Source organism: Triticum dicoccoides, chromosome 4A (assembly GCF_002162155.2).
Source record: "Triticum dicoccoides isolate Atlit2015 ecotype Zavitan chromosome 4A, WEW_v2.0, whole genome shotgun sequence".
NCBI classification, from domain to species: domain Eukaryota; kingdom Viridiplantae; phylum Streptophyta; class Magnoliopsida; order Poales; family Poaceae; genus Triticum; species Triticum dicoccoides.
Genome location: NC_041386.1, coordinates 88804088 through 88876176, shown reverse-complemented (window position 1 = coordinate 88876176; position 72089 = coordinate 88804088).

Genomic DNA, 72089 nt, shown 5'->3' with positions numbered 1-72089 from the left:
AGCGATGCAGTCCAGGGTGAGACCTTCCTCCCCGGACAGATCTTCGTCTTCGGCGGCTTCGCACTGTGGGCCAATTCACTTGGCCATCTGGAGCAGATCGAAAGCTATGCCCCTGGCAGTCAGGTCAGATTTGGAAGTTTAAACTACATGGCTGACATCCGCGGGGACTTGATCTTCGATGGATTCGAGCCACTGCCGAGCGCGCCGCACTGTCATGACAAGCATGATCTAGCTCTGCTGCCTAACAGTGCCCTGGAGGCCGCACCCACATCGGCTTCGACCCTTAATTCGGAGCCAACTACGCCGATCGAGGACGGGTGGTTGGATGCCGCCTCGGGGGCTGCGATCCCAACGGCGATCGAGCCGAACACCAGCCCCGCACTCCGCGAGACTCGTGACTCCAAGGAGCCGGACTCCTCTCCGGACTCTGAACCCTCCGCGCCCCTGCCGATCGAATCCGATTGGGCGCCGATCATGGAGTTTACTACCGCGGACATCTTTCAGCACTCGCCTTTCGGTGATATTCCGAAGACACTAAAGTCTCTCTATTTATCAAGAGAGCCCTGGCCGGACTATGGTCAACAAGGTTGGGATACGGATGATGAAGAAATTCAAAGCCCACACACCACCCACTTTGTAGCCACTGTTGACGATTTAACCGACATGCTTGACTTCGACTCCGAAGACATCGACGGTATGGACGCCGATGAAGGAGACAATGAAGAACCAGCGCCTATTGGGCCCTGGAAAGCCACCTCGTCATATGACGTATACATGGTGGACACACCAAAAGATGACGACGAGGAGCGGAAGGACGCACCGAAGGCTTGTTCCCTCGAGAAGCAGTCAAAGCGGCAACGCAAGCCCCGCCCCAAATCCTGCCTCGACAGAAATAACGATCACACAGACCCAACGCTGGAGCAGGGCGAACCGCCATCGGACAACGGCAATCCGGATAATCAAACCGAACAAACAGAATCGATCAAGGATAATGGTCCGGACGACATAACGCCGGACAGGCACCCGGAGCAGCACACTGCCCGTAAAAGGCTTGTTGCCACCGCAAGGAGTCTTAAAAAGTAGAAGCAAAGGCTCAAGGCTGCGCAAGACACACTCCAAATCAGATGGAGTAAAGTACTCAACAGAACAGCGAGGTACGGCGACAATCGCCCCTCCAAGAGCTACCCAAAGCGGAAACTGCTACCTAAATTCATTGAGGAGGTCTCAGACCCCCCACAACCAAATATCAAAGCAGCCACCTGGCCGGATAGACGACCCCTCTACCAACACAGAGCGGCATACAACGCCACTCACAATACAACACGCGACCCATGCGAGGGCTCGCACCCAAAGGACGGCGCAACAAGATCCATCTATGGACCACGCAAGCGCGCCCCAGCATACAATGAAACGCAACAAACATCTGAACAATGCGGTACACCCAGCTACAGGGGTGCCGCACACCCTCTATGTTTCACCGATGAGGTGCTGGACCATGAATTTCCAGAGGGATTTAAACCCGTAAACATAGAGACATACGACGGAACCACAGACCCTGGGTTCTGGATTGAGGACTACATCCTTCATATCCATATGGCTCAAGGAGATGATCTCCACGCCATCAAGTACTTACCCCTCAAGCTTAAAGGGCCAGCTCATCACTGGCTTAGGGCCTCCCCGAATGCTCCATTGGAAGTTGGGAAGAGCTCGAAGATGCCTTTCGGGCAAATTTTCAAGGGACTTATGTCCGACCTCCGGATGCGGACGATTTGAGTCATATAACTCAACAGCCCGGAGAGTCATCCCGAAAGCTTTGGAACAGGTTTCTTACTAAAAAGAACCAGATTGTCGACTGTCCGAACGCCGAAGCCTTGGCAGCTTTTAAGCATAGCATCCGTGACGAATGGCTCGCTAGACACCTCGGCCAAAATAAGCCGAGAACGATGGCCGCGTTAACAAACCTCATGACCCACTTTTGCGCGGGTGAGGACAGCTGGCTAGCCAGATGCAACACCAGCGACCCCAGTACATCTGAAGTTATAGATGGAAACGGGAAATCACGACGCAACAGCAATAACAAACGCCGGAATAAAGAAGACAGCACGAAGGGCACGACAGTAAACGCCGGATTCAAAAGCTCTCGGCCAGGTCAAATGCCACCCTCTAAAGGCACCAGGGATGAACTGTCCAGCCTCAACAAAATTCTGGACCAAGTATGTCAGATCCATAGTACCCCTGGTAAACCTGCTAATCATACCCACAGAGAATGTTGGGTCTTCAAGCAGTCCGGCAAGCTCAACGCCGTACACAAGGGGGAGGATACACCAAGTGAAGACGAGGACGAGCCTCCCAAGCAAGACACTGGGGAACAAAAGAAATTTCCACCAGAAGTCAAAACAGTAAAGGTGTTACACGTGATCAAGGGAAAAAACAATGCGGCACTCCCAGGAAAATACACCCAAGTGCCTGTCACCACGAAGTCCTGCCACTGGTCATCTCAACCGATCACTTTCAACCATCGCGATTACTCAGCAAGTATCCGACGCGCAGGATGGGCTGCCCTGGTATTAGACCCAGTAATTGGCGGATATCACTTCACACGAGTCTTGATGGACGGTGGCAGCAATCTAAACCTAATATATCAGGATACAATCCGCGGGATGGGTTTAGACCCAACAAAAATTCGCCATAGCAATACTACCTTTAAAGGAGTAACACCAGGCCCAGGGGCTCGTTGTACCGGCTCCCTTCTACTACAAGTTATATTCGGCTCCCCCGATAACTTCCGTCGCGAGCATTTAACCTTCCACATCGCTCCGTTCCAAAGTGGCTATCAAGCACTGTTCGGACGCGAAGCATTCGCTCGCTTTAATGCAATACCACACTACGCCTCCCTCACACTCAAGATGCCCGGTCCACGCGGCATCATTTCAGTGAACAGAAATATCTCGCGATTTCTGCGCGCCGACGAGAGTGCGGCTGCCTTGGCAGCCGCACACTAAAGGCGCCCAGACCAGTGAAAGCATCCAATAGGTCGTCAAGACCTCAAACACAACTAATCAAGTCCGGCGCCGCTATTTATACCAAATAAATGGTCACACCCCTATTTTTCCATACAAGGGGCTCAACGCACGCAGACAAATGGCCATTTCTTTTCATCTTGAATTATAGATGGTTTCTTTAAAAACTATCTTTTTGCACGAGAACTTTTTCACCTAAATTCCTGTCTTTTACAGACGATCATCGTGCTACACCCGTCCAGGATACGGCACAATGGAGACACAGGCACAGACGTGCAGCAGGGTCCCGCTCCAAGGATTCTTTTTAGATTAAGACCCTGCGTAAACCTTTTTTACTGTCTCTTGTTGATACATATCCACCGTTGAGAAGGATGCTGGCGTCTTGGCATGTGGCCACGCCAGAACAATGCACGTACCTGGACATTATTTAGGCCCGGTTTATACCACAAAGACCGAATACCTTAGGGAGTGTTCGGCGTCGCGAGTTTTGCCCTATATGCATTAGCTCCGAATCATTGTCTTTGGTCAAATGTTGGGTTTGCCCGGCTCCTATATTTTGGTGCCTTACGTTCTGCTTTACCGGCTAAGGTAGCACCAGGAGAACTACTGCGATTGTGCCCTGGTTCATCCGGACGAGCACCTCAGTAGAGAAAGCCGAAAACTGACTGTCATGATATAGCATGAGACTGGTCAACCACTCGATGAACTATTGGAATGTTAGAATTCCTCCGCCTTAACGAAGGGCCGTTTCCCGACCAGGCATGTACGCACCCCGGGATCGGGAGAGTGCGGAGCCACCAGGGGCTATCTAGTAGCCCCACTGTCAAACTCCTATGGCTAAGTGAAAGTGCTAAAGCATTATAGTCCGGTTGCCTCGCTCGCTTCGCTATCACCTCCTTAATAGGACCAAGACGTTGGGTTAAGTGTGAACGCATGTGTTTTGCGAGCACCTCCGCATTATATGCATGGGGGTTGAAGCCGACGGCTGCAATCTTTCAGGTTATACACATGTATACATAAACGGCCGCCCAGGAGGCATCATATTACTTTCAGGCAAAAGTATAAAAATAGCCTTATAAAAATTTATAAACGCATTTCGCTTACAATGAGATTACATATCACTCAAACATAATAATTTTTGAGCACTGGGTCTCTATCAAACGAGCACCCTCAAGAACTTCTTCAAAGTAGTTCTCAGCAGCCATTCGATGTAACACCCCGGATGTAATTTACCTAATATGTACTCCAACTCTTGCCGTTTCCGGCGCTAAGTTATTTTATTTCCTCGGGTTCGGGTTTTTGTCTCCATGTGTTGTTGTCGTTGTCATGCATCTCATATCATGTCATCATGTGCATTGCATTTGCATATGTGTTTGTCTCATGCATCCGAGCATTTTCCCCGTTGTCCGTTTTGCATTCCGGCGCTCCTATCTCCTCCGGTGGTCCTTTCTACCTTTCTTTCGTGTGTGCGGATTAAACATTTCCGGATTGGACCGAGACTTGCCAAGCGGCCTTGGTTTACTACCGGTAGACCGCCTGTCAAGTTTCATACCATTTGGACTTCGTTTGATATTCCAACGGTTTACCGATGGACCGAGAAGGCCTCGTGTGTGTTGCAGCCCAACACCCTTCCAATTTGGCCCAAATCCCACCAAAACTCTCTCCATCATCTAGAGCGTTCGATCACGATCGCGTGGCCAAAAACCGCACCTCATTTGGACTCTCCTAGCTCCTCCTATGTATAAATAGGCATCTCCCCCAAAATTCCCGGATCAAACCACCCTAACCCTAGCGTTCGTCCTCCTCCCGCCGCCGGACGCGTCCGGATCGGACCGGACACAGCTGCACCACCACACCCAGCCTGTCACCGTGCGCCACGTGGCAGGTCGTCCCCGCCACCGCCGCGAAGGCCCGCCGGCCCGAAGCCGGCCCTCCCCGCGATTCGCTCGGGCCAGAGGCGCCTTCCCCGCGAGCCGTCGTCTTCCTCCTCCACGGCGCCCGGCCGCCGCCTTCCTCCGCCCGGCGCCCCGCCTCTCGCCGGCAAGCCGCACTCCGGCGAGCCTCTGCGCCGCCCGACGACCTCGTTCGCCGCCCCTCCGCCTCGCCGTTCCACCGCACCACGCCGCCCCGGCGAGCTCCCTCACCGGCCGGCCTCTCCTCCCGTCAAGTCCCTCTCTGGCCTCCTCCACGGCGACGTCTCCGGTGAAGCTCCGGCGACCTTGACATCCGCGCGTGAATAGTACCCCAGCCAGATCTAGATTTGAGAAATCCGGACGGTTGACTTTCTCCCGAAACCCTAGATAAATTGCATTTTTGATCATGCTATATCTCCGCATCCGTAGCTCCGTTTTGGGCGTGTAGGATATCAAAATGTTCGGCTCAGAGAGCACATCATTTCATCTCATTGCATCTTTGTCATTTGAGCTTGTCTTGATGCCCGAAATGCTGTTGGAAGAGTGCTATTTGAGTTAATTGTCAGATCTGCTGCTTCAAATAGCTATTTGTCATTTTTGCCATGATTAATGTGTGCATGATATGCTCATGAGCTCTACATCTGTTTTGTTATATGCCATGCCATCTTTCCAGAGGTGCCTAACATGTATTTTTGTGATATGTGTGGTGACTAGCACAAGCTTGCAAAGTAGTGCATTCGTTAATGCTGATTTCAGGGACTTAGGATTTCTCCAAGTCCTTGATCTGTTTTTATCAATATGCCATATGTTCATGTTGTTTCCTAGTGATCCGTGCCTCTTTTGAGGATGATCAGTAAGGATGATTTGTTAATATTGTGGTTCTATATCCATCCATGTCTTTGTTTGCATTTATGGAGCACCCTAGCTTAAGTCAATCGAGCTCTACTTTTTCTATTTCGTGAATCTGGGCAGATTGTCTACTTGTTAGCAATTTTGCCGAGGATGTTGTTGTTGATCCGTGCATGCTATGTTGTTGTTCTTGCCATGTCTAGCTTATACAATGTGTATTCTTGATGGGTGTATGCTTAGATTGTCATGCCTTGCTCTGTAGTGAGTGCATCGAGCTCGTGAACATGCCTACTCGTTAACATATTTGCATGCTCCAGTTTTTCACTAAGTCTGAGATCTGATTATGTTTTTGCCATGTTCACATGCTTGCAATTGTATTTTCTGATCCCTTTTGTCTCAAGGTCACTAAGGGACTTTTGTTACGCTCTTTGAGTAGCTCCATGCCATGCCTTGCTTTGCCATGTTAAGTTCCTGTAACATCTAGTTTTCATGCTTCAAAGTGTGCTACCTGATCTGAAATTCCAGGCTTGTGTTAATTTCACTAAGTCTGAAGTCTGTTTACCAATTGCTCTTTTGCCATGCTTGCTTGAACCTGTTAATGGATGAATTGGCCGTAGCTCAGTGTTCATCTTTTGTCAAGCATTATGAGTGCACACTTGGATTTCCAAGTTGAGGCCAGGTTCAATCATTCCTCGTCAAATCTTGCATATGCATCACATACCGCATCCCGCATAACATACCATGTTTGCAACTTGTTGTTTGAGCATTGCACGTGGTTGATTGTGTTCCTTTTGCTTGTTTGTCTTGTTTGGGTAGATCCGGGATACGAGTTCGCTAACGAGGAGCCCGTTGAGTTTGCTTTCGAGGATCCAGTCAACTCTGACAACTTTGTAGGCAAGATGATCATACCCTCGAAATCACTTCTATCTTTGCTTTGCTAGATGCTCGCTCTTTTGCTATGCCTATGCTACGATGCCTACCACTTGCTTATCATGCCTCCCAAATTACCATGTCAAACCTCTAACCCACCATGTCCTAGCAAACCGTTGATTGGCTATGTTACTGCTTTGCTCAGCCCCTCTTATAGCGTTGCTAGTTGCAGGTGAAGATTGGAGATCATTCCTTATTGAAACATTATTTTCTTGTTGGGATATCACTATATTATCTTGTTATCTTAATGCATCTATATACTTGGTAAAGGGTGGAAGGCTCGGCCTTTTGCCTAGTGTTTTGTTCCACTCTTGCCGCCCTAGTTTCCGTCATATCGGTGTTATGTTTCTGGATTTTGCGTTCCTTACGCGGTTGGGTAATAATGGGAACCCCTTGACAGTCCGCCTTGAATAAAACTCCTCCAGCAATGCCCAACCTTGGTTTTACCATTTGCCACCTAGCCTCTTTTTCCCTTGGGTTTCCGGAGCCCGAGGGTCATCTTATTTAAACCCCCCCGGGCCAGTGCTCCTCTGAGTGTTGGTCCGACCGAGCAAACTGCGGGGCCACCTCGGGGCAACTTGAGGTTTGGTTTTACTCGTAGGATGTCTCATCTGAGTGTGCCCTGAGAACGAGATATGTGCATCTCCTATCGGGATTTGTCGGCACATTCGGGCGGTGTTGCTGGATTTGTTTTGACTTGTCGGAGTTGTCTTGTAGAACCGGGATACCGAGTCTGATCAGAATGTCTCGGGAGAAGGTATATCCTTCGTTGACTGGGAGAGCTTGTCATGGGCTAAGTTGGGACTCCCCTGCAGGGATTTGAACTTTCAAAAGCCGTGCCCGCGGTTATGGGCAGATGGGAATTTGTTAATGTCCGGTTGTAGATAACTTGAACCTTAACTTAATTAAAATGAATCAACTGAGTGTGTTACCGTGATGGTCTCTTCTCGGCGGAGTCCGGGAAGTGAATACGGTGTTGGAGTAATGTTTGCCGTAGGTTGTTCTCTAGTTTTTCGTTCGTGCATTGCCTTCTCTTCTCGCTCTCTTTTGCGAACAGGTTAGCCACCATATATGCTAGTCGCTTGCTGTAGCTCCACTTATTACCTTACCTTACCTATAAGCTTAAATAGTCTTGATCGCGAGGGTGCGAGATTGCTGAGTCCCCGTGGCTCACAGATTACTTCCAAACCAGATGCAGGGCCTGATGATTCCATTCCAGAAGATGTGCTTGAGCTCAAGTGGGAGTTTGACCAAGACTCACGCCGTTACTATGTGTCTTTCCCCGATGATCAGTAGTGGTGCCCAGTTGGGGCGATCGGGACCATGTCGCTTGTTGGGGTTGATCTTTTATTTTGGTACCATAGTCGGACCATGAGTGTATTGGATGATGTAATGCTATTTATGTACTTTGTGTGATGTGGCGACTGTAAGCCAACTATGTACCTTTCCCCTTAATATGTATTACATGGGATGTTGTGAAGATTACCTTACTTGCGACATTGCTTTCAATGCGGTTATGCCTCTAAGTCGTGCTTCGACACGTAGGAGATATAACTGCATCGAGGGCGTTACAAGTTGGTAATCAGAGCCTTCCCCGACCTTAGGAGCCCCATTGCTTGATCGAATTAGGGGACGAGTTGAGTCTAGAAAAATGTTTTGAGTCATTAGGAATTATATATCGGAGAGTTTAGGAATTCTTTTTACTCCCCAGTCCCTTCATCGCTCTGGTGAGGCATCCTGACGTAGAGTTTTGACTCTTCTCTTCTCAAATTTCACTAATTTTTTTTTAGGATCACGCGGGTATCTTGGAATCGTTCCGATGGATTTGTGACGAGAACATTGTTCTTGGTGCCTCCTGTCATTTAGGGGTTGTGGCAGTGTCCCGGGGAGTTGAGCTCCAAGGTGTTGTCGTCACAATTTTATCGTTGCAGTTCTGGAATACCTAAGTTTAGTTCGTCGACATCAAAAATCTCTTTTATGCAGTTGTTGGTGAGATAACCTCGACGCCACCCAGTACTGGGGCGGGAGTTCGGGAGTATTGCCATAACTCGTATAACGGATGCTTTTCGAAGGTTGAGGTAGACGATTTCCGAAGTTTTTCTCGGTTATGTGTTGAAGGATGGATACAGCTGGATGTAGGATTTGCTAGATTTGGGTGAGATATTATGCTTCCCCTGTATCCCCAACACCTGATTGCATAACTGGAAAGGTTCGGGAGTTTCATAGGTGGGAATTCTTGTAGGTCTAGTTCTTCTTCCACGGATATTTGGTTTGAGATTGGGTGATCTTTACCGAGTATTCGTTCCTCTTCCGTACCTTGTTGATTTATTCCTCTACCTAAATTCTAAGTGGCTTCTCAATATATGGATATGTGACCATTTCAAGTGGAATGCATTCATTCATTTTGTTCGGATGTGAAGACTATATGTTGCAATTTCAACCCGCTTGTTTCAGCTTCAATTTTGTCAATCAATGTGCTAATGGATGTCGACCTCTTCAGGATGGCTCCTCCAACGCGCACGACTCCGAATCCTGATCCGCCACCACCTCCCCCTCCTCCGGAGGCATGGCAAGCTATGATGGCCGCTACCAATGCAAATACGCAGTTGATCATGCAAATTCTTCAAGAGCGCAACCAAGAGAACCAAGGCAACCAAGGCAACCAGGGCAACAATCAGAATCGCTTTGCTACACTCAACCAGTTCCTTGCTAACCAACCAAAGACTTTCAGCAATTGTGTTGAGGCAACTGATGCTGACGATTGGCTCGTGGACTTGTGCTAGCATTTCGAGTGCAGTAACATCAGGCCTGAGGACTTTGTCAAGTTCGCTTCCTTCCAACTCAAAGACCAAGCTGCAGAATGGTTTCAGCAGTACAAAGATTCCAGAGGAGGCCGTGTGATTACCTGGGATGAATTCCGTCAAGACTTCAAAGCTCATGATATTCCTCAGAGCGTGGTTGAAAGCAAGCATGAGGAATTCCGCAACCTGAAGCAGGGCTCTATGTCTGTCTATGACTACAATAAGTTGTTTCAGAAGCTCGCCCGCTTTGCTAAGCAGGACGTCCCTGACGAGAAGATCATGATATACCAGTTCAGGGGTGGTCTCAGAGAAGAAATCCAGCTAGCTCTTGTTCTCTTTGAGCCCAGGAGGTACGATGAGTTCTACAACATGGCATTGAAGCAAGAGGCTGCTCAACTGAAGTGCGATGCTTCCAAGAAGCGAGTCAGAGACACTACTCCTTCTTCCTCTACTCAAGTGGCTAAGCAGCAGAAGTATTGGCTTCCTCCTCCTCCGTTCCGTCAGCCTTTTCAGCAGAAGAGCAAAGGTGGCAGTGGATCTTCCCACCCACCCAACCCTGCCTTTCAGAACAAGACTTCATCTCAAGCTCCAAGATTGAGTGCTCCGTATCACCGTCCGCTTTCAGAGGTCACATGCAACAAGTGCCAACAGAAGGGTCACTATGCCAACAAATGCTTCAATCAGAGGCGTCTCCCTCCTCCTCCTGTGAGATCGGCAAGTACAACTGTGGTCAAGCATAACCCCAAGCACGCCAAGGTCAACTTGATGAATGCAGCTCAGGCAGAGGACTCGTCAGATGTCATCATGGGTAACCTTCCTGTTAACGATGTTCCTGTAAAAGTACTTTTTGATACTGGTGCATCGCATTTTTTCTTGTCATGCCCATTTGCATCGAAGCACAATGTTGATACTGAGGTCATGCCCAAAGTCATGCAAGTTGTTTCTCCCGGCAAGCTTTTGACTTCTAGTTTGGTTGCTCCCGATATCTCTATCACGTTGGGCGACTACAAGTTTCTTTCTTCTCCGGTGGTTCTTGGCAACTCGGATATTGATCTTATTCTCGGAATGGATTGGCTTTCTAAGCACAAGGCTCAGCTTGATTGTGCAGCCAGGCAGATTCAATTGACTCATTCGTCTGAGGATGTAATTGTCTTTGCCGCTCGTGATGATACCATCCGTCGGTTTTCTCTCAATGAGAAGGGTGAACTCGATGCCATCTCTCAAATTCCAGTCGTTTGCGAATATCAAGACGTCTTTCCAGAAGAGCTTCCAGGAATTCCTCCGCACCGGCCAGTTGAATTCGTCATCGATCTTGAGCCCAGCACGGAACCGGTTTGCAAGCGTCCTTACAAGCTCGGACCTGAAGAGTTGAAGGAGTTGAATAAGCAACTCGATATTCAAGAGAGAATGGGTCTCATCCGACCTAGTTCTTCTCCGTGGGGTTGTGGAGTTCTTTTTGTGAAGAAGAAGGATGGAACGGACCGACTTTGTGTTGACTACTGTCCATTGAACAAGAAGACTATCAAGAACAAGTACCCACTTCCCAACATCAACGAGCTGTTCGAACAACTCAAAGGTGCCCAAGTATTCTCCAAGCTTGATCTCCGTATGGGTTATCATCAAATTCGAATCCGTGAGCAAGATATTCCCAAGACGGCTTTCAGAACAAGCTATGGTTCATATGAATACACTGTCATGTCTTTTCGCCTCGTCAACGCTCCTCCGACTTTCTCTCGCATGATGAACTTCATCTTCAACACCTACACAATGACTTTGTTTTGGTCTATCTCGACGACATTCTGGTCTTTTCGAAGAACAAGGAAGATCATGCCAAGCACTTGCGTTTGGTGCTCGATAAGCTCAGGGAACATCAGTTCTACGCCAAGTTCTCAAAGTGCGAGTTTTGGCTCGATGAGGTTCTTTATCTTGGGCATATCATCTCTGCCAAGGGCATTGCAGTGAATCCTGAGAAGGTGTCTGCAATTGTGAATTGGGAACCACCTCAGAACGTGAATCAACTCCGTAGCTTCCTCGGTCTCGCAAGCTACTGTCGAAGGTTTGTGGAGAACTTTTCAAAGATCGCGAAGCCTCTTTCTAACCTTCTCCAGAAGCACGTCAAGTACGTTTGGTCTCCGGAATGTGACATCGCTTTCAACACTTTGAAAGAGAAATTGGTTACTGCTCCAGTTCTGACTCCTCCTGATGAATCCAAACCGTTCGAGGTCTTCTGCGATGCCTCTCTTCAAGGTCTTGGTGCAGTGTTGATGCAAGAGAAGAAAGTTGTGGCTTATACCTCTTGCCAGTTGAAGCCCAACGAGAAGAACTACCCCACTCATGACCTCGAGTTGGCGGAAGTTGTGCATGCTCTTTTGACTTGGAGACATCTCTTATTGGGAAGAAAAGTGGACATTTTCACTGACCACAAGAGTCTCAAGTACATCTTCACTCAGATTAATCTCAACCTCAGACAGACTCGTTGGGTCAAAATGATTCAAGAGTATAATCCGAGTATCGGGTATACTCCAGGCAAGGCCAATGTGATTGCTGACGCATTGAGCAGGAAGGCTTACTACAATAGTCTGATTCTCAGGCCTTACCAACCCGAGCTTTGTGAAGCTTTCCGCAAACTCAATCTTCAAGTTGTTCCTCAAGGTTTCCTCACCAACCTTCAAGTCTCTCCTACCTTGGAAGACCAGATTCGGCAGGCTCAGCTTCTTGATGCTATGGTGAAGAAGGTGAAGATTGGGATTGCCAAGAGTCAACCCAAGTACAAGTGCTACCGCCTTGATGACAAGGATACTCTCTTCTTCGAGGATCGTATTGTTGTGCCCAAAGGTGACCTTCGTAAAGTGATCATGAATGAGGCTCACAATTCACTCCTCTCCATCCACCCTGGGAGTACAAAGATGTATCAGGACCTCAAGCAGGCTTATTGGTGGACTCGAATGAAGCACGAGATTGCTTAGTTCGTGAATGAATGTGATGTCTGCAGAAGAGTGAAGGCAGAACACCAAAGGCCAGCTGGTCTCCTCCAACCTCTTGCCATTCCAGAATGGAAGTTTGACCACATTGAGATGGACTTCGTGACTGGGTTTCCAAAGTCCAAGCGTGGCAATGATGCTACATTCGTTGTCATCGACAAACTCACTAAAGTGGCTCACTTTCTACCTATCAAAGAGTCTATCACTGTAGCTCAATTGGCGGGGCTGTATACCTCTCGGATTGTCTCGCTGCACGGTATTCCACAGGTGATCTCTTTAGACCGTGGCAGCATCTTTACCTCCAAGTTTTGGGAGTCTTTTCAGAAGGCCATGGGCACCAACATCCGCTTCAGCACATCTTTCCATCCTCAAACTAGCGGTCAAGTCGAGCGTGTCAATCAGATTCTTGAAGATATGCTCAGGGCTTGTGTGACCTCCTTTGGTATGAAGTGGGAGGATTGTCTTCCATATGCTGAATTCTCCTACAACAATAGTTTTCAAGCAAGTTCGGGCAAGGCCCCTTTTGAAATTCCGTATGGTAGGAAGTGCCGTACTCCTCTTAACTGGTCAGAAACCGGTGAACGTCAACTTCTCGGAAATGACTTAATCACAGAGGCAGAAGAGATGTGCAAAGTCATTCGTGATAACCTCAAAGCAGTGCAATCACGACAGAAGAGCTACTATGATAGTAAGCACCGTGATTTGGCGTTCGAGATCGGAGATCATATTTACCTCCGCGTCTCTCCAATGAAAGGTAACAGTCACTTCGGTATCAAAGGGAAGCTTGCCCCTAGATACGTGGGTCCTTTCAAAATCGTCAGCAAGAGAGGCGATCTTGCCTATCAACTCGAGCTTCCTTCAAACTTTGCAAATGTGCATGACGTGTTCCATGTCTCTCAGCTCCGCAAGTGCTTCAAGACTCCTGACCGCACCGTCAACTTCAAAGACATTGATCTCCAAGAAGATCTCTCTTATCGTGAGCACCCCGTGGCTATTCTTGAAGAGGCTGAACGCAAGACTTGCAATAAGTCAATCAAATTCCTCAAAGTCAAGTGGTCACACCATTCCGACCATGAAGCCATCTGGGAATGCGAGGATCACCTCCGTTCGGAATACCCGGCGTTTTTCCAGTCCTAGATCTCGGTACGAGATCCTTTCGTAGTGGTGGAGTGTTGTAACACCCCGGATGTAATTTACCTAATATGTACTCCAACTCTTGCCGTTTCTGGCGCTAAGTTATTTTATTTCCTCGGGTTCGGGTTTTTGTCTCCGTGTGTTGTTGTGATTGTCATGCATCTCATATCATGTCATCATGTGCATTGCATTTTCATACGTGTTCGTCTCATGCATCCGAGCATTTTCCCCGTTGTCCGTTTTGCATTCCGGCGCTCCTATCTCCTCCGATGGTCCTTTCTACCTTTCTTTCGTGTGTGGGGATTAAACATTCCCGGATTGGACCAAGACTTGCCAAGCGGCCTTGGTTTACTTCCGGTAGACCGCCTGTCAAGTTTCGTACCATTTGGACTTCGTTTGATACTCCAACGGTTAACCGAGGGACCGAGAAGGCCTCGTGTGTGTTGCAGCCCAACACCCTTCCAATTTGGCCCAAATCCCACCAAAACTCTCTCCATCATCTAGAGCGTTCGATCACGATCGCGTGGCCAAAAACCGCACCTCATTTGGACTCTCCTAGCTCCTCCTATGTATAAATAGGCATCTCCCCCAAAATTCCCGGATCAAACCACCCTAACCCTAGCGTTCGTCCTCCTCCCGCCGCTGGACGTGTCCGGATCGGACCGGACACATCCGCACCGCCACACCCAGCCTGTCCCCGTGCACCACGTGGCAAGCCGTCCCCGCCGCCGCCGCGAAGGCCCGCCGGCCCGAAGCCGGCCCACCCCGTGATTCGCTCGGGCCAGAGGCGCCCTCCCCGCGAGCCGTCATCTTCCTCCTCCACGGCGCCCGACCACCGCCTTCCTCCGCCCGGCGCCCCACCTCTCGCTGGCAAGCCGCACTCCGGCGAGCCTCCGCGCCGCCTGACGACCTCGTCCGCCGCCCCTCCGCCTCGCCGTTCCACCGCACCACGCCGCCCCGGCGAGCTCCCTCACCGGCCGGCCTCTCCTCCCCTCAAGTCCCTCTCCGGCCTCCTCCACGGCGACGTCTCCGGTGAAGCTCCGGCGACCTCGACATCCGCGCATGAATAGTACCCCAGCCAGATCTAGATCTGAGAAATCCGTACGGTTGACTTTCTCCCGAAACCCTAGATAAATTGCATTTTTGATCATGCTATATCTCCACATTCGTAGCTCCGTTTTGGGCGTGTAGGATATCAAAATGTTCGGCTCAGAGAGCACATCATTTCATCTCATTGCATCTTTGTCATTTGAGCTCGTCTTGATGCCCGAAATGCTGTTGGAAGAGTGCTATTTGAGTTAATTGTCAGATCTGCCGCACCAAATAGCTATTTGTCATTTTTGCCATGATTAATGTGTGCATGATATGCTCATGAGCTCTACATCTGTTTTGTTATATGCCATGCCATCTTTCCAGAGGTGCCTACCATGTATTTTTGTGATATGTGTGGTGACTAGCACAAGCTTGCAAAGTAGTGCATTCGTTAATGTTGATTTCAGGGACTTAGGATTTCTCCAAGTCCTTGATCTGTTTTTATCAATATGCCATATGTTCATGTTGTTTCCTAGTGATCCGTGCCTCTTTTGAGGATGATCAGTAAGGATGATTTGTTAATATTGTGGTTCTATATCCATCCATGTCTTTGTTTGCATTTATGGAGCACCCTAGCTTAAGTTAATCGAGCTCTACTTTTTCTATTTCGTGAATCTGGGCAGATTGTCTACTTGTTAGCAATTTTGCCGAGGATGTTGTTGTTGATTCGTGCATGCTATGTTGTTGTTCTTGCCATGTCTAGCTTATACAATGTGTATTCTTGATGGGTGTATGCTTAGATTGTCATGCCTTGCTCTGTAGTGAGTGCATCGAGCTCGTGAACATGCCTACTCATTAACATATTTGTATGCTCCAGTTTTTCACTAAGTCTGAGATCTGATTATGTTTTTGCCATGTTCACATGCTTGCAATTGTATTTTTTGATCCCTTTTGGCTCAAGGTCACTAAGGGACTTTTGTTACGCTCTTTGAGTAGCTCCATTCCATGCCTTGCTTTGCCATGTTAAGTTCCTATAACATCTAGTTTTCATGCTTCAAAGTGTGCTACCTGATCTGAAATTCCAGGCTTGTGTTAATTTCACTAAGTTTGAAATCTGTTTACTAATTACTCTTTTGCCATGCTTGCTTGAACCTATTAATGGATGAATTGGCCGTAGCTCAGTGTTCATCTTTTGTCAAGCATTATGAGTGCACACTTGGATTTCCAAGTTGAGGCCAGGTTCAATCATTCCTCGTCAAATCTTGCATATGCATCACATCCCGCATCTCGCATAGCATACCATGTTTGCATCTTGTTGTTTGAGCATTGCACGTGGTTGATTGTGTTCCTTTTGCTTGTTTGTCTTGTTTGGGTAGAGCCGGGATACAAGTTCGCTAACGAGGAGCCCATTGAGTTTGCTTTCGAGGATCCAGTCAACTCTGACAACTTTGCAGGCAAGATGATCATACCCTCAAAATCACTTCTATATTTGCTTTGCTAGATGCTCGCTCTTTTGCTATGCCTATGCTACGATGCCTACCACTTGCTTATCATGCCTCCCAAATTGCCATGTCAAATCTCTAACCCACCATGTCCTAGCAAACCGTTGATTGGCTATGTTACTGCTTTGCTCAGCCCCTCTTATAGCGTTGCTAGTTGCAGGTGAAGATTGGAGATCGTTCCTTATTGGAACATTATTTTCTTGTTGGGATATCACTATATTATCTTGTTATCTCAATGCATCTATATACTTGGTAAAGGGTGGAAGGCTCGGCCTTTTGCCTAGTGTTTTGTTCCACTCTTGCCGCCCTAGTTTCCGTCATATCGGTGTTATGTTCCCGGATATTGCGTTCCTTACACGGTTGGGTAATAATGGGAACCGCTTGACAGTCTGCCTTGAATAAAACTCCTCCAGAAATGCCCAACCTTGGTTTTACCTTGGGTTTCCGGAGCCCGAGGGTCATCTTATTTAACCCCCTCCCCGGGCCAGTGCTCCTCTGAGTGTTGGTCCGACCAAGCAGACTGCGGGGCCACCTCGGGGCAACTTGAGGTTTGGTTTTACTCATAGGATGTCTCATCTGAATGTGCCCTGAGAACGAGATATGTGCATCTCCTATCGGGATTTCTCAGCACATTCGGGCGGTGTTGCTGGATTTGTTTTGACTTGTCGAAGTTGTCTTGTAGAACCGGGATACCGAGTCTGATCGGAATGTCTCGGGAGAAGGTATATCCTTCATTGACCGTGAGAGCTTGTCATGGGCTAAGTTGGGACTCCCCTGCAGGGATTTGAACTTTTGAAAGTCGTGCCCGCGGTTATGGGCAGATGGGAATTTGTTAATGTCTGGTTGTAGATAACTTGAACCTTAACTTAATTAAAATGAATCAACTGAGTGTGTTACCGTGATGGTCTCTTCTCGGCGGAGTCCAGGAAGTGAACACGGTGTTGGAGTAATGTTTGCCGTAGGTTATTCTCTAGTTTTTCGTTCATGCATTGCTTTCTCTTCTCGCTCTCTTTTGCGAACAGGTTAGCCACCATATATGCTAGTCGCTTGTTGCAGCTCCACTTATTACCTTACCTTACCTATAAGCTTAAATAGTCTTGATCGCGAGGGTGCGAGATTGTTGAGTCCCCGTGGCTCACAGATTACTTCCAAACCAGATGCAGGGCCTGATGATTCCATTCTAGAAGATGCGTTTGAGCTCAAGTGGGAGTTCGACGAAGACTCACGCCGTTACTATGTGTCTTTCCCTGATGATCAGTAGTGGTGCCCAGTTGGGGCGATCGGGACCATGTTGGGGTTGATCTTTTATTTTGGTACCGTAGTCGGACCATGAGTGTATTGGATGATGTAATGCTATTTATGTACTTTGTGTGACGTGGCGAGTGTAAGCTAACTATGTACCTTTCCCCTTAATATGTATTACATGGGATGTTATGAAGATTACCTTACTTGCAACATTGCTTTCAATGCGGTTATGCCTCTAAGTCGTGCTTCGACACGTAGGAGATATAGCCGCATCGAGGGCGTTACATTCGACCTATGGCCGAATCCCGCGTGCAACAGTGGTAGCATCCATCTCCGCCCAGTATGCTTTAACATGGGCAAAGGCCATCCGTGCGCCCTCGATGCACACCGACCTCTTCATCGCATTAATGCGCGGCACCACGTCAAGGAACTGTTGCACCAAGCTGAAATAGCTGTTCGGCTTTGGACTTTCCGGCCATAGCTGATCCACAACAGACCTCATGGCGAGTCCGGACAACCTATTCAGTTCGGCCCATTCGGCTAATTGGTCAGTCAATGAAAGTGGACGCTCGGGAGAATAAAATTGTCTCCAAAACAGCTGGTCTACTTCATGGTCCGTCTGACCCTGGAAGTACTTGGCCGCATCGGCAGCGCTCGCCGCCAAATCCATATACACATCCTCCGAACTCCACAGCTGATCAAGAGGGGCATACCGTGGATCTCCGAACTTCCTCTGCAACATAAAGGATTTCCCAGCTACAATATCCCCGGCTTCCCGCAGCTCCTCCTTCTTTGCCCTCATAGCAGAGCAGAGGTCTTTTCTCGTCGCAGCAGCCTTCTCAATGTCCGATGCCTTCGCTTGGTTTTCCTTTTCAAGAACCCGGCAACGGTCGGCGACGGCTTTTAATTCTATGGCCATCTTGGCCATCTTATCTCGGCTCTCGCCATGCATGGCCTTCTCGGCTTGCAACTCTTCGGCTGCCTTCAAAGCAGCCGCATTGTCAAACCTCGCTTGTTCCTTGGCTCGGGCAAGTTCTGCCCGCAAGGCCTCAACAGTGGCAGCTCCATCTACAGTCACAACATATTAAAGATACTGACATCATGCTGCTCTTACTATATGGCGTTTACCAGATAATGATACTTACCCTGTGCCTCGTCAAGCCTTTTGTTAACAAGCTCGATGTCGGCGTCTGCCTCATCCAACTGCCGTTTTAAATGGGCAAACTCGCTAGTCCGGCTAGCCACCGGAGATTCCATCACCTGCACATAGAGGCAGTATGGTTATTACCTGGGAATATGATCCTCTGTTTGTCATCGTTTCCGATGACAACCAGAGTCTCAGGCGCTACTATCTACACAGGGCACACCTAGCATGTGCAGGACTATTATACATTCTTTTACATACCTCAAAACCTATCAGTAGACTCATAAAAGCTTCATGCAATCCGCTTTCGGTGGATGAGATTCTTTCCATCACCGTATTCATCAGCACACGGTGTTCATCTGAGATGGCCGCTCGCCCCACCAACTCCCTCAGAACATCCGATCGCACACCAGACGGTGCCGGACTCTTTTGTCTGCTCTCTTCGGGAGCCGGACACTGGGAGCTTCGGGGGTCGATGGGATTATCTTCTGGCCTCACCGGACTCGGAGAGGCCCTCCGCGACGACACTTCGGGGTCGCCCACTTCCGGAGCGGAGGAGTCCGGAGGAGGCATTTCGCTCTCCATCATCTCTGGAAGAAGATCCCCCGAAGACGAGCTCATTTGAGAGGGGCTAAGGCCTGAACTGCAAAGATATATGCAGAGGTTATTTTCTCAGAAGGAAAAGATGGCATATCTGTACTATTAAAGTATTTCGGGTCACTTACAACTCGCAGGAGAATTGATCCCCCCGCGGACTTTGTGCGGCGAAAGCACCCCCCAAGGTAGGACCCTTTGTGGGAGACTTCTTCTCTCATTTGGAAGCTTCGGCTTCCGAATCCCCGGGCACAGTCCTTTTCCTCTTCCGGTTGTCTTCCTTCATGGAGACGCTCGCTCCCTCGGTTAGGATGGGCAGCGTTGGGGGTCCACGTCCGCCTGTATTATCCGCCACAATATCTTCCTTCAAAGGCTCTGGGCAAGGTGTGATCTGGAGCATCTTTTCCAATACCGGATTTTCCAAACCCTCAGGGAGGGGGGCCAAACACCGAATCAGCTTCGCCTTTGTTAGCCAGTCCTGGTCAAAAAGTGAACTCTCAGAAATAACTTCATAACAAATGAGAGATCATATGTTCAGCCGGAAGATTCCTTACCTGTTTGGCGGCGCGGTTACTACTCAGGCCCACGTCCTCGGTGATTTCCGGACACTCTACCTGAGGTCCAAAGAATGACTTGTACATCTCCTCGTGCGTCAGGCCAAGGAAATTTTGGATGACACGCGGTCCCTCGGGATTGAACTCCCACAAGCGAAGGGGCCGGCGTTTGCAAGGCTGGACTTGACAAACCAGCATAACTTGTATTACCGCAACCAAACTATAATCTCCATTGAAGAGATCTCGAATGCGGCTTTGCAGTATAGGCACGTCCTTGGCTGGACCCCAGCTCAGGCCTCTGCTGATCCATGATATCAGTTGTGATGGAGGGCCCGAGCGGAAAACAGGGGCGGCCGCCCACTTGGCACTTCTAGGAGCCGTGATGTAAAACCACTCCTGTTGCCACAATCCAGACACCTCTGGAATGGAACCTTTGGGCCATGGAGCTCCCGTCATCTTACATATTGAGGCACCTCCACAGGCTGCATGTTGCCCCTCGATCATCTTCGGCTTTACTTCAAAGGTCTTGAGCCACAGGCCAAAGTGAGGGGTAACCTGGAGGAAGGCCTCACACACGACAATAAATGTCGTGATATGAAGAAAGGAGTCCGGAGCTAGATCATGGAAATCTAGCCCGTAATAAAACATCAAGCCCCTGACGAAAGGATCCAGAGCAAGGCCTAGACCTTGGAGGAAGTGGGAGACGAACACGACGCTCTCGTTGGGTTCGGGGGAGGGGACAGCCTGCCCTCGGGGAGGCAGCCGATGCAAAATCTCGGCGGTCAGATATCTGGCCTCCCTCAACTTTTTGATGTCTTCTTCCGTGACGGAGGAAGCCACCCATCGGCCTTGAAGGCTAGATCTGGACATGACTGAAGGTTCGGAGCACCTGACCTGAACTTTGGGCATTTGAGCTTGAGGTGGGGGAAGGATTCGATTGAGCACGGGAGGGAAAAATAAAAGCCTTGTCCCTTTATAAAGAGGGTGAATATCAAGCGTCCTCTCCGTGTCCGTTTGGACTTGCCTATAATCTAGGAGTCCTAGAAGCGGTTGGGTTACCCACGCCCATATTGATGAGAATCCCGGAATAAGGGGACACGATCTCTGCTTTACCAAGACGTGCCAAGGAAACCGCCTCACATGACACGCTGAGGTGGGATAATAAAACGACTCGGATAAAGGCTTGGCCGTGGTGTGTCACGCTACGGAATACGTCAGCAGATTAGATTTGTGCAAATATTATTCTCTCTATGGCAATGTGTGGAAACTTATTTTGCAGAGCCGGACACTGTCTTTGTGTTCAAAATCTTCTATGAAGTACTTGGAGGAGGAACCCGTCTTGCAATGCCGAAGACAATCTGCGCGCCGAACTTGTTGTCATTGAAGCCTGGTTCAGGGGCTACTGAGGGAGTCCTAGATTAGGGGGTGTCCAGATGGCCGGACTATACCTTCAGCCGGACTCGTGGACTATGAAGATACAAGATTGAAGACTTCGTCCCGTGTCCGGAAGGGACTTTCCTTGGCGTGAAAGGCAAGCTTGGCGATACGGATATGTAGATCTCCTACCATTATAACCGACTTTGTGTAACCCTAACCCTCTCCGGTGTCTATATAAACCGGAGGGTTTTAGTCCGTAGGACAACATACAGAACAACAATCATACCATAGGCTAGCTTCTAGGGTTTAGCCTCTCCGATCTCGTGGTAGATCTACTCTTGTGCTACCCATATGATCAATATTAATCAAGCAGGACGTAGGGTTTTACCTCCATCAAGAGGGCCCGAACCTGGGTAAAACTTCGTGTCCCTTGCCTCCTGTTACCATCCGGCCTAGACTTACAGTTCGGGACCCCCTACCCGAGATCCGCCTGTTTTGACACCGACAGCTGGCAACCGACACAATGTTGTACCAGATGCTATGCATCTGCCCGGGCCGTCAGCCAATAAAAACCTGTACGGAAGGCCTTCTTACAAGGGCCCGGGCTGCGGCGTGGTGGCCAACGAGTCTGGCATGGATTTCTGCCAAAAGCTTCCGCCCTTCCTCTTCGGAGATGCACCTTTGAAGGACTCTGGTTGTGCTTGCTACGTCTTGAGCTTGCGTTGGTTTTCCCCGAAGAGGAAGGGATGATGCAGCAGAGTAGCGTAAGTATTTCCCTCAGTTTTTGAGAACCAAGGTATCAATCCAGTAGGAGCCCACGCTCAAGTCCCTCGTACCTGCACAAAGCGATAGCTACTCGCAACCAACGCAATTAGGGGTTGTCAATCCCTTCACGGTCACTTACAAGAGTGAGATCTGATAGATATAATATTTTTGGTATTTTTGGTTTAAAGATGCAAAAAGTAAAAGCAAAGTAAAAAAGCAAGGCAAGATTAAAGTGATGGAGATTGATATGATGAGAATAGACCCGGGGGCCATAGGTTTCACTAGTGGCTTCTCTCAAGAACATAAGTATTCTACGGTGGGTGAACAAATTACTGTTGAGTAATTGACAGAATTGAGCATAGTTATGAGAATATCTAGGCATGATCATGTATATAGGCATCACGTCTGTGACAAGTAGATCGAAACGATTCTGCATCTACTACTATTACTCCACTCATTGACCGCTATCCAGCATGCATCTAGAGTATTAAGTTAAAAACAGAGTAACGCCTTAAGCCAGATGACATGATGTAGAGAGATAAATTCATGCAATATGAAATAAACCCCATCTTGTTATCCTCGATGGCAACGATACAATACGTGCCTTGCTGCCCCTTCTGTCACTGGGTAAGGACACCGGAAGATCGAACCCAAAGCTAAGCACTTCTCCCATGGCAAGAACTACCAATCTAGTTGGCCAAACCAAACGGATAATTCGAAGAGACTTGCAAAGATAACCAATCATACATAAAAGAATTCAGAGAAGATTCAAATATTATTCATAGATAGACTTGATCATAAACCCACAATTCATTGTTCTCAACAAACACACCGCAAAAAGAAGATTACATCGAATAGATCTCCACAAGAGAGGGGGAGAACTTTGTATTGAGATTCAAAGAGAGAGAAGAAGCCATCTAGCTACTAACTATGGACCCGAGGGTCTGAGGTAAACTACTCACACTTCATCGGAGGGGCTATGATGATGTAGAAGCCCTCCGTGATGATGGCCCTCTTCCGGCGAAGCTCCAAAACAGGCCCCAAGATGGGATCTCGTGGATACAGAAAGTTGTGGCGGTGGAATTAGGTTTTTGGCTCCTGTTCTGATCGTTTGGGGGTACGTGTGTATATATAGGAGGAAGAAGTACGCCGGAGGAGCAATGAGGGGCCCACGAGGCAGGGGGCGCGCCCTAGGGGGGCGCCCCCCACCCTCGTGACCGCCTCTTTTGTTCCTTGGAGCAGGGTCCAAGTCTCCTGGATCACGTTCGGTGAGAAAATCATGTTCCTGAAGATTTTATTCCGTTTGGACTCCGTTTGATATTCCGTTTGATATTCCGTTTATCTGAAACACTGAAATAGGCAAAAAACAACAATTTTGGGCTGGGCCTCCGGTTAATAGGTTAGTCCCAAAAATAATATAAAAGTGGAAAATAAAGCCCAATATAGTCCAAAACAGTAGATAATATAGCATGGAGCAATCATAAAATTATAGATACATTGGAGACGTATCAGTGCTTTTCTTATAAAGCTCTCCCTCGTGGACCTTGTAGCACTACAAAAAAAATACACTTCCGTGATGATACGTGTTTGTCACAGTAGGTCGCGTTTTTTGTCATGCATGTACCTCCATGACAAATTTATGACAGAATCAAGATAGTCATACCTGTGATGTCGTAGAAGTGTTCCATGACATTACCAAAATTATCATCACGGAAGTGTCCACTTCCATGACGATAAATCGTGCGTCACAGAAGTTCTTTGGTCAAGGGTGACCGACACGTGGCATCCACCGTAACGGAACGCCGTTAAGCTATTGGGTCGGGTTTTGGATCTGATAACCCGTTAACAACCCCGACCAATGGGAAATTTCCACGTGTAAAATTCTTATTGGCCGGACGAAACACGTGTCAGCTCGTCAGTGGGTCAGATAGGCGCCTATGATATGTCGACACGTGGCACGGCCCAACAGTGGCCCATTTAGCTTACAAAGACAGCCCTTTTGACTTGGTCAAAAGTTAACGGGCTGGCCCATGAAAAGCCTGTTAACGTTCTCTTCGCAAATAGCCCATTTTACGACCCGTTAACTCACGGCCCGTTAGGCCCTAAAGGAAATCGGCCCAACAACGTCATGTGGGCCGTCGAATATAATACCAGCCCATTTCACTTTCGGCCCATGTATGGCCCACGACGTCTTTCAGCCCATATGAGGCCTTCGTTTCTTTCGGCCCATTACAGGCCCACAGTGACTCTAGCCCATAATGAACAGTAATTTTCTTTATACTCGTTAACGGCCCGTGATTTACATGGGCCATTTCCAGCCCGTGTTAGCTTTTGTCCTATTGACGGCCCATACGTTCTTGGGCTCCTTTTCGGCCCTCGATTACTTCCGGCCCGTTACTGGCCTGTTCCCCTAATGGGCCAAATTCAGCCCATGGCAAGAGTCGGCCCGTTACTAGCCTGTTCCACTAATGGGCCAAATTCGGCCCATGGCAAGAGTCGGCCCGTTACTGGCCTGTTACTCTAATGGGCCAAATTCGGCCCATGGCAAGAGTCGGCCCGTTTCTGGCCTGTTAACCCGTTGCGCCGTTTCTAGCCCGTCCTATATTCTGGCCCATTAACGACCCGTTATGCCTGTGACATAATTAAGCCTTTGCTGTCCTACGGCTTGTTAACAGCCTGTTACCGTGTTGGGCTGATACCAATTACGCCCGATTATGGCCCATGTAGACCCATTGATCCGACGGCCTAAGGCCCACCGATTACAGGCCCATTTATCGATGGCCCGTAGGAGACCCATGGATCCTACGGCCCGTATATGGCCCATGGTAGTTGCAGCCACTAGCAAACCAGGGAAAAGAAGACTAGGAAATAAATAAGGCCGAAACTAACGCTAGGCTATTAAGGCGATTGCACAGATTACATCCACTCGGCATCAAAGATCACCACCAGTGCAAATATAGGGAACACCCTACACTATATAAAAATGGCTTGCTGTTTTCTTCAGGCGGTGGCTGCATGTTAAGAATAAATTTTGTATCGCACCAAAACAAATTACAACTATATAACAAAAGGAAGGTTGGCATAAAACTTAACAGTCTAGCAGATAAATGCACCACCAGAAGTTTAGAAGCTTAGTTCATTTGACCTGACTGTTACGTTTTCATGCTGTATTGTCCGATGGAGCACCATAACCCTCGCCTTCATTTCCCCTAGGCTCCTGAACAACATAGCAAATGTCTGATAGTCCGGTTTCAAAACCATGCATATCTTGACGACATTGAGCAATGTTTCTCCTTGTTTCACAAAGGGTCTCTGTTAGGGAATGGACTTGTGTCTGGAGCGTAGATACAACATTGCTTTGAGCTTGCATATCTTGATCATGAGGTAGTTTGGACGACATTGCCTTAACAACCAACCAAGTATTACGCAGGAACGTGCTTTTGGCACTGTTAGTGGACAAGTACTGACCCACTGTAGCAAGAGCTGACATTGCGGTTATAGTTGCCTCGCCACCTTCAGAAGGTGGCAGTTCCACCATTTTTTCCATAGCTCACTGAAAAGTTGAGGTTTTAAATTAGTAGTACCAGAACAAAAGATATTAAGGAGGCAGAAAAACCAAACAAAATAGCTTTGGTCTATATACAGAACTTATTCTGGTGAACCCATGTAAAATATTAGTTGTATTTTATTGCAAAGTACATAATAAAACCAGGTTCCAAACATATGACCATGTACCATCGCTAATGTATTGTCTATTTATTCACATTGTATTGAGGGCTAAGGATAAAGAGACGAAGTTTATAATACGGTAAGCATAGTATGACCTCATTCATATCACAAAACAACTGAGAACAGACAAACAAGCAATTGTAACGTTGTGTGGGCAAGTCCAGCACGGAACTAGATTACGGGTCAAGATCAAAGGAACATCACTCCTCTCTTTTAAACCTTGTAAGGTGCAATGATATGCTAAGACAATTGTGTATAAAATTGAAAATAGTAATAGACATTGGCTGCAAACCATCCAGTTCAAGGTACAAGTCAGAGTAAGTAGTAGTTAAAAGGCATGAGGATTAAGGACTTACAACAGCGGCTTTGACTGGTGTAGTCATGCCCTTCTTCTTGCTGGTGTGACAGTCCTTGAAGATTTCCACAGCATTTGGTTCAGGTACTTTTTGGTCCTTGCGGGCTTTCCTCTGCATTTGGAACAAGTCAATATAGATCTGATAATATGGTACAACAAAAAGAGTGAAACAACAGCTAATTACAAGAGCCTCGCAGTGTGCAATATAGCTACGAGATCCTGTCGTCTGTTGGAATTTCACTTTCGTACGGTTGGCCTTGTTCTTTGAACAGTTCACCTACAAGAAGAGAGATTTGTGTGGCACATGCGTAAATAGGACTTCAACATGTGATCTGATGACATATATATAATGTACCTGATACTTCGGATCGGACAACTCTTCATCAGATATATTTTCAGTGTTTAACGAGGCCTCTCCAGTCTTCATCAGATATATTTTCCACTGGAGATGTTTGGGCAAGTTCACTGTTAGCCTTGCCTTCAAAGTGAGTTTTCCTCAAGTTATACCGATACTGTCGCAGAGCAGGCTTGAAAACATGGGTGCAAGATTGTCTGGTTGCATCATCTTGGCTATCCAACTTGAACCTCATCTGTTGAAAATTATGGGAGTCTCATTATCAGCAATCTAGAAAGTATTGGACAGAGCAAGACGATATTACTAGTTTCCATACATAACCATACTTACAGATAAATGGTCGAGGAAGATGTTGAACTGGGTTTCGTCTTTGTCATTCCTGTACTGAATCCATGTTGGGAGGATACGTACATGACACCTAACAGCAACCGATGCCTCTGATACTAACTTGGCTGACTCTATAGCTTCACGTGACCTTTTTAAACCTGCCTCAAAACGGATCTCCATTCTTCCTCCTCTAGATTTAGTTAACCTATCGAGCATTATCCCTGATGTTTGTTTCCTCTTGCGCCTAGGTGCTAGTCCAACAACAAACATAGGAAGTGTTAGTGTGCATCAAACTGTGAGACTACATATAAAGAAGCATGCAACTGTAACTTGACTCCAGCAACTACCTTCTTGCTGTTGAAGCTCACAAGGTTCATCTGATATTGCCAACTCGTCTTGTGTCAAGAGTGCTTGGGAAGTAGTGTCAGGTGGCAAGGGAGCTTGGGAACGTGCTGCTAGCTCAGTTGACACACGAGTACGTCGTGCAGATGGTAGTACTATGGTAGGTGTTGCAAGAACTAGGGCTGTCTCTGCTTGTTTGGTGGCAGCTATTTGTTTCTGTTTGTCTTTTTTTGCAACTCATATAGCATGGGATGCCGTGTTTGTAGAATTTTTTGCTGGACTTTGACCTTCTATTGCACCATCAGTACTAGCAGAATCTGCAAGATTCATCCGCTTCTCATTACCTGCCATTATGTGTTTCTTCCTCTTTCTCTGTGCCATGTTAAGTCAAGCCGACAAGAAAAACGAATAACAATTTAGTTCTTCAGAACAAATTGATGCGTGATGCAGACGAACTGAACTTTGATGTTAGACAACCACATGATAGGAGGATGTAATATGTATGAAAAACAGGACGGAAGAGATAACCAGAACTATGATGTGTAAACTAAGAAGAAGACATTTCACCAAATTAGAAGCAATGCAATGGAAGGTAGACACCATATGAAAGATGCTACAAATATCGCTCTACCAAGTTAACAGTGTCTCATCATAAATGGTGTTTAAACAAATTTGAAGCAGTACAAGAAATAAATCATATGCAAGATGCAAATAACATCACACTACCATGTTAGAGGTCTCTCGTCATTAGTGCCATTGCATATTCACAGCATTGCATATTCACAGCTTATGATGTGTAAACTAAGGAGAAGGCATTTCAACAAATTAGAAGCAATCAAAGCTAGACACCATATGAAAGATGCAACAAATATCACTCTACCAAGTTAAAACTGTCTCGTCGTAAGTGCCATTTCAACAAATTAGTAATACAAGCTAGAAAAGAATGTGAGATGTAACCTATATCACACTCCGAAGTCAAACGTGTGTTACGATAAGTGATTGTTGCATGTTACAGAACAGTAGTAATTTGATGTAAGAACATGGTGTGAGAGACAGATATTGTATGTTCTAGAAATAGGAACACGTGTCTTATTCAAGTATAATGTGTAAAGTAAGCAGATGGAATTCAACAAAATTAGAAGCAATACAAGCTAGACATCACACATAACATGCAACCACATATAACAGTGCCAAGTTAGAGGGAGCACCGGTGATGCTGCACTAGGGGAGACATGCTCATCATAAACATAGCTTTGTTGAGTGTCTATGCATGTGTTGTCTTGGAAATCATCTTGGGGGTGTGGAGGAGTAGAAACTGTAGAGGCCCTCCGTTCGGAAGGAGCACCTTTATCCGCTGCCTTGCTAACTTCCTTCCGCTTTATTGATTTTGAATTGTCAAGTAAAACTGACAAGAAAAAGCAATAAAATTCTCTCTTCAGAACTCATTCATGCATGATACTGACAATCACTACTCTTATGTAAGGCAAACACATGATACCAGGATGGAATATGTACGAAAAACAGGACGGCATGGCATGTTCACAACTGTTTGTGTAAACTAAGCAAATAAGAAGCAATGCAAGGTAGACACCACATGAAAGATGCAACCAATATGACTCTGCCAAGTTAAAAGCGTCCCATCATAAATGGAACTTCAAAAAATTAGAAGCAGTGCATGCTATAAATCATATGAAAGATGCAACTAATATCGCACTGCATATACTAAAGGTGTCTCGTCATGTCAATTGATGCGGGATAAAAAAAATAGTTTTATGTAAGGACATGCTTAATAGATAGATGTACTATGTACTAAATACAGGAAGGCATGTCACATTAACAGGTATAATGTATAAGCTAAGCAGACTAGCACATGCAGTTTAACCAGATTGGAAGAATTACAATCTAGACACCATATGCAACATGCAACCACATATCACGCTGCCAAGTTAGAGCAAGCACCTGCGATGCTAGTGTAGGGGAAATGCTGTAATCAACTACAGAGCTACGTTCACTATCTTCATCTAGCATTTCTATTTCTTGAGAATCATGTCGGGAGGCTGACGCTGCATTCTTTAAATGAGGAGTAGTCCCCTTAACTGCCTGCCTCATCATAAGTGATTGATGAGGGATACACAAGAACATCAGTTTGATGTAAGAACATGGTTAATACATAGATGTACTAGTATGTACCAAAAACAAAAAGGCGTGTCATATTCAAAGGTATAATGTGTAAGCTAAGAAGATGCAATTTAACCAAATTGGAAGCAATACAAGCTAGACATCCGGCTGGAGTGGTGAGCATGATCATCTAGGACCTGAGAGCCTGGTGGGAGGCGGGCTGCTTCGCCACCATCGCAGCTTTTTAGTTGGCTTCCAGGTGATGCCTATCTTTGCTGGGCTTGTCACTGGCTCGGCCGGTGCCCTGACTAGCTATTTGTCTTCTGGTGCTCATGGGATGGTGGTTCATGTAAAAATAATATCTTTCCTTATCTTACCGACTTCGGCCTTTCGAATACAAGCTAGACACCATATGGAACATGCAACCACATATGACACCGCGAAGTTGAAGCAAGCACCTGGGATGGTGGTTCATTGCGAGCGAGGTCATCAACTCCAGAGCTACGTTCCCCATCTCCATCTGCTGACACTACACCCTTTAAAGCGTTGAAACGTGTCTTGCCTAGCCGCACACCAAACTGGAGCGACTTCTCTCTTTTCTTTTTGGCTTCTCTCATGGCAGCAGAGTCTGAAATACCCTTGCATAAAAACACAATAGTGAGAGTAAGGGTGAAGTGTGTGTAGAACTAGTGCACTATAAAAGTAGCAGATAGCAGGTGGCTGAAAAATATATGACAGGAGACATATGATAGATCTACAACATTGCATGGCAAACAAAATTAGATTCTACTCTGTATGATTTTGTAATATATGAGCACATTAAATGCAGGTACTCCTCCAGCACACCACCACATGTGGTCATATCTAAGATAATAATCGACTGAAAATAAATAGGTCAGTCGATTTTTTTAATGAACCATCCGATCTATAAGGAACGGGAAGATGGCCTTCGTCTACCTCCCGCCAGTCACTGTTGACGATCTTTCTCGAACCGCCAGCGACCACCAGCCCAGACCCCTGCCTCCACCGCCCCGCCCTCCCATCGACCTCACACCACCGCCGTGCTTGGCAGCGCCCCCAGGCCATCCCTTTAATCCCGGCCGAACTCCAGATCGGGCGCCAGTAGCTCTAGGCCGCACACGCCCCTAAGATAAACACCAAGGCGGTTCTTCCCCGGTGTAATAGGCGTACTAGCGCCTGTTACGCTGGGGAATGCTTCCGTTAATTGGGAATCAAGTGGCCAGAAATTGAAATTCAGGGGGGCGACGGACCTCTAGCTAAGGTGAAATAGTATATGAGGAGAAACCTTGTGCATCGCGAGTTACTAGGAACATCTAGTATAAAGAAGAAGCAGTCAACTAGTGTCTTCTGTGGGATGAATACCGTGCAAGCAGAGACATAAGATTTGCACGAATAAGGGAAGAGGAGTACCTTTTTCGATTGCCGGTGTGGTCACCTCCACAAGTCGCGCCGATTTTCTTCTTTTTACCGGGGAAACCGATGTTCTGGAGGGTGCAGGCTTGGATGAACCCATGGCCAAATTGTTGATTGTGTTGCCGTGGCCGTATGTCGGCGGAGGGGAAGCAGATCCAAGGCGGCGAAGGACGGTGTAGTAGGAACATCTCCGGTGCGGTTGAGGGTGGAGAAGTTGGAGCGGCAGCGGTGAGGTGCATGATGACGTGGTTGAACTGGCTCGGGTACGGACGGCTCAGCCTCGGCTTCAACTACTAGCCGTGGAGGGCGTTGCGGTTGAGGTTGCGGTGGACGACGACGTCAGGGTATCGGCTCCGGCGTGATGGAGGAGGGCGGCGGTTGATGGGTGGGATGGGGTGGCAGACGGAGGACGCCAAGGTTTCGCAGCTAGTGGAGAGGTAGGTTTGGCGCCCACGGAGTACGAATGGGGAATCGGACGGGTGGGGGGGAACCATGTTTCGGTCTGGGACACGCTTGTTTTTGGCTTTTTTGAACAGAAGGTGGGACGCGTTTGTTTGAAATTTGGGGAAAGTACAAACTTTGCCCCCCTCTTAAATTTCGGACCTACTGCGGGTCGGGGGTAGGATGGTAATCCCTGGTGTCCCAAATAGTGGGCGGGAGCGATTTCGGCCGCGCGCATGTGTGCTTAGGTGGCCATTGTGTATGAATGTTTTTCGGATGCGGTTGCGTGGTGTCTAGATGAAGCTACAAACCTACCCCGGTTTAGACCTTTGGACGTCGGGCTGATAGGTTTCATGGGTCGGAGTTATTAGAAAAGTAATTTCCTTGTACTACCAAACATTGGTCTCACACGGTTTCGAGCGAGTAGAGGCTCTTTTGGCGATTCGTTCGAAATTTTGAAACATAATCATTCACGTTTAGAGTACTCTTGAGCTATGAGGATTGACCTAAATATACAACGTTATATTTGACCTTGTATGTTTGAAAACCTCATTAAATTATCCGCTTCTTTTTGAAATTTTGACACTTGAAAATCCTATAACTGCGATTATTTTGGAATGGAGGAGCTAAATTTGAATCTATTTTGTACAAGACTACATATGCTATTATGTACAAAACCAGAGCAAAGATTGGTGCCCCCATAATTTAGGTATGGTTTACAAATGCCATGATATCAAATTCAAATAATTGAATGGACTTCATGTTGAATTCGATTTTTTTAAAACCACCTTAAGTTGAATTCAAATGTATGCTAGTTCATAGGTAGTAGCTATTTATCCATTGTGTAGATGCACTGTCTGGAGTTCAAAATACTAACTATGTGGATCAATTGTGTTGAATAATAACATAGACATGCTCAAATTCGATAGAATCTAGATGTCTGATGGATCAATGACTGCTCCTTACGCGAATTGCAAATATCATGATCCCATCCTAATATTTGGATACAATTTATATCTTTAATCAATGTGTAGAGCAGTCTTTTACGTGTAGTTTCACTCTCCATCAGTGGTCTCTCACACATGCTCACACACTCTCTCCCGAGGTGTCTTTCTCGCACACATGCTCTAGATATAACCCTCCATCCCTCTCGTAACCATTTACAACTGTTTTCACTAACCTTTATCACAAGCACTCTTCCTCTCGCAAACATACACACACACAATCCTCATCGACCCTTTCTATATACATGGACCTGCCTACGTGTCTCATGTACGCACATTATATTTACGCCTGTCTCTCACGCATTGTCTCACACCTCTCTTCCTAATCGACGAGTATGATTCTAGCAGAGCATTCTGTAGGATGCCCCTTAAAGTTAGGTTGGATGAATAGTAATATCAGAGATAAAGGGGTTACCTTAGTCCGAGAACCTAGGGTTACAAATCCTAGCCGGCTTTGTCAGTGGACACAGAGCCCTTCACAATTCTTCTATCTTTGTCTTGTACGACTAGTCATCCATGGGTCTTCCTAAATGCGTCACGGGCCGACCAATGTGGCGTAGGACGGAACAGAACGAAGGGCCTCACCTCGACACACCGGACCTCACGCGGTGACACACCCTCTGCCCCCACGTCTCATTATCTTCTCACACCCACACATACCAACACAAACACCACACACACAGAAAATTTCTCCTGGTGCCTCTATTCCCTCCCCCTTGCATATACACACTCAAGGGAATGGAATCTCTTGTCGTGACGTCATATTCGTCTCTCTCTCTCTAGACCACTCTCATTTCTTGTGCTATCTCTCCCACGCCCCCCGGTCGGCCCCTCTATCCATGCCTCTCTCGAATACGTAATACACACAGATACCTCTCTAGGCCCCGCCAAATGCATCAACTACACATTCACACATGTTACATCACGTACCCCATTGATCTAAAAAGCCCTCTCTTCACGTTTATTTCGCATACAACATTCCTTTTGAATAAAGTCTGGCCAAAAAATTATTTTAGAGTGTCTACATATATAACACATTACAAAGTTATATGGTGGAGTACGAATGCTAATTTGCATTGCATGGTGCCCACAATGATATTTATTCCGCACTGTGAATTTGTATATTTTTATACTATATACAAAGTTAGTCATAATAAAGAGAAACGAAGGGCATCTCTATCTCCACCGCATACCCCCCTGTACACCCCTTTCACGTATGCACACAAAACTATCTCCAGGTCCTCTAAAAGTAAGCCCCCAGAAAATTCACGCATGTTTCATCTTTCTCTCGCGATATATGCAATGACTATCATTGTATTCGAAGAGAAAGCACGATACGTACATTGGACTTCAGAATCCACTCATTACGGTCACCATTTACGTTTAGTGGTTATTATGCAGTCACGGGCTCACCGTACAACTCTATATTTGCTCATGACATGACTAGTTGACCAGTTAAACGCTCCACGTGGCACGTCTAGTGTTGCATCACATTATCTCACTACCATCGTGCCCACCTGTCGACTTGTATCTACTCTACATATACACTCTTATAAAATACATAAAATACACTCCTATAAAAAACAGAGTTGGTGATGATGGTGTGCCTGCCATCCTGCAATATAGGCCATCCAATTTATATCTGACGGATAGGAAAGAAACTATGGCAATTTTGCAAAAAGGTACCCACACACCTCTCCACATTTGCAAATAAGGCCTTCCCTCGTTCATCCTTTTCTCTCACAAGATAAACAAGTCGTACAAATGCATCTTGATGTTACATGCAATGCACGGGCATCTTGCTAGTAAGAATGAAAACAAACGACAAAAATATATTTGGATGGTGGTTCAAAGTCATGATCACGGGCACAACGGACAAGGTGGCCTTGTATTGGTATGTTGAGCCGTCTGTTTTAACACACATGAGCTGGTGTGGTGATTATACACACACGCACGCATGCACACGAACTGCATCCACGCAACACTTACACAAACACATGCACCCACGCATGCATGCAACACTCACACATACACACGCAGCCACGCACGCACGCACACAACACTCACACGCACACACGCACGCATGCATGCACACACCAGTACACCACATGACCAACACACACTCTCACGCTCAAGTGCTCAACCTACACGTGCATGCACACACATCAGGCCCTAACAGACACATACACAACCAGGTGATTCCTGCGCACGGGTTGGAGCCTTGTCGCGCCTGCGTAAATTTGTGTTTATCTGACCTTTTGCCTATGCGAACTGACAGGTGGGACCCACAACGAACATGGTCAATTTAACTAGTCAACATGGCGCCACGCAGACTATTTGGCCGGTCAACAGAGTGCAATCCGATGCTGAGCTGTGAGCAAGTGACCGTATAATCACAGCAAAACGTATATAGTGACCGTAATCAGCTTATTCTGAAGTTCGGTGACCGTATTACGCTTTTCTCTCTGTAGGCCCTCCAAAACTACATCTCTACACGTTCTCGCATGTTACATCTAACAACTATGCAATACAGCACTACTACTACACTCTAACACAATAAATCATATGTGTTTTTAGTTTTGATAGATATCATATTGTTACTTATAATTATTCAGTTTGCATACATTAAAATTGCCTTTGAAATGTATGGCCAGTATCATCTACCGCACGGGAAAAATCCCGCCCTTTCCTGTTTAATCGGGTTTGTATCGATGGATCATGTGAAACAGCAACACTATAGTACTATACAGTACAAGTGATAGTTCACTTGGCCGTCGTGTCGTCTACTCCTCCGTCGTAAGAGTGGAGCGCTCGCTTTCATAAATCTTCTAGTCCCTTTTGCCGACATGTGGGACATCAAGCTACCAGGTCCACATGCCATACCGGAATACAGTGCAGAGCAGTCGGGGTGAAGCACCCCAGCCATGGCGCCGGCATAGTAATGAGCAATGAGGCGCCAAATCACAAAGCTTCACCTTTCCCGCAGTTAAGTTGGAGGGACGAAGCAACCATCATTTCACTCATTGCTAAATCCGCTTCTCCCTTATCTTCTTCAACTTAACCGCGTGTTGCTTCTACCGTTGTTCTGCCTCATGTGGGACGAAGCAACCATCATTTCACTCTTCGCTGACTCTGCTTCTCCATCGTCTTCTTCGAGAAGCCATCTCACCGCATTAGTTACTCCTAGTAGTACTAGTAAAGGACTTCCTCAATGAAAATAAGGCGGTTGTCTCGGCTTGCAGGCAGCAATTGCGAACGACTTACCGTGGTCTCCCTCAATGGTGTTCTCCGTCGAACGTACTTCGCCAAACCACCAAAAAAATCGTCGACGTTCCCGCAATGGGGAAGGAAGTCAAATATAGTTACTACCTCCATTTTTTTGTACACAAGGCCAGTATATCAAAATTACAATTTGCAAAGGGCCACTAACACTAATCGAGGCAAAATTGATGGGTTTAGCAACCAAGGACATTAATATCCCCTGCATGCATGCGGAAGTGAGAAGGTTGGTTTGCATGGCGCTGCATTAATCAAGCGATGAGGAGTGAGATGGTTAGCTCTTTGGTCTTTGGAGAAAAAAATACGCATTAATTGACACGGGAAACGAGGATCTATATCGATTAAATCCCGCGAAGGAAATCCCAGCCTTTCTTTTTTAACACTAGTACTCCTAGTACGTACGTACTTATCCTGTTTGGGTCTAGGCCTTGCATTGCCAAACTTCGCCACACATTTTTGCCAAGATTGCCTAAAGTTTTCAAAATGAGAAGGAGGTACACTTGCGCACGGCTATCGCGGCCGCACCGCACCCTCACACGGTCGCTCCTGCACGCCGCGGTCGCACCGCACCCTCACACAGTCGCTCCTGCACGCCGCAAACCCAACCAAGGGAACGCACCCTCACTGACACGTGCTATCGCATGTGAACATGCCAAACTCAGCCATCCTATCGCTGACACATAATTTTCATTCATAGAGTATGTTTATCCAACTGCATGTTGGGGAGTATTCGTACGGCCCGTGCGGTGGTCTGTTGGGGAAGAAGAAGAGGTGAGGAAGAAGGAAAGAAGGGTTAGGAGACGTAGGATATTCATCCAACCGCCTGAAATGGTAGACTGACCCAAGTCAGGTGACTTGCATAACAAATATATGTTTTTACACAGCAAAAGATCCATAAAAACAACAACATAAAGAAAAACTATCACTGCTCGCAGAAAGAGACGACCTCGTCGTCTTTGGCTGCCGGTGTGAACTAGCCGTCGCTGCCGATGTGTATCTCTGCACCGTGGTTGTCCTGGGCCTCCAGCTACTCGTTCAAGCGGAGCATGCGGGCGCTCTGCACGGACGAGAGCACAACCCGGTTCAAGTCGAGGACGTCTGGTTCCGCCTGCAGGAGGGCCTCGATGGCAGCGGCATCCGCGTGCTCCGCGTCGAGTCGAGCCTCTGCCGCCCGGTTCAAGTCTAGGACATCCGGTTTCGCCTGCAGGAGGGCGTCGATGAGAGCGGCATCTGTGTGCTCTGCGTCGAGTCGAGCCTCTGGCGCCCGGTTCAAGTCCAGGACGTCCGGTTCCGCCTGCAGCAGGGCCTCGATGGCAGAGGCATCCGCGCGCTCCGCCTCAAGTTGAGCCTCCGCCGCCCGGTTCACATCCACGACATCCGGTTCCGCCTACAGGAGAGCCTCAATGGCAGCGGCATGCGCGCGCTCCGCGTCGAGTTGAGCCTCTTCCTCCTGGTCCTCCTTTAGTATCGCCATGTTGAACCGCTGGTATGCCTGCACCATGGGGTCCTTCTGCGCCGTGACCTCCGCCATGAACATTGGATCGACTTCCTCCTCCTCGTAGCTTGGCTCCAGAGAACTCGGGGATTGGCCTGCCGCAAAGCGAGCTTGGGAACGGAGGTCTGTGGCGCCGACCGCCGCCGCGATTTCTGCGCGGCGCTCTGGCGTTAGCATCTTGTAGTAAGTGATCTTGCGGTGCACCATGGCTTTCCGGTGAACTAGGGGACGCTTGATGCAGGCTAGGGGATCAAAAGGTGGGGGAATGGGCTGGAGATTTGGTGTGGTTTTAGGGCAGTGGCTGGCGTAGGCCGAGCAGTGAAGGTTCTGGTGTGAATAGTGGTTCCGGTGATGACCGGTCAATCGGTTTTGACTGTACATCGCTCTTGTCGCGTTCGCATTGCAGCTCGGCACGCTGGACCCTCCATGTCGCTCACTGAATGGAACACGCTTCGTCTTGCGTTTTCGCTCGCTTGTGGGACCGCACTTGAGAGCAAACCGATGTCCCTCCCCTCCCCCGCCCGCGTCATTTATTATACCACCACTCCCTCCGTTTTATGCGGAGTAAATAAAAATAGAGGGAGTATACTACGGATGAGGATCCCCTGACGTGGCCGAACCCATTGAGTAACTGACATGCGGGGCCTAGCAAGCATGGGGTCCGCCAGTAAGTGACCGAAAGGGAGGGTAAGGCAGGGATACCTACGTCAGAGGATCCACTTCCACTATACTACTTTGACCAAATGTTAGAGTAATAATATATGGCATGCAACTTACACAAATGTTAGAGTAATATATATGACATGCAACTTACACAAAGCATACAGGGTCTAATGCGTTTTTCGTGGCTAACTTTGACCAAATGTTAGAGTAATAATATATGACATGCAACTTACACAAAGCATACGGTCAAATTCGTATGTGAAAGGAGTTTCCAATGATATAATTTTCACATTATACATCTCATGTACTATTAATCTTGTCAACAGTCAAATTGGAAACCATCTCGAGTACAAATCTAGGAGTACGTACGAATCTAACAATATTGATTGGGCGTTGTTGAATGTTGATACCTTTTTGATCAAAGTAGATATACTTTGACTACACATAAAACTTATATGTAAACTAGAAAGGATAGGAGGGAGTATATTGTACGTTCAAAAACGAAACGAACATTGAGTACCCTTTATATATGATTTGCGGATGCTATGATCACCGGTTCAAAATTTTGAATCTGCCTTAGGTATCACGTGCCCCCACTCGTTCCCTCTCGATTTCATCTCGGGGTCCGGAGATCTATTGAAAGAGGACTAGGGTGGGTACATGCGAATGATACTCGGCGGAATGTTCAAATGAGGCATGCGGGAGGATGGACTCGACTGGAGGGCGACATGATCGATGGAGAAGAGGGTTGGAGAGGAATGAGAAATAAGCAAACGCCACATGATTATACTTGAACAGCTCAAATAAATAATAAGTTGTTTCGCTTGGCCTACATAGTGAAGGGCCTAATGCGCAACGTGGAGCACTGACGCTCGAATATGGCCGGGAAAACAGGGAAACAGACATGTGGGGCACACCCGTCGGGACGACGTAGCGCAGACTAGTCCAATGGAGGAGCTGGCCCACGACCTCCTCGCCACCGACAACCGTTCATGTGGGTCATTGGGGCCAACAATGGGGCGCAGCTCCAGCACCGCCTCTAGACACGACGACCGCGGTGAGCGACACGCTCATATCGTCGCTAGACACGATCGGTTTCAGTTTGCCGAGGGTGGTATTAGTGTTGTGGCACGACCAATGGTATGTTTGGTTTGTGCCCAAGGTTGCCCCATCAAAGCATTGGGTAGCCAAAATTTTGGTTGAGGTATTGGTTGCCCATGATTTGGCCGACGTTGGCAAGAAAAATGAACTTGAGTTGGCTAGAGTTCATTGGCATGTCAAAGAAATGGCAACCATCCAAACAAAGACCAATATTTGGGTCATGACCAAAATTTTGGTTGAGGTATTGGTTGCCCATGATTTGGCCGACATTGGCAAGAAAAATGAACTAGGGTTGGCTAGAGTTCATTGGCATGCCAAAAAAATGGCAACCATCCAAACAAAGACCAATCTTTTGGTCATGACCAAAATTTTGGCAAGGTGCACTTTGGCCACAATCCAAACACACCCCAACACCCGGCTCGTCAAGGATGCATGGGGCGCCGCGATGCATCCGCTGAGTGGTGTCGGGCGGCCAACTGCATCCTCTGGACCTGAGACCATGCGGGGTCGTCTTGCTTTTTCAATGACATGCAGGGATCGCATGTGAGCAAAGGGCATCTCCAACGTTGCCACGACCGCAGCTGACTACCCTGGCACACCAAAACCCTCGTCCCTCGCGCCGTCGCGCGGTGTGTTCCCAGCCGCCGACAGGTGCCCGCATTCATGTCGTCCATTCGTATGTCGTCATTAAGAGGCTCGGTGCCCGTGGAACCAACTCCGGCGACTTAATGACGCACCCGGACGCTTGGCCTCACCGGAATGCGCTACTTAAAGCGGCAACGCCCAGCTAACCTCCACACCATAGCGCATCATCCTCCTACCTGGAACCACATCCTCCATGACTGCAAGCGCAAACGCTCTGCGGGAGAGCTTGTCTTCGGGGATGGAGCTCGAGGTTGCCGCCCTCGCTCAAGTCGCCGCACAAGCGGTGGCCACGCTGGCGGCCAATGATGGGAGCACCGTCAGCCACGTGTCCTACTTGGCACCGTCCAATGTCCGGCACAGCCGAGGTCAGGGACTCCTCCGAGGATGAGTAGGACATGGGAGGCGGCAGGGCATGGTGTGCCAACTGGCCGGTCCGTCTCCCGTGTTCTACTTTTCCTCGCTGGAGACCACAGCTTCACTTCATGGGTCTTGAAACCCGCCCCCGTACATGGAGATCACAGATGGAGGACGTCGGTCGCCGCCGTAGAATAGGTTTAGGGTCGGGTTTCTTTTTTTTTTGTCCTATAGAAGTTCGAAATGTAATGAAAATTTGCCGTGTTTGTATTAATCTCGGCCGGTGTATATGAACTTTCACAATAATATACATATTGTAGGAGTACTAGCAAGATGCCCGTGCGTTGCACGGAAGATCAAGATCTTGTGGGAGAAAAGGATGAACGAGGGAAAGCCTTATCTACAAATGTGGAGAGGAGTGCGGGTAAATTGTCCTAGTTTCCTTCCTATCCGTTAGATATAGATCTGACGACCTATATTGCAGGATCGGACACATCTTTCTACATCTACGGGAACCTACGAAAGGGTTAACATAAATTGCCTCTCTCTCTCCTCCCCTGATTTTCATGGTGGTGGGCCCCTCCCTCCCCCCAATCTACAATCAACAGCTCACACGTTTCACATTATGTTAATTACGTAAATGGGATTACATAGGTGTAGCATTACTCGTCCTAAAAAACCCAACTAATCCAACCTCCCAACATATCGCGCGGGAAAAGACCCGGCCGCGCCGTTTTAGTCGGGATTACCGGATTACTAGTAGTAGTATCGATGGATCGCGCAAAGCAACAGCTTTTTTTTGAGGGGGCGAAGCACCTAGTTTAAAAGGAAAAAATGCGGTACACTCACAACACTCCTGTCGCGGTCGCATTGCACCCCACACATGTTCGGTCCTGCACACGGCTCACGCAAACGGAACACGCTTCGGCTTGCCTCTTCACTGACATGTGGGACTGCACTTGGAGAAACCGACCATGCGCCAAACTCACCCCGCCCACCGCGCGAAAATCCTCCCCCCCCCACACACCCAAAAATTCCCCCCAAATCTGATTCAACCGCCCTTCGGCCAACTACCCAATAATATTCCCCAAACCCCTCCCCCTATCCCCCTCCACTCCATTCGCTCCGCCAAAGCCGCCCTCCCCGCCGCGCCGATACGTCGGCGCCGCGGTTCGGCGATCCTCTCGCTCCCATAGTACGCTTCTCGTAGACTGTCGTCCTCTAGCCGCGCCTCCACCTCTGGCTACATTCTTGTGGAGGCGCATGGTGGTCAGCGGCCCACCGCTGGCGACGTTCATGTGGAGACGCACGGCGGTCAGCTTCTCCCACGGTACGCGCATTCTAGACTGAGGCCCCGTTCATGTCGGTGTAGCGCTGAATGTTAGCTTATAGACGCTGTTAATCTCACTGTTTGCCGAAGTAGTTTACTATCAATATGCTCTGCTTAAGAAGCTTCCTTGCCCTGTTCTGCACTCAATCTGCTTAGCTGAGATGGCATGCCAAGGCCGATTAGTTGCTAAAATATCCTGCCATATATTTATTGTGACGTAGATTGCCATGGTCTAGTAGCCAATCTGTTAGCTGAAATAGCTCTACACCATTTTATACTCGATCTTTGTTGTTGTGATGGCCTTCGATAGTTCGATGGCTGTGTGCTTGGCCTCATTGACTGCTGAAACAGCCTGCCATAATTTGGCACTCAAATCTGTTTGCTGAATTAGCTTTACATATATTTCGTTACTTAGATCTGCTCGTCCAAATATCTTGCCATAGCTTTAGACATCAACCTAGGTATTTTTTCATGGACTTCATAAAAAAGCATATATTTTTTCCTGTAATATCTAGTAGAAGAACTAATTTGTATGTCTAACAGATGGACATGACTTGGATAACTTCTGCTCGAAGACTTCTCTGCTGCATATGTCGAGGGGGTTGAAAACTTCATGAACTTTATCAGAGCTGAGTACGGTGGTCCGAAATCAGATGTGCTCTGCCCGTGTAGCAGTTGTATGAATTCAGTTACAAGACCCCAGTCAACTGTGCAAAATCATCTACACTTGTATGGGATGTCGGTCACATATACTAGGTGGGTTCATCATGGTGAAGGTGTGAACGTCAATGTTATTGACTACGTGGAAGCAGCAGATCACCATCTTGATCTGCCTGATGCTCAGGTGGAAGAGGAGGAGGAGGTGGTGGTGGCGGAGCCAGTGAGTTTGACCAACATTGAAACAATGCTACGAAATGCTCGTGCATTCCGTGAACTTTCACCCGCAGAAGAAAAACGGTGGGCCCGCATGTTGGAACAATGCAACGTTGCTGTCACCCCAGGAAATAAGCTATCAGTATTCTCAGCTATGGTCACTAAGGGAGTTCGGGATTAGGGGTCTCCAGATAGCCGGACTATATCCTTTGGCCGGACTGTTGGACTATGAAGATACAAGATTAAAGACTTCGTCCCGTGTCCGGATGGGACTCTACTTGGCGTGGAAGGCAAGCTATGGATATCTCCTCCTTTGTAACCGACCTTGTGTAACCCTAACCCTCTCCAGTGTCTATATAAACAGGAGGGTTTTAGTCTGTAGGACACAATAACACACAATCATACCATATGCTAGCTTCTAGGGTTTAGCCTCTTTGATCTCATGGTAGATCAACTCTTGTAATACTCATATCATCAAGAATAAATCGAGCAGGACGTAGGGTTTTACCTCCATCAAGAGGGCCCGAACCTGGGTAAAATATCGTGTCCCCTGCCTCCTGCTACCATCCGCCTAGACGCATAGTTCGGGACCCCCTACCCGAGATCTGCCGGTTTTGACACCGACATTGGTGCTTTCATTGAGAGTTCCTCTGTGTCGTCGCCATTAGGCTTGATGGCTCCTTCTATCATCGATAGCGATGCAGTCCAAGGTGAGACTTTTCTCCCCGGACAGATCTTTGTGTTCGGCGGCTTCGCACTGCGGGCCAACTCGCTCGGACATCTGGAGCAGATCGAAAGCTACGCCCCTGGCCATCAGGCCAGGTTTGGAAGCTTAAATTAAACGGCCGATATCCGCGGAGACTTGATCTTCGACGGATTCGAGCCCCTTCCTTGTGCGCCACACGGTCACGATGAGTACGATTTAGCTCTACCATCGGACCGTATTCAGGAGATCGCACCGGCAGCCGCTCCAAGCCTCAATTCGGAGCCAGTTGCGCCATCCATGGACGGGTGGATAGACCCCATCACGGAGGCCGTATCCTCAACGGTGATCGAGCCGAATATTGACCTTACCCTTCACGAGAGCCGTGTTGCCAAACTGCCGGATCCTTCCCTGGGCACGGACTCCGAACCGCCTGCGCCCGTGCCAACCAAATCCGACTGGGTGCCAATCATGGAGTTCACCTCTGCAGATATCTTTCAGCACTCACCCTTTGGCGACATACTGAATTCATTAAAGTCTCTCTCCTTGTCAGGAGAGTCCTGGCCGAACTATGTCTAGCAGGATTGGGATGCGGATGACAAAGAAATTTGCCGCCCACCCACCACCCACTTAGTAGCCACTATCAATGACTCAACCGACATGCTCGACTTCGACTCCGAAGACATCGACGGTATGAACGACGATGCAGGAGACGAACAGCAACCACTGCCCACAGGGCACTGGACGCCCACTTCATCACATGACGTATACATGGTGGACACACCAAAAGAAAATGACGACGAGGAACAGAAGGACGCAACGAAGGGTTGTCCCCTCGAGAAGCAGTCAAAGCGGCGGCGTAAGCGCCGCTCCAAATCCCACCTCGGCAGAAACAATGATCATATAGACCCAGCGTTAGAGCAGGGTGAACCATCGCCGGACCACGGCAACACGGAGAATCAAACCGAACAACCCGACTCTGTCAAAGATAATAGTCCGAACGACATCACACCGGACAGACACCCGGAGCAACAGAATGCCCGTCAAAGGCTTGTTGCCACCGCGAGGAGTCTAAAAAAGCATAAGCAAAGGCTCAAGGCTGCGCAAGACACACTCAGAATCAGATGGAGTAAAGTACTCAACACAGCAGCGAAGTACGGCGGTAATCGCCCCACCAAGAGCTACCCGAAGCGGAAGTTGCTACCTGAATTCGATGAGGAGGCCTTAGATCCTCGGCAACCAAAAATTAAAATGGCCATCTGGCCGGATAGACGACCTCATGGCCAACATAGAGCGGCAAACAACGCCGCACATAAGCCAATACGCGATCCATGCAAGGGCTCGCATCGAAAGGACGACGCAACCAGATCCATCTATGGACCACGCAAGCGCGCTCCAGCATACGATGCAACACAACAAACATCCGAACAATGCGGTACACCCAGATACAGGGGTGTCGCACACCCCCTATGTTTCACCGATGAGGTGCTGGACCATGAATTTCCAGAGGGATTCAAACCCGTAAACATAGAGGCATACGACGGAACAACAGACCCTGGGGTCTGGATTGAGGACTATATCCTCCATATCCATATGGCTCGAGGAGATGATCTCCACGCCATTAAGTATTTACCCATCAAACTCAAAGGGCCAGCTCGGCACTGGCTTAAAAGCCTCCCTGAAAGCTCCATTGGAAGCTGGGAAGAGCTCGAAGACGCTTTTTGGGCAAATTTTCAAGGGACTTATGCCCGACCTTCGGATGCGGACGATTTAAGTCATATAACTCAATAGCCCGGAGAGTCAGCCCGAAAGCTTTGGAACAAGTTTCTTACTAAAAAGAACCAAATAGTTGACTGTCCGGACGCCGAAGCCTTGGCAGCTTTTAAACACAGCGTCCGAGACGAATGGCTTGCCAAACACCTCGGCCAAGAAAAGCCGAGAACAATGGCAGCATTAACAAGCCTCATGACCCGCTTTTGCGCGGGAGAGGACAGTTGGCTAGCCCGATGCAGCACCAGTGACCCTAGTACATCCGAAGTTAGAGATGGAAACGGGAAATCACGACGCAGCAAAAATAATAAGCGCCGGAATAAAGAAGACAGCCCGAAGAGCATGGTGGTAAACGCCGGATTCAGAAGCTCTCGGCCAGGTCAGCAAAAGCCGTCCTCTAAAGGCGCCAGAGATGAACTGTCCAGCCTAAACAAAATTCTGGACCAAATATGTCAGATCCATAGCACCCCCGATAAACCTGCAAATCATACCCACATAGAATGTTGGGTCTTCAAGCAGTCCGGCAAGCTCAACGCCGAACATAAGGGGCGGGATACACCAAGCGAAGACGAGGATGAGCCTCACAAGCAAAGCACTGGGGAACAGAAGAAATTTCCACCAGAAGTCAAAACAGTAAATGTGTTACACGTGATAAAGGGGAGAAACAAAGCGGCACTCCCAGATAAATATGCCCAAGGGCCTATCACCGCGGAGTTCTGCCACTGGCCGTCTCAACTGATCACCTTCGACCATCAGGATTACTCGGCAAGTATTCAGCGCGCAGGATGGGCTGCCTTGGTATTAGATCCAATAATTGACGGATACCACTTCACACGATGGTGGCAGCACTCTAAACCTGATATATCAGGACACAATCCGCAATATGGGGATAGACCCAACAAAAATTTGCCAGAGCAATACTGCCTTTAGAGGAGTAATGCCAGGCCCAGGGGCTCATTGCACGGGCTCCCTGCTACTAGAGGTTATATTCGGCTTCCCCGACAACTTCCGTAGCGAAAATTTAACCTTCCACATTGCTCCATTCCAAAGTGGCTATCAAGCACTACTTGGACGTGAAGCTTTCGCTCACTTTAACGCAATACCGCATTACTCTTCCCTCATGCTTAAGATGCCCGGTCCACGTGGCATCATTACAGTAAATGGAAATATTGAGCGATCCCTGCGCGCCAAAGAGAGTGCGGCTGCCTTGGCAGACGCACACTAAAAGGCCTGACCAACTTAAGCATTCAATAGGTCGTCAAGACCACGGACACGGTTAGACGAGTCCGGCTCAGCTATATGTAATTCATACAGGTTTGATAACCACACCCCTATTACAAATACAAGGGGCTCAACGCGCGCAGACAAGTGGCAATTTTTACTCATCTTGAACTATACATGGTTTCTTTAAACCTACCTTTTTGCACGACAACTTTTCACCTAAGTTCCTCTCTTTTAAAGATGACCATCATGCTACACCCGTCCAGGATACGGCACAACGGAGACACAGGCGCAGACATGCACCAGGGACCCGTTCAAAGGATTCCTTTTAGATTAAGACCCTGTGTCAACCTTTTTTACTGTCTCTTGTTGATACACATCCCTCGGATTCTCAGTACAATTGAGAAGGATGCTGACGTCTTGGCATGTGGCCACGTTAGAATAATGCACGTACCTGGACACCAGGGGCTTCTTACAAAGGGCGCTATTTAGGCCCGGTTTACACCATAAAGACCGAATACCTTAGGGAGTGTTCGGCGTCGCGAGTTTGGCCTTATATGCATCAGCTCCGAATCATGTCTTTGGTCAAATGTTGGGTTTGCCCGGCTCCTGTGTTTTGCTGCCTTACATTCCGCTCTATCGGCTAAGGTGGCACCAGGAGAACTACTGTGATTATGCCCTGGTTCATCCAGACGAGCACCTCAGTAGAGGAAGCCGAAAACTGACTGTCATGATATAGCGTGAGACTGGTCAACCACTCGACGACCTATCAGAATCTTAGAATTCCTTCGCCTTAACGAAGGGCCGTTTCCCGGCCAGGCATGTACGCACCCTGAATTCGGGTGAGTACGGAGCCACCAGGGGCTATATAGTAGCCCCACTGTCAAACTCCTCTGGCTAAGTGAAAGTGTTAAAGCATTATAGTCCGGTTTGCCTAGTTCGCTGCGCTATCACCTCCTTAATAGGACCAAGACGTTGGATTAAGTGTGAACACGCGTCTTCTGCAAACACCCCCGCATTATATGCGTGGGGGCTGAAGCCGACGACTGCAATCTTTCAGGATATACATACAAAAACGGCCGCACAGGAGGCATCATATTACTTTCGGGTAAAAGTATAAATATAGCCTTGATAAATTTACTAAAACATTGTTTTTACAATGGGAATACATGTCACTCAAACATAATATTCTTCGAGCACTGGGCCTCTATCAAACGAGCACCCTCGAGAACTTCTTCAAAATAGTGCTCGGCAGCCACTCGGCCTATGGCCGAACCCTGCGCCGCAATAGTGGTAGCATCCATCTCCGCCCAGTATGCTTTGACACGGGCAAGGGCCATCCGCGAGCCTTCTATGCATGCCGACCTCTTCATCGCATTGATGCGCGACACCGCACCAAGGAACTGCTGCATTAGGCTAAAATAGTTGTTCGGCTTTGGCCTTTCCGGCCACAGCTGATCCACGACAGACCTCATGGCGAGTCCAGACAATCTATTGAGTTTGGCCCATTCGGCAAGCTGATCAGTTAGTGGAAGCGGATGCTCTGGAACGTTAAACTGCGATCAGAATAGCTTGTCCACTTCACGATCTGTTTGATCTTGGAAGTATTCGGCCGCATCGACAACACTCGCCGTCAAATCCAGATATGCGTCTGCCGAACTCCACAGCCGATCCAGAGGGGCATACCGCGGATCTCTGAACTTCCTCTGCAGCAAAAAGGGCTTCCTAGCCACAATATCACCAGCTTCACGCAGCTCTTCCTTCTTTGCCCTCATGGCAGAGTCGGTGTCTTTGGCCGCCATCGTGGCCTTTTCGAGGCCCGTCGCCTTCGCTCGGTTTTCTTCTTCAAGGAACCGGCAACGGTCAGCAGTGTATTTTTACTTTACAGCCATCTTGGCCATTTTCTCTTTGCTCTTGCAATGCGCGGCCTTCTCGCCTCTCAACTCTTCGGCCGCCTTCAAAGCAGCCGCATTACTACTCCTTGCTTGTTCTTTGGCTCGGGCAAGTTCCGCCCGAAGGGCCTCCATGGTGGCAGCTCCATCTGCAGCACAACATATTAAAGATACTGGCATCACGCTGCTCTTACTATGTGACATTGACCGGAAAAATATCACTTACCCTGTGCCTCGTCAAGCCTCTTGTTAACAAGCTCAATGTCGGCATCTGCCGCATCCAGTTGCCGCTTTAGTTCGGCAAACTCATGAGTCTGGCTAGCCACCGGAGCTTCCACTACCTGCACATTAAAGCGGTATGGTTATTACCTGGGACTACGATCCTCTATTTTCCACCGTTCTCGGCGACAACCAGAGTCTCAGGGGCTACTATCTACACAGGGCACACCTAAAAATATGCGGTACCATCACAAATGTACATCATTTTACGTACCTCAAAGCCCGTCAGTAGACTCATAAAGGCGTCATGCAACCCACTTTTGGCGGATGAAATCCTTTCCATCACCGTACCCGTCAACGTACGGTGTTCTTCCGAGATGGTCGCCCACCTTAGCAGATCCCTCAGTGCGTCCGACCGCATACCAGACGGCGCCGAACTCTTTTGTTTGCTCTCTTCAAGAGCTGGATGCTGGGGACTTCAGGTGTCTATAGGATTATCTTCTGGCCTCACCGGATCCGGAGAGGCCCTCCGTGACGACACTTCAAGGTCGCCCGCTTCTTGAGCGGGGGAGTCCGGGGAGGCGTTTCACTCTCCATCATCTCCGGAAGAAGGTCCCCTGAAGACGAGCTCCGTTGAGAAGGGCTAAGATCCGAACTGTGAGATAAACGCTTCGGTTATTTTCCTCGGAAGTAAGGTAGAGTATCTTTACTATTAAGTATTTTTGATCACTTACGGCTCATTAGAGGGCTGATCCCCGCGTGGACTTTGTGCGACAAAAGCACCCTCCAAGGCAGGACCCTCTGGTGGAGACTTCTTATCCCATTTGGAAGCCTTGGTTTCCGGATCTTCAGAGGCAGTCCTCTTCCTTCCCCGAAGCGAGAGAAGGTCAGATTCTTCCCCTTGGTTATCCTCCTTCACGGAGGCGCTCATTCCCTCAGTTGGAATTTGTAGCGATGGGGGCCCGCTTTAGCCCTCATTATTCCCCCATTTATCTTCCTTTGACGGCTCCGGGCAAGGTGCTAGCTTGAGAATCTTTTCTAGTACCGGATTGTCCAAACCTTCAGGAAGGGGGCCGAACACCGAATCATCTTCGCCTTTGTTAGCCAGTCCTGGTCAAAGAGCGATTTCTCAGAATGACGTCATGATAAATGAAAGACGGTGTGTTCGGCTAGAGCATTACTTACTTGGTCGGCGGTACGGTTGCTGCTCAGGCCCATGTCCTCGGTAGTATTTGGACACTCTATTTGGGGTCCGAAGAATGATTTATAAATCTCTTCGTGCGTCAGGCCGAGGAAATTATGAATAGTGCACGATCCTTCTGGGTTGAACTCCCACATGCGAAGGGGCCGGCGTTTGCAAGGCTGGACTCGATGAACCGGCATGACTTGCACCACCATAACCAGACTGAAATCTCCTTCGAAGAGATCTTGAATGTGGCTCTGCAGTATAGGCACGTCCTTGGCTGGACCCCAGCTCAGCCCTCTGCTAATCCATGACATCATTGTGGTGGAGGGCCCGAGGGGAAAGCAGGGGCAGCCACCCACTTGGCACTTCTAGGAGCTGTGATGTAAAACCACTCCCGTTGCCATAATCCGGACACCTCTAGAAAGGAACCCTTTGGCCATGGAGCTCCAGCGATCCTTCTTATTAATGCGCCTCCGCACGCTACATGCTGCCCCTTGACCATCTTCGGCTTCACGTCAAAGGTCTTGAGCCACAGGCCAAAGAGAGGGGGAATGCGGAGGAAGGCCTCACATATGACAATAAATGCCGAGATGTGGAGAAAGGAGTCCGAGGCTAGACCGTGGAAATCTAGCCCGTAATAGAACATCAAACCCCTAACGAAGGGATCCAGAGTGAGGCCTAGACCTCGGAGGAAGTGGGAGATGAATACAATGTTCTCGTTGGGTTCGGGAGTAGGGACGACCTGCCCTCGGGGAGGCAGCCGATGTGAAACCTCGGCGGTCAGGTATCTGGCCTCCCTCAACTTCTTGATATCCTCTTCCGTAACAGAGGAGGGCATCCATCAGCCTTGAAGGCTAGATCCGGACATGATTGAAGGTCCGAAGCACCTGACCTGGGCTTTGGGTGTTAGAACTCGAGGCGGGGGAAGGATTCGATTGAGCACGGGAGGGAAAAAAGTAAAAGCCTTGTACCTTTATGAAGAGGGTGAATATCAAGCATCCTCCTAGTGGCCGTTTGGGACTTGCCTAAAATCTAGGAGTCCTAGGCACGGTTGGGCTACCCACGACCGTATTGATGAGAATCCCGTAATTAGGGGAACACGATCTCTACTTTGACAAGATGTGTCAAAAAACCGCCTCGCATTATGTGTGGAGCTGGTTGAAGAAAAACAGTTCGAATGATCACCGAGCCATGGCCTGATGTCATGTTGCCAACATGCGTCAGCAGATTAGATTTGTGGAAATATTATTCTCTCTGCGGAGGTATGTGGAACTTGTTTTGCAGGGTCGGACACTATCCTTTTATTTAAACTCTTCTGTGGTATATCCGGAGGAGGAACCCGCCTTGCAATGCCGAAGACAACACTGCGCGCCAGACTCATCGTCATTGAAGCCTGGTTCAGGGGCTACTGAGGGAGTCCGGGATTAGGGGTCTCCGGACAGCCGGACTATATCCTTTGGCCGGACTGTTGGACTATAAAGATACAAGATTGAAGACTTCGTCCCGTGTCCGGATGGGACTCTACTTGGCGTGGAAGGCAAGCTAGGCAGTACGGATATGGATATCTCCTCCTTTGTAACCGACCTTGTGTAACCCTAACCCTCTCCGTTGTCTATATAAACCGGAGGGTTTTAGTCCGTAGGACACAATAACACACAATCATACCATAGGCTAGCTTCTAGGGTTTAGCCTCTCCGATCTCGTGGTAGATCAACTCTTGTAATACTCATATCATTAAGAATAAATCGAGCAGGACGTAGGGTTTTACCTCCATCAAGAGGGCCCGAACCTGGGGAAAACATCGTGTCCCCTGCCTCCTGTTACCATCCGCCTAAACGCATAGTTCGGGACCCCCTACCCGAGATCCACCGGTTTTGACACCGACAGTCACCTTTCTTCAGGTGAAGACATCTGAGCGGATGACCAAAAAATCATTCGATGCGATATTGGCTGCTTTCCGTGAATCTTTCCAGATGCGTCTGAGCTTCCACACACCTACAGTAAAATGAAGAATTTCCGTCGTGCAGTTGGAATTGGATATGATATGATCCATGTTTGTAAGAATAATTGTGTTTTGTTCTGGAAGGATTATGCCAACTTAAGTGAATGCCCGAAATGCAAATCATCAAGATGGAAAGATGGCGATGCTGTGAAGAGGATTCCTCATAATGTTCTGAGACATTTTCCAATTACACCAAGATTGCAGAGGTTGTTTCATGATGCTGAAACAAGAGAGGATGTACTGTGGCATTCTAGGAACCAGGAGTACAGAGATCGGAATGTAATGAGCCATCCATCTCATGGTAGTGAGTGGAAAAGCTTCAATGATAAACACAAAGAGTTTGCTGCTGACCCGAGAAACATTAGACTTGGCTTAGCTTCAGATGGATTTAACCCATTTGGCCACCAGAGCGCCACATATAGCATGTGGCCAGTGCTTGTTATCCCTTACAACATGCCTCCAAATGTCTACACCAAAGAATCAAACTACATGATGGCCTTTCTCATCCCAGGTCCAAAAAGTCCTGGAAAGGATTTTGATTTGTTCATGGAGCCTCTTGTGGAGGAACTTCAACAGCTATGGAAGGGTGTTCTCACTCGAGACCTATATAGCAGCCCACCAGCTGATTTCTTTCTGCGTGCTGTTATAATTTGGTGCATCCATGATTATCCGGCTTTGGGCACTATGTCAGGGCGAATGACACATGGTTACAATGCATGTGTTCGCTGTGACAGGAATCCGCTGTCATACGCAATACTTAGCAAGATCTGTTACATTGGACACCGTCGTTTCCTTGCCAAGGACAAGCCGCATCCTAGAAAATACCGAAGACATGTGCTCAATGCAAAGCATGAAAACCGTGATGCGCCAAAGAGGCTCACCGCCGATGAGTTGCAAGTGGAATTAGAGAAGGTCAGGCATATTACACCAGGAAACCATCCTGGTAATGGTAGCGGGAAAAGGAAGCGTGGCAGGGTAGAAGAGAGATTATTGTTTACCCGCAGGTCCACTTTGTGGGACTTGGAGTATTGGAAAGATTTGGATCTGCGGCATAATCTTGAAGTGATGCACATCAAGAAAAATATATGTGACAGCATTATCGGCACACTTCTTAGTATTGAAGGCAAGACGAAATATACCTTAAAATCTAGGATTGATTTGACACACCTGGGTATCAGAAAGGATTTGCAGGTGCAAGATGAAGGTAAACCACGGGATATGGAACCAGCTGTGTACATCTTGGACAAGGTAAAAAGAAAAGAATTCCGCGAGGTCCTGTCACGTGTGAGATTCCCACATGGATTTGCTTCCAACCCTGAAAGGAGAGTCAGTGCATATGGAAACAAGATACAAGGGTTGAAAACTCATGACTGCCATGTCCTACTTCAAAGGGTTTTACCTATTATCCTTAGAGGATTGGGCCGCCCTGACTTATACAGAGCAGTTGCAGAGTTGGGACAATTCTTCAGGGAACTCTGCAGTAGGAATATCAGGATAGATGCTTTGGAGCGTCTTAGAGACAAGATACCAACTATCCTATGCGACGTTGAGAAGATATATCCTCCAGCCTTCTTTGATGTGATGGTGCATTTGGATGTTCATCTACCTGATGAGGCACTACTTAGAGGTCCAGTATAGTATGGCTGGATGTACCCTATTGAAAGGCGGCTAGGCACTTTCAAGGGCTATGTTAGGAACAGAGCTAGACCCGAGGGTTCCATTGCAGAGGCCTACATTGCTACAGAAGTGTTGACATTCTACTCAAAATACATTGAAACAGCTGATCAGCTTAGCAAAGAGGTGGGTGAAGACAATCCCGGGCTCAATGTTTTCGATTATTCTGTTCGAGTTACAGGGAAGAGTCGACAAGAGGATAAACCTAAAGATTTGGACAAAATGGTTTGGTATGTGTTGAATAACTTTCCTAAGATACTACCTTATATCAAGTAAGTGCAGTACTGTAGCTTATACATCGTAATCTACTAAACTTGCAGCACATTCTTATATATTTAGATGTTTGACGCGATCACTATGTTGTGCAGCATCTACAAAGAGGAGTTACTGCCGCAAAATCCAAGAAACATTGACAAACTGGTTATGGCAGGATTTGCGAAATGGTTCAAGAACCATGTAAGCTTTTGAAGTGCACTGTCAGTTTTTTTTAATATATTGAGTACATAAGATGATTAGCTTGTCTATTTTCTAACCACATGTTAAGAAGATGTGGGAGGATGGGCAGTCAGTTGATGATGCCCTTTACTCACTAGCAATGGGTCCTGATACTTGGGTAAGACATTATGAATCTTGCGTTGTTGGAGATGTGCGATACAACACCCTTGCACGAGACAAAGGCAGGAAGACACAAAACAGTGCCATCATGAGCACGGATACGTATGACAAAGAGACAACTGAAATGTATGCTAACATAACAGGCATTATTCAGTTGCAGTCTATCTCCAGTTTCGAGGATCATCGGTGTGTGGTTCTGTTGTGCTGTCGTTGGTATAACCTGTTTTCCAGGATCGCAAAACCCAGAGCTGATGATTATTTCAAATCCATCAATGTCAAGGCAGTGTACCAAACCAACGAGCCTTTTATTTTGGCAAATGAAGGAACACAGATATTTTTCTTGGAAGACACATTTGCACGTAGCGATGACTGGAGAGTATTGCAAAGGTTTGAGCAGAGGAATTCATTTAGTGAAGTTGCACAACAAGATGATGCTTACACTGCTCCTGATGTACAAGATAACACAGATGTTCCTAATATCTTTGAGAACCATCACGTCAATGACGCCGGCGAAAAGATTGCCTGTCGTGCTGTGGACATACAAGAGTTGATCAAGAAGAAGCCAACGTTCGAGGACGTTGAGGACGAAGAAGAATATGACACCGTGGGGAATTACGATTCAGACTAATACACATGGCGAAGATGTTGACGCTGCTGCTGTGGATGATGATTACATTGCTTTTGTCGTATTTTCCTGTTAGAAGACATTTTTTATCTACTATGTGAAATTGTGTTTGCTATGACAACTGAACCCTGATGAACATGTTGTTTAGTATTTTGCTGTGAGAACATCACTTGTTATGTATGCTGATTTGTGTTTGGTGATTGTATGACAACTAAAACATGATGACATTGTTGTTCAGTTGTACTCATATTTGGCTGTGAAACTTGAATTTGATGACATAGTTTGCTGTTGGACTGCAATTTGCTCGACGTCTTCGAATGAGAACAAAGCTGACCCAACAGGGCCTCTACTATTTATTTATTTATATGAGCAAAAGGGGATACCCCCTGATTTCCGTTAATAGAAATCATTAGATGTTCACAACACTGCGCCCAGCCTGCTACACAGTTTTCATTCATTACTAGTTTCAGCAAAGTGCTCATGTCGTAGCCACTGAATACATCACAAGTGTTACATACACTGCAAATAAAGAGACAATCATCCTACAGAGCACATCAATTTTGCCCATTATCTTCACAAGCTCTTTCATCTCCTCATTGCCGTCAAGGCCGTTCAGCAGCTGTTGCTTGGCCGTGATCAAAGGAACTGCATCTTTAACCTTCTGCTCTGCATCTTCCTCTTCTGTCGTTCCTTCAGTTACTTGTCCAACACCCCAACCTGCTGGTATTGGGATTCCTCGGCTAACCAAATAATCCGTGTAGTTGCATTCCCCCACATCAGCAACTTCCCAGAAATACAAATCACACGAATCTTCCCTTTTCTGCACGAATCAAATTGGTAGATCATCAACCAAACTATTAAAAAAAATCAGCAACTGAAAGCAGCAGAACAACACTTAAACATATTATTACCCCATGATTCGGGCATTTGTAGAAGACTCGGCCAGGGTTGCGGATTGTGGTTGAGACACGACGGATGACTCTGCGTGATTTGCAGCAGTGGCACCACACCAACGGCAGCGGGTTGCGATCAGCAATCGGCTGCGGTGCGCGTGCCGGCGAGGGTGTGATGATACCCACAGGCGATGGTACGGGTTGTGACTTGGCGCATATCTGGTTGTTGCCTGCTGAAGAGCAGGTGGACGAGCAGCCAGCGGACATGGTTGCTGCAGCCAGAGCTTCTGATGCTAGGCAGAGTAAGTAGAGAAGAGGAGAAGCGAACGTTGGATATGTCAGTTTCATTACTTGCAGAGTAGCATAGCACCATATATAGTCATAGTCTAGGTTTGGATTCGAACCAGCTACAGGAGCACGTCTTTCTTTTTTCTAAAACTCGGCAACGTCTCTTTACTCGTACACTAGCTTGTTATGTACGCCTTCCCAAGTCTTTGATTTTCTTTCCCTTTTTTGCGAGGAAGGAAGGAGGACAAAATTGAGAGTTCCTGGGACTCGAACCCAAGACCTCTCGGTTGAAAACCAAGGGTGCTAGTCACTTATGTGGCGAACGTTCCCTGTGAGGAGGATGACACACGAACGCATTTTCCTCGCAGTTTTCTTCCTATATATAAAAAGTATGCTACTTGGTGTCCACTTAGTCAACAAACGATTGTGCCAACCTTAACCGTTGGATTGACATGCAACGTCTGTCGCGTTTCTTCAGTCTCTTCTTCCTGGAGACGCCAAAGCCAAACCAGCACCGATGGGACCGCCTGCTCCCGCCTCCCACGGCTGGCTGTGATCTGCCCCGGCTCCTGTTCGTTCCCGTCCGAGGCCTCACCATCGTCCTCCGCCTTGGTTCGCTCGCCGCGGCACCGCCCTCCGGTGTTGTTAACATGGTCAACAACCAAGAGGAATAAGGAGATGACTGTACATGGTGAGGATGACAGTAGGGACCCAGCAGCGCACGCAGTAATTTTTTTTGGGACGGAGAAGGGTATCAACTGGGTTGTGCGGGACCCGTGGCCCGTCTAGTCCAGCCTTTTATTTCATATGTTTAGCACATGACCAGCCCATTTTGTTTTTTCCTTTCTGAAAATTGCTAGCTAACTATTTTGTTTTTTTGCAGAATAACCAACGTAGGCCTACTTGCTTTTCTACGCCCTGCTGGGCCGGAAATCTTTCAAGACAAGGAGGGATGCATTTTGCCCAGAAAATGGGCTATAAGTAATAAGAAATGGGCTATAAGTAATAATAAATGGGCTGTAAAATGAAAAAATACAGCAAACAGACAATTAGTTCCAAAATACTGTTTTCTTTCGGATTTTGATATTTTAAATTTCATTGTTTTTGTGCGGGTAAAATTTCATTGAATTTAAATTAAGGTATATTTAGATTTAAAATTAATTTGAATCTGGCTAGAAATTTCGGGCTGTGTGCTGTTTGGGACAGATTTGGAGGCTGACTTGTGGGTCTACTAGGTTGACGTGTATTTTGGCTTTGTCAACTTAGTCCACAAACGATTCTAGCAGCAGCGACCGTTGGATGTTAATCCAACGGCCGTGCTGCTTCTTCAATATCTGATCTTCTTGCTCCAGCCGCCCAAACCAGCTCCGGTGGGACTGCCTGCTCCCGCCTCCCGTGGCCGGCTGTGCTGCCGCACAGGCCGCACTGCCGCACCCTACTTCATTGCTGGCCAGGCTATTTCTCTACTCACCCACACCTCCTATTATTTTCCGACGACGGCAGCCGGACCAGTAAACCCTCGTACTCCCCACCATGTGGGCAACCATTGCCGAGTCTTCCTCGGCTCCGTGTCGTTCCCTTCCGAGGCCTCGCCGTCGTCCACCGCCATGGTGCTCTCGGCGCGGCCTGGTTAACTTGGTCAACGAATGACATCCATCGGCCGTGGACTGTACGCCCAAAATAATGATTCCTCCACCTGACAGCTGGGACCCACCGGAAGGGCCTCTGTATTTCGCGAAAAAAATGTTCCCCCTGCTGACATGTCGGACCCACCAGCTATATCTTCGCACGCAAGGAAGTGCCTCCTTATTATGCACAAAAAATGAATACCCCCTGCTAGCTGGGACCCACCATAGTGGGAGAATGACTTGTGGGCCAACAAAGTTGACGGGGACGGAGGGCTTTGTCAACTTAGTCAATATGAATGATTCTAGCTCCAGTGACCGTACGATGTCCATCCAACGGCCGTAGTGCTTCTTCAACCTCTGGTCTTCTTGCTCCAGCCGCCCAAAGCAGCGCCGGTCATGCCGCATGCTCATGCCTCCCGTGGCCGGCTGTGCTGCCGTGGAGGCCTCACCGCCCCCTACTATTCCCACCGCTGGCCAGGCCCTGCGGCGACGGCAGCCTCACACCGCAGCCGAACCAGTGAACCCTCGTACTCCTCTCTGTGTGGGCTTCCACTGTCGTGTCTTCCCCGGCTCCTTGTCGTCCCCTTCCTAGGCCTCGCCGTCGTCCACCGCCGTGGTGCTCTCCGCGCGGCGTGGTCAACATGGTCAAGGAACGACTTCCATCGGAAGAGTACTGTACGTGGAGAGGCTGACAGCTGGGTCCATGGCCACAGCCCAGTTTTTTTGCGATTTGCCAGGTAAGTCGCTTTGTCAGGCCTGTTGGGCTGCAAATCTTTCAAGACGAGGAGAGCTTTCATTCAGCTGGCCGAGAAAATGGCCCATCAGTAATGAGAAATGGGTTGCACATTTTTAAAACACATCAAACCGGTAATTAGTTTCAAATATCTTTTTTTTCATTTCAAGATTTTAAATTACATTAATTTTTATGCGTGGATAATTTGTTGGATTTTATATTGATATACATTTATTTTTAAAATCAGTTTGAATGTGAGTCAAAATTTCGGGATTAAAAACAGTTCGGACCGCACCGAAATATGGAAAATTTCGTATAATTTTTTAACCGTGGCCACAATTTGGGCTGTAATGCTAACAAAAAGAATATGGGCTCCAAAAAAAACCTTAAGAATTAGCAAATAGGCTGAAAATTATTAGAAATAATGGCAGATGGGCTGTATGCTGTTTTCCACAGATTTGAGGCTTTCCTAAAAAAAGGTTGACGCACAAGCAGTGACTGTTGGATGTCCATCCAACGGCCGTCGTGCTTCTTCAATCTCTGCTCTTCCTGCTCCAGCCGCTCAAACAAGCGCCGGCAGGATTGCCTGCTCCCTCCTCCCCGCGGCCGGCTGTGCTGCCGCGCAGGCCTCACCGCCCCACCGTACTCCCATCGCTGGCCTAGCCATCCCTCTACTCATCCACACCTGCTATTATTCTCCAGCGACGGCAGACGAACCAGTAAACCCTCGTACAGTCATACTCCCCTCCGCATGGGAAACAACTGCCGAGTCTTCCCTACCTCCGTGTCGTTCCCTTCCCAGGCCTCGCCGTCGTCCACTGCCCTGGTGCTCTCGGCGCGGCCTGGTCAATGTGGTCAACGACCGACATGCATCTGAAGTGGACTGTACGTGGAGAGGACGACAACTGGGTCCACGGCCGCATGCAAGGAAATGCCTCCTTATTATGCGCAAAATAATGATTCCTCCACCTGACATCAGGGACCCACCGAAAGGGCCTCTGTAATTCGCGAAAAAATGTTACCGCCACTGACAGCTCGGACCCACCAGCTATATCTTCGCATGCAAGGAAGTGCCTCCTTATTAAGCACAAACAAATGAATACTCCCCCTGTTAGCTGGGACCCAGTATAGTGGCAGGCTGACTTGTGGGTCTACTAAGTTGACGGGGATGGAGGGCTTTGTCAACTTAGTCAATATGCACGATTCTAGCTCCAGTGACCGTGTGATGTCCATCCAACGGCTGTAGTGCTTCTTCAACCTTTGGTCTTCTTGCTCCAGCCGCCCAAACCAGTGCCGGTCGTGCCTCATGCTCCTGCCTCCCGTGGCCGGCTGCGATGCGGCGGAGGTCTCACCGCCCCCTACTACTCCCACCGCTGGCCAGGCCATCCCTCTACTCACCCACACCCCCTGTTACTCTGCGGCGACGGCAGCCTCACACCGCAGCGAACTAGTGCCCTCGTACTCCTCTACGCGTGGGCATCCACTGCCGCGTCTTCCCCGGCTCCGCGTCATCCCCTTCCTAGGCCTCGCCGTCGTCCACCACCCCGGTGCTCTCGGCGCGGTGTGGTCAACGTGGTCAAGGAATGGCTTCCATCGGACGTGGACTGTACGTGGAGAGGCTGACAGCTGGGTCCACGGCCGCAGCAAGGAAGTGCCTCCTTATTTCGTGCAAAATAATTATTCCTCCACTTGACAACGGGGACCCACCTGACAGGCCACCGTATTTCGCCCCCCTGACTGCTGGGACCCACCAGCTACATCTTCGCACGCAAGGAAGTGCCTGACAGTCGGGACCCACCTGGTCGAAGCGTACGTAGCGTTGTCACTATGATCACGAATGTGTACGTACATATATACTAGTGGATGTAGAGGCACGCACGTGTCGTAGTAGAGGCGGGCAGGGTGCAAGAAAGAAAATACGGACACGTATGTGTACATACGGGCGGGGTCTCGAACGCCTACTCGCGCATACGTACGGCGAGGGCTCGTTGACATGGCTAGGTCGGAACGGAGAAACAGCGTTGTCGTCGTGTTCTTGGGAAGGCAACGGAATGCTCGTGTTCATGGGAGGCAACGGAATGCGCCGTGTTCATGGGGAGGCAGCGGAATGCGTCGTGTTCATCGGGAGGCAACGGAACGCGTGGGAGCCAACCGGGTGGGTCGGAACGGAATGCGTGGTAGTGTTCATCGGGAGGGCTTGGACGGAACAGGCGATGGAAACGAGGCATGGCGTGCCGCACAACGGAGGAAACGGACCTCCTACATTCGGAACGGGGTCCTGTTGATCGGGAGGGGTCTGGCGTACTGCAAAACGGAGGAAACGGACCTCCTACGGTCAAAACGGGGGTCCTATTCATCGGGAGGGGTGTGGCGTACCGCAAAACGGACGAAACAAACCTCCTACGGTCGAAAACGGGGGTCCTATTCATCGGGAGGGGTGTGGCGTACCGCAAAACGGGACTCCACGGGATACTGTTCATCTCCACCATCGACCCCCTCCAGCCTCCACGAGCTACTTTTCATCCACCGTCGATCTCCTCCAGCCTCCACCTGCGACTGTTCATCCACGGGCTCCTGTTCATCCAGCCTCCACCGCGCGCTACTCCACCGGCTACTGTTCAACCAGCCCTCTCCATGCGCTCCTGTTCAACCACCCCTCCATGGGCTACAATTCATCCTGCCCTCCACCGTCTACTGTTCATCCTGCCCTCCACGGGGTGGTCCTGTTCATCCAGCCCTCCACGGGGTCCTGTTCATCCAGCCCCAACCGGCTCAATCGATCAGGGTCCTGTTCATCCAGAGGCAACACCACGGGGTCCTGTTCATCCACCCACACCGGGAACTGTTCATCCAAACCCCCCCGCAACACTCACTGTTCATCCAGAGGCAGCATCGATCGGCTTTAGTTAGCAGCAGTAGCGAAGGAATCGCTCGATCGGGTTCAGTTACCAGCCATTGATCGACCGCTTGGGTTTAGTAACGCGTAGCCTGCAGTGCAATCGCTCGGGTTCAGTTAGAGCCCAACGCCTCGCTCGGGTTCAGTTAGAGCCAACGCCTCGCACACACGCACGTACGTGTACGAGAGAAACACGCATCACTCGGCCCCCGACCTCCCACCGTAACCGGGAACTCCCCGAAATTTTCCTCGCCCTCGCTTCTACCATGGTTCCATCATGGACGGCCCATAGAATGTCATGCAGCTGCATCTGCGGCCCGCCCAGGACGAAAAGCCCATTTTCTGTCATGATTTTTTGTCATAGAAGTAGGAGCCCACCACATCTATGATGATACCTGGTTTTTTCACAATTATCATCATAGAAGTGTTATATGTATGACAGAAAAAAAATTCGTTCGGCCCAAAATGTCATGGATGTGTCTTTTTTTGTAGTGTAGGCTTTAGATTACCGCACTATGCAGCATGCCTCATTTTGGTCCTCGGGTAGTTCCTGCCTAGTTAGGTAGGCCAGGAATGGTTCTGTCCACGGGGCGATGACGGCCATTATCACGTGGGCTGAAGGTGTTATTTCGGTGGCAGAGCCGCCGATTGTGTCAGAGTGTTCGGTATCTGGGGTTGTGGCCGGGTCCGGACTATTTTTGCCGGTGTTCCCTTCCCATACCATAGATGGTTTAAACAGTCTTTCCAGGAAGATGTTCGGTGGGACAGGGTCGCGTTTAGCGCCGATACGAGCGAGGATGTCCACCGCCTGGTTGTTTTCCCGAGCCACATGGTGGAATTCAAGCCCCTCGAACCGAGCTGACATTTTGAGGACGGCGTTGCGATATGCCACCATTTTCGGATCCTTCGCATCGAAGTCTCCATTTATTTGGGATATTGCGAGGTTCGAGTTCCCACACACCTCTAGGCATTGGATGCCCATGGAGACTGCCATCCGGAGACCGTGTAATAGGGCCTCGTATTCGGCTGCGTTATTGGAGTCTGTGTATAGTATTTGGAGTATGTATTGCACTGTATCTCCGGTGGGGGACGTCAGGACGATGCCAGCCCCCAGATCAGCTAGCATTTGAGAGCTGTCGAAGTGCATGATCCAATTGGAGTATGTGTAGTACTCTTTAGGGAGTTCGGCTTCCGTCCATTCGGTGACGAAATCGACCAATACTTGCGACTTAATGGCTCACCGTGGTTTGTATGTTATGTCGAACAGGAGGAGCTCGATGGCCCATTTGACAATCCGGCCCGTGGCATCGCGGTTGTTTATTATGTCATTGAGTGGTACTTCATAGGCCACCGTGATTGAACACTCTTGAAAGTAGTGTCGTAATTTTTGGGATGCCATGAATACCTATGCTATCTTTTGATAATGTGGGTACCGTGATTTGCATGGAGTGAGGACGGTGGATACATAATATACTCGCTTTTGAAGTGGGAATTTATGTCCGTCCATCTCCCATTCGAGGACGAGCACTGCGCTTACAACTTGATGAGTTGCCGCTATATATAATAGCGTTGGTTCGCCAACAGTTGGCGCGGACAAGATTGGGCTGGTGGCAAGGATGGCTTTTATTTCTTCCAGTCCGGCCGTGGCTGCGTCCGTCCACTCGAAGTGTTCGGTGCGCCGAAGAAGGCGATAAAGGGGAAGTGCCTTTTCTCCTAATCGGGAGATAAAGCGGCTTAAAGCCGCCACACATCCAATTAATTTCTGGATTTGCTTGAGGTCAGTTGGGATAGCCAACTGCAACAGAGCTCGGATTTTAGCTGGATTTGCTTCAATTCCTCTACTGGAGACGATGAAACCCAGGAGCTTTCCGACGGGAATGCCGAAAACGCGTTTTTACGGATTGAGCTTAATGTCGTATGTTCAGAGATTGGTGAACGTGAGCCTCAAGTCATCTATTAAACAGTCGACGTGTCTGGTTTTAATGACCACATCGTCTACATATGCCTCCACAGTCTTGCCGATCTGCTTTTCCAGACATGTCTGGATCATGCGCTGATATGTTGCGCCGGCGTTTTTGAGCCTGAAGGGCATTGTGTTAAAACAGAAGGGGCCGTATGGCATGATAAATGCCGTTGAGGCTTGATTAGACTCCGCCATCTTAATCTGGTGGTAACCGGAGTATGCGTCGAGGAAGCACAATGATTCGTGTCCTGCGGTAGCGTCGATGATTTGATCGACGCGAGGGAGTTCAAAGGGATCCTTTGGGCAAGCCTTATTAAGGTCTTTGAAGCCGACGTATAGGCGCCAGGATTTGTCCTTCTTGGTACCATCACTAGGTTTGCTAGCCAGTCTGGATGTTTTATTTCTCTAATAAATCCGGCTTCCAGTAGCTTGGCTAGCTCTTCTCCCATGGCTTGTCGCTTAGGTTCAGAGAAACACCGAAGAGTATGCTTGACCGGCTTGAATCCTTATAGAATATTAAGGCTATGCTCGGCCAATCTGCGTGGGATTCCTGGCATGTCTGAAGGATGCCAGGCAAATATGTCGCAATTCTTGCGCAGAAACTCCCGTAGTGCGGCATCTACAGCGGGGTTTAACTGTGCCCCGATGGATGCTTTTTTTGTGGGGTCCGTTGGATGGACTTGGAATTTGACTATTTCATCCGCTGGTTTAAAGGAGGTGGACTTGGATCTTTTGTCTAGTATCACGTCGTCCCTGTCCACCATAGAGCGCAGCGCGGTTAACTCCTCCGCCACAAGGGCTTCGGATAATGCCTCGAGGGCTAGTGCAGCTGTTTTGTTCTCGGCACGGAGTGCTATGTCCGGATCACTAACTAGAGTGATGATTCCATTGGGTCCGGGCATTTTGAGCTTCATGTACCCGTAATGGGGTATGGCTTGAAAAATCATGAATGCCTCCCGCCCTAGAAGGGCGCGGTATCTGCTACTGAACGAGGCCACTTGGAATGTAATTTCTTCGGACCTGTAATTCTCCGGAGTGCCGAATACCACATCAAGTGTGATTTTCTCAGCGCAATGTGTCTCCCGACTAGGGATGATTCCTCGGAAGGTCGTACTGCTTTGCTCAATACAGTTGCTGTCTATTTCCATTTTTTGGAGAGTTTCCTCATAAATGAGGTTTAATCCGCTGTCGTCGTCATGAGCACCTTAGTGAGCCGAAAGCCATCCACAATTGGACTGAGGACCAAAGCGGCTGGTGCTCGGGCCGTTTGGAATTTAGGTTCGTCACTGGCATTGAAGGTGATAGCCATGTCGCTCCATGGATTTATTGCTGCCACGTGGCAGACTTCGGCAAGGCTGCGGAGTGCTCGCTTACGCCTATTATTTGAGGCGAAGGTCTCAAAGACCGTTAATACTGTATTGTTATCCGTGGGAAGGTGCTCTGAGGTATTTTGGATGAGGAGATCCTCACCGCTTTTGGCCACCTGCCAGAGTATCCATCATGCTCTAAGGCTGCGTATTGATATCGTATCCACTGTACTATGGATTTTGCAGGGCCCGTTAAGCCAGCCCTCCAATACGGTTCCACGCCCTGTAGTGGGCTTTTGCTTCTTTGTAATTGAGATGGGCGACTTATGAGAGTGCACCCTTTTAGTTTGGACTGGGGGTTTTGTCAGAGTCGGATTATCCCAAAATTGCGTTTGGGTTTTCCAGGCACTTTCCATCGCACAGTATTTCCGTACTATGGCTGTCAAGTCAGTGAAGTGTGCTATGTCACGGTGACTTATGGCGTTGAGGACTCCCTTGTCCGTGCAATCATTGCAAAAGAACGAAATTGCGTCTTCCTCGCGATAGTCCTTGACCTTGTTCATTACAAGGAGGAATCTGGCCCAATAGTGATGTACTGTCTCTTGGGGCGCTTGCCTAATGTGGGAGAGATCGTTTGTATCTGGGTGGGTGGGTGGGTGGACTTAAGTCCAGACCTTGACCCAATCTGTGATCCCGGGGCAGGGGAGTTTTCGATCTTGGAAGTTCAGACTCCGGGATGTTGCCCTGTGGGTTCGGTTTGCAGCCTGATTCTGGATTCAGGGTTAGGGCGGTGTCCTCCCGTGAGCGAGTATCCGGCTCGGGGAGCTCGGGAATCCGGACATAGTTCGTCCTTAGGATAGAGGGAGAATCGCCGCATTGCTCCTCCACCACCGCTATCTGATGGGTGACCGGCAGAGAGTTAATCTTGCTTTGGTCGGGTTTAAGCCCGATCCAATCGTAGTCCGTAGTGACTCTTAGAGCGGCGATGCGATCCAAGAGCTTGTTCAAAGAGGAGAGCTCCATTGGATCCATCTGCTCGGCAAATTTCGAGCTGATGTGGAGGCTATTTTCGATGACCCGAGAAGTCATCGTCGGCGCAGCGGCCGAGCGGGCGGTTATGACGAAGCCGCCTAGTCGGAGAGTTTGGCCTACAGCCAGGGCTCCCCCAGAGGTGATGTTGTCCTTGACAATGAGGCGAGCCATCCTCCTTATGATGACGACACAGTAGAACTCTCAATGAAAGCACCAATGTCGGTGTCAAAACCGGGGGATCTCGGGTAGGGAGTCCCGAACTGTGCGTCTAAGGCGGATGGTAACAGGAGGTAGGGGACATGATGTTTACCCAGGTTCGGGCCCTCTTGATGGAGGTAATACCCTACGTCCTGCTTGATTGTTCTTGATGATATGAGTATTACAAGAGTTTATCTACCATGAGATAAGAGAGGCTAAACCCTAGAAGCTAGCCTATAGTATGATTGTATGTTGTCCTACGGACTAAACCCTCCGGTTTATATAGACACCGGAGGGGGCTAGGGTTACACAAGGTCAGTTACAAAGGAGGAGATATACATATCCGTATTGCCTAGCTTGCCTTCCACGCCAAGTAAAGTCCCATCCGGACACGGGACGAAGTCTTCAATCTCATATCTTCATATCCAACAGTCCGACCAAAGGATATAGTCCGGCTGTCCGGAGACCCCTAATCCAGGACTCCCTCGGACACAGAGAAAGATAGGGGCTTATAGTTTTGCCTCCCAACGTTTTACCTCAAGGGTAATGTCAACAATAATAGTCCATGAAAACTAACATCCAATTAGCCATATATACCAGGATCTTTCCATCATGTTGTGCTTGCCAAAAGATAAAATGTAAAAAGGAAGGGTGAAGATCACTATGACTCTTATGCAAGGTAGGAGATAAAAGTAAAAGATAGGCCCTTCGCAGAGGGAAGCAGAGGTTGTCATGCGCTTTTATGGTTGGATGCACAAAATCTTAATGCGAAAGAACGTCACTTTATATTGCCACTTGTGATATGGACCTTTATTATGCAGTCTGTCGCTTTTATTTCTTCCATATCACACGATCGTATAAAGCTTATTTTCTCCCACACTAATAAGTCATACATATTTAGAGAGCAATTTTTATTGCTTGCACCGATGACAACTTACTTGGAGGATCTTACTCAATCCATAGGTAGGTATGGTGGACTCTCATGGCAAAATTGGTTTAAGGGTGTTTGGAAGCACAAGTAGTATCTCTACTTGGTGCAAAGAATTTGGCTAGCATGAGGGGGAAAGGCAAGCTCAATCATGTTGGATGATCCATGACAATATAATTTATCTCAGATGTAAGAAAACATAACCCATTATGTTGTCTTCCTTGTCCAACGTCAACTCTTTAGCATGTCATATTTTAATGAGTGCTCACAATCATAAAAGATATCCAAGATAGTATATTTATATGTGAAGACCTCTCTTTCTTTATTACTTCCTATTAATTGCAACGATGACCAAAACTATGTTTGTCAACTCTCAACAACTTTTATTCATCATACTCTTTCTATGTGAGCTCATTACTCTCCATAAGATCCATATGATCTCTTTTATTCTTTTTATTCTTTCTTTTTTCTTTTATTCACTTAAGATCATGGCAAAATAATCAAGCCCTTGACTCAATACTAATCTTTATTATATAGCTCACAGACTCGAGTACATAGAAGGATCATAAAGCAAAACTCACAACTAGATCATACTAAGAACTTTTATTCTACTAGATCAAAACATTATCAAAATTATCGAACTAAGAAAAGTGGTAAAGATAAAAGTGATGGTGATACGATACCGGGGCACTCCCCCAAGCTTGGAAGTTGCCAAGGGGAGTGCCCATAACCATGTGATTATATCTCTTTTGTCGGTGAAGGAGTTGTTGGTGATGATGGATAGTCGCACATCAAGCGTAGGAGGTCTTCCAACTTGTGGATAATGCCCTTGAGTGCAATGATATGCCCTTGAGTGAGAAATTTGTTTTGTATACGAGCTAACTCAATCATCTTGAAAGCTTCAATCTCAGTTGGGGTAAGAAGATTGTGATCAAGTTGAAGGACATCTTCTGTTGCCGGAACTTGGTCCTCCGTGGCCTTCTTGATCCCTTCATCCTTGTTGATCTCCATGGGTTCCTCTCTCTTCAGCTCTATCTTCATTAGCCAAGCATCCTTGCCCTCATTGTTGGAGGAGGAGGGAGATGATATGATGCTTGGTGTTGACAACCCTGGCAGAAAACAGCTCGAAACAAGAACAGAGGATTTTTGCATGATACGGTGGTCAAAACCTTCGGGAGGTTATATAATGAATTTTTACCAACCAAAATACGTAACGTGCAAGAAAACGGAGTCCGGAGAGCACACGAGGTGCCCACGAGGTAGGGGGCGCGCCCAGGGGGGTAGGGCGCGCCCTCCACCCTCGTGGAGCCCTCGTGTCCTTCCCGAACTGCTTCTTATTTTTCTATTTTTCTAAATATTCCAAAACGGAAGAAAATTGCCATTAGAACTGTTTTGGAGTCGGTTTACTTACCGTACTACATACCTATTCCTTTTCGGAGTCTGAAACGTTCCGGAAAGTGTCCCTTATGTATCCCTCCGGGGTTACGGTTTCAATAACATTGGTTTCAACATTTATAGGATTACCTGAGATATAATGTTTAATTCTTTGACCGTTCACCACCTTCGGATTTGTGCCTTCGAAGTTGTTGATTTTTATGGCACTGGAACAATAGACCTCCTCGATAACGTAAGGACCTTCCCATTCAGAGAGAAGTTTTCCTGCAAAAAATCTTAAACGAGAGTTGTATAATAATACATAATCACCTACATTAAACTCACGTGTTTGTATTCTTTTGTCATGCCATCTTTTGACTTTTTCTTTAAATAATTTGGCATTCTCATAGGCTTGGGTTCTCCATTCATCAAGTGAGCTAATGTCAAATAACCTCTTCTCACCGGCAAGTTTGAAATCATAATTGAGCTCTTTAATAGCCCAATAAGCCTTATGTTCTAGTTTGAGAGGTAAGTGACATGCTTTTCCATAAACCATTTTATACGGAGACATACCCATAGGATTTTTATATGCAGTTCTATAGGCCCATAATGCATCATCAAGTTTTTCTTGGACCATTTTTTTCTAGATCTATTGACAGTCTTTTGCAAAATTAATTTGAGCTCTCTATTACTCAATTCTACTTGACCACTAGACTGTGGGTGATAAGGAGATGCAATTCTATGATTAACATCATACTTAGCAAGCATTTTACGGAAAGCACCATGAATAAAATGTGAACCACCATCAGTCATTAAATATCTAGGGACTCCAAACCTTGGAAAAATAACTTCTTTAAGCATCTTAATAGAGGTGTTATGATCAGCACTACTAGTTGGAATAGCTTCTACCCACTTAGTAACGTAATCAACAGCAACTAAAATATGTGTATATCCATTAGAGGCAGGAAAAGGACCCATATAATCAAAGCCCCAAACATCAAATGGTTCAATAACAAGTGAATAATTCATAGGCATTTCTTAACGTCTACTAATATTGTCAATTATTTTACATTCATCACAAGATACAACAAACTTACGGGCATCCTTGAAGAGAGTAGGCCAATAAAAACTGAATTGCAATACCTCATGTGCAGTTCTATCTCCAGCGTGGTGTCCTCCATAAGCTTCGGAGTGACACTTGCGTAGGATCTGTTCATGTTCATGCTCAGGTACACAACGTCTAATAACACCATCTACTCCTTCTTTATAAAGATGTGGGTCATCCCAAAAGTAATGTCTCAAATCATAGAAGAACTTTTTCTTTTGCTGGTATGTGAAACTAGGTGGTATAAATTTAGCAACAATATAATTAACATAATCGGCATACCATGGAGTAGTACGGGAGGCATTTATGACATTTAATTGTTCATCAGGAAAGCTATCATCAATAGGTAGTGGGACATCAAGCACATTTTCTAACCTAGACAAGTTGTCTGCAACGGGGTTCTCAGCTCCCTTTCTATCAACAATATGCAAATCAAATTCTTGTAGCAAGAGAACCCATCTAATAAGTCTAGGTTTAGCATCTTTATTTTCCATAAGATATTTAATAGCAGCATGATCCATGTGAATAGTTACTTTAGAATCAACAATATAAGGTCTGAACTTATCACAAGCAAATACAACTGCTAGGAATTCCTTTTCAGTAGTAGCATAATTTCTCCGGGCATTGTCTAGAGTTTTACTAGCATATTGAATAACATTTATCTTCTTATCAACTCTTTGCCCTAGAACAGCACCTACAGCATAATCACTAGCATCACACATAATTTCAAAGGGTAAATTCCAATCAGGTGGCTGAACAATCGGTGCAGAGATCAATGCTTTCTTAAGTATTTCAAATGCTTCTACACAATCATCATCAAAAACAAATGGTATATCTTTTTGTAATAAATTAATCAGAGGCCGAGAAATTTTTGAGAAGTCCTTAATGAACCTCCTATAAAAACCGGCATGACCAAGGAAACTTCATATACCTTTGATAGCATCAACCTTAGCTTTGTCAACTTCAATACCTCTTTCAGAAACTTTATGCCCCAAGACAATACCTTCATTAACCATAAGTGGCACTTCTCCCAATTCAAGACAAGATTAGTTTCTTCACACCTCTGCAAAACTTGGTCAAGGTTGCTTAAGCAATCATCAAAAGAGGATCCATAGACGGAAAAATCGTCCATGAAAACCTCACAAATCTTTTCACAAAAGTCAGAGAATATAGCCATCATGCATGTTTGAAAGGTAGCTGGTGCATTACTTAACCAAAAGGCATACGTCTATATGCAAAAGTACTAAAAGGGCAAGTAAAAGTAGTCTTTGGTTGATCATTGGCTGACACAGGTATTTGAGAGAAACCAGAATAACCGTCTAGAAAGCAAAAATGTGTATGTTTGGATAATCTTTCTAGCATTTGATCGATAAAAGGTAAGGGGTAATGATCTTTTTAGTAGCTTTATTTAATTTGCAGAAATCAATTACCATCCTATAACCTGTAATAATTCTTTGCGGGATCAACTCATCTTTATCATTAGGAGCGACAGTAATACCTCCCTTCTTAGGGACACAATGGACAGGACTTAGAGCATCTCCAACAGGCGCCTAACGCGCCGCGCGCAAAAGACGGTTATAGCACGCGCCCATCGCCTGGTTTGGCGCGGCGCGCAGCGTTGGCTCCAGCAGCCGTGCTAAAATGCAGTGCGCGCGTGCCGCTCCAGCAGCGCGTAAAAATGCAGCGCGCACGACACATATGGATGGGAGAGTGGGAGGTGCGAGCAAGCGCATGAGAGTCCAGCGCGTGGAAGCGGGCACAGCAAATATGCGGCGCGCGATTGCGTTTTGGCCCGCGCGCTGGACTACGTATGCCGCGCGCGCTGTTTTCGCGCGCCCGCTGAAGCAACTATTCCGGTTGCGCGCGCGCTAAAATAGAGGATTTTGCGGCGTGGCGCTAGTTTGGCGCGCCTGTTGGAGATGCTCTTACCCACTGATTATCAGCAACGGGATAAATTATACCTGCCTCAAGAAGCTTTAGTATTTCCTTTCTTACCACTTCCTTCATCTTAGGATTCAGCCGTCGTTGATGATCACTAACTGGTTTGGCATCTTCGTCCAAATTTATTTTGTGTTGACACAGAGTGGGACTAATGCCCTTAAGATCATCAAGAGTATATCCAATAGCAGCATGGTGCTTCTTCAGAGTTTTCAATAATATCTCTTCTTCATGCTCTGAAAGGTTAGCACTAATAATAACAGGATATATCTTTTTGTCATCAAGGTAAGCATATTTAAGAGTATCAGGTAATGGTTTAAGCTCAAACACGGGATCACCCTTAGGTGGAGGAGGATCCCCTAGGATTTCAACAGGCAAATTGTGTTTTAGGATGGGTTCCTGTTTAAAGAATACTTCATCTATTTCCCTTCTTTCATTCATAAACATATCATTTTCATGGTCTAGCAAATACTGTTCTAAAGGATCGCTAGGAGGCACGGCAATAGAAGCAAGACCAATAATTTCATCTTTACTAGGCAATTCATCTTCACGGTGTTGTCTACGAAATTTAGAGAAATTAAATTCATGAGACATATCACCTAAACCAATAGTAACAACATCCTTTTCGCAATCTATCTTAGCATTAACTGTGTTCAAGAAGGGTCTACCAAATATAATAGGACAAAAGCTATCTTGTGGGGAACCAAGAACAAGAAAATCAACAGGATATTTAGTCTTCCCACACAAGACTTCAACATCTCTAACAATTCCCATTGGTGAAATAGTATCTCCATTAGCAAGTTTAATTGTGACATCAATATGTTCTAACTCAGTAGGTGCAATATCATGCATAATTTCTTTGTATAAGTCAATGGGTATTGCACTAGCACTAGCACCCATATCACATAAGCCATGATAACAATGATCTCCTATTTTAACAGAAATAACAGGCATGCCTACAAGAGATCTAGGTTTATCTTTAGCACAAGGTTTAGCAATTCTAGCAGACTCATCACGGAAATGAATAACATGCCCATCAATATTATCAGACAATAGATCTTTAACAATAGCAATATTAGGTTCAACTTTAATTTGCTTAGGAGGTGTATAAGTTCTAATATTACTTTTATGAACCATAGTTGAAGCTTTATCATGATCTTTTATCCTAACAGGAAAAGGTGGTTTCTCAACATAAGCAGTAGGAACGATAGGATCATTATAAGTGACAGTCTTTTCTTCAACTTTAATAGGTGCGGCTACTTTTACTTCTATGGGAGGATGATATTTAAACCACTTCTCCCTAGGGAGATCAACATGAATAGCAAAAGATTCACAGAAAGAAGCTACTATTTCAGAGTCAAGCCCATATTTAGTGCTAAATTTACGGAAAACATTGGTATCCATAAAAGATTTAACACAATCAAACTTAGGTGTCATACCTGACTCCTTACCTTCGTCGAGGTCCCAATCTTCAGAGTTGCGTTTAATTCTTTCCAATAAATCCCATTTGAATTCAATAGTCTTCATCATAAAAGAGCTAGCACAAGAAGTATCGAGCATGGTGCGATTGCTATCAGAAAGCCGGGCATATAAGTTTTGAATAATTATTTCTCTTGGAAGCCCATGATTGGGGCATGAATATAACATTGATTTAAGCCTCTCCCCCAAACTTGAGCGATGCTTTCTCTTTCGCGAGGCCAGAAATTATATATATAATTGCGATCACGATGAACAAGATGCATAGGATAAAACTTCTGATGAAATTCCAATTTCAATCGTTTGTACTTCCATGACCCCGTATCATCACATAGCCTATACCATGTCAATGCATCCCCCTTCAAAGACAAAGGGAATACCTTATTCTTAATAACATCTCCGGGCACACCTGCAAGATTAAATAATCCACAAACTTCATCCACATATATTAGGTGCTCATCAGGATGATTTGTTCCATCTCCTGCAAAAGGATTAGCTAGCAGTTTTCTAACATACCCGAAGGAATTTCAAAGCAGACATTTTCATTTTCAGTAGGTTCAGTAGGTTGAGGAGCAACTCTTTGCTCTACTGGTCGGGGTGAAGATACCCCGAACAAGCCCCTCAGAGGATTACTTTCCATAGTAACAAGTGACAGTAAATTTCAGCACACTATATAAATTTTTCCTTACCAAATTCCACCTACCAATGGCGCTTCACTCCCTGGCAACGGCGCCAGA